Here is a 72,089-nt window from a genome sequence, read left to right on the forward strand (position 1 = left end):
CCTCCACCACACTTGGACTGAAGAGTCACTGGACTGTGGGAGTCACTTGGACAGAGTTGCTGAGTTCCAGGGACCACGCTCGTCGTGCTGAGAGGTGACCCAGAGGACCGGTGATGCAGTCTTTTGTTGCCTACGGTTGCAGGGGGAAGATTCCGTCGACCCACTGCAGACTTCTTCAGAGCTCCTGGTGCAGAGAGGAGGCAGGCTACCCCCAGAGCATGCACCACCTTGAAACAGTCGAGAAAGCCGGCAGGATGAGGCGATACAAGGTTGCTTGTAGTCGTCTTGCTACTTTGTTGCGGTTTTGCAGGCGTCCTGAGCAGTCAGAGGTCGATCCTTTGGCAGAAGGTGAAGAGGGAGATGCAGAGGAACTCTGATGAGCTCTTGCATTCGTTATCTGGTGAGATCCCCAAAGCAGAGATCCTAAATAGCCAGAAAAGGAGGTTTGGCTACCTTGGAAGGAGGATTGGCTACAAAGAGAGGTAAGAGCCTATCAGAAGGTGCCTCTGACGTCACCTGCTGGCACTGGCCACTCAGACCAGTCCAGTGTGCCACAAACACCTCTGTTTCCAAGATGGCAGAGGTCTGGGACACACTGGAGGAGCTCTAGGCACCTCCCCTGGGAGGTGCAGGTCAGGGGAGTGGTCACTCCCCTTTCCTTTGTCCAGTTTCGCGCCAGAGCAGGGCTGGGGGATCCCTGAACCGGTGTAGACTGTCTTATGCAGAGATGGGCACCATCTGTGCCCATCAAAGCATTTCCAGAGGCTGGGGGAGGCTACTCCTCCCCAGCCCTCACACCTATTTCTAAAGGGAGAGGGTGTTACACCCTCTCTCAGAGGAAGTCCTTTTTTCTGCCTTCCTGGGCCAGGGCTGCCTGGACCCCAGGAGGGCAGAAACCTGTCTGAGGGGTTAGCAGCAGCAACAGCTGCAGTGGAGACCCCGGAAAGGCAGTTTGGCAGTACCCGGGTTCTGTGCTAAAGACCCAGGGGATCATGGAATTGTCACCCCAATGCCAGAATGGCATTGGGGTGACAATTCCATGATCTTAGACATGTTACATGGCCATGTTCGGAGTTACCATTCTGACGCTGCACATGGGTAGTGACCTATGTACAGTGCACGCGTGTAATGGTGTCCCCGCACTCACAAAGTCCGGGGAATTTGCCCTGAACGATGTGGGGGTACCTTGGCTAGTGCCAGGTTGCCCACACACTAAGTAACTTTGCACCTAACCTTCACCAGGTGAAGGTTAGACATATAGGTGACTTATAAGTTACTTAAGTGCAGTGGTAAATGGCTGTGAAATAATGTGGACGTTATTTCACTCAGGCTGCTCTGGCAGGCCTGTGTAAGAATTGTCAGAGCTCCCTATGGGTGGCACAAGAAATGCTGCAGCCCACAGGGATCTCCTGGAACCCCAATAACCTGGGTACCTCAGTACCATATACTAGGAAATTATATGGGTGTACCAGTATGCCAATGTGAATTGGTAAATTTAGTCACTAGCCTGTTAGTGACAAATTTGGAAAGAAGATAGAGCATAACCACTGAGGTTCTGGTTAACAGAGCCTCAGTGAGACAGTTAGGCATCACACAGGGAACACATACAGGGCACATAGGGCCAGATGTAGCAAACTGTTTGCGACTCGCAAACGGTGAAAATCGCCATTTGCGACTCGCCAATGCGTGTTTGCTATGCAGAAATGCATTTTGCGAGTCGGAACTGACTCACAAAATGCATTTCCGAGTCGCAAATAGGAAGGGGTGATCCCTTCCTATTTGCGAGTCGCAGTGGTATGCAATTCCATTTGCGACCGCATATGCGGTCGCAAATGGAGTCGCAGTTACCATCCACTTGAAGTGGATGGCAACCCACTCGCGAACGGGAAGGGGTCCCCATGAGACCCCTTCCCCTTTGTGAATGGACCCAAAATTATTTTTTCAGAGCAGGCAGTGGTCCAAGGGACCACTACCTGCCCTGAAAAAATCAGAAACTAAAGGTTTCGGGTTTTTTTTCTAAGTGCAGCTCGTTTTCCTTTAAGGAAAACGGGCTACACTTGAAAAAAAAAAACTGCTTTATTTAAAAGCAGTCACGGACATGGAGGTCTGCTGTTCCCAGCAGGCCTCCATCCCCGTGAGTGCCCAGAGTTGCTATGGGGGCGCAAATTGCGACCCATCTCATTAATATTAATGAGGTGGGTCTTTGCGACCCCATAGCGACTCGCAGAAGGTGTCTGAGACACCTTTCTGCATAGCAAATTGCGACTTGCAATTTGCGAGTCGCACGGACTCGCAAATTGCAAGTCACAATTTGCTAGTTTCCTACATCTGGCCCATACTTATGAGCACTGGGGCCCTGCCTGGCAGGGTCCCAGTGACACATAGACTAAATCAAATCAAATCATTAACATTTATAAAGCGCGCTACTCACCCGTGCGGGTCTCAAGGCGCTAGGGGAAAGGGGGGGGTTACTGCTGCTCGAAAAGCCAGGTTTTTAGGAATCTCCGGAATGCGGAGTGGTCCTGGGTGGTCCTGAGGCTGGTGGGGAGGGAGTTCCAGGTCTTGGCTGCCAGGAAGGAGAAAGACCTCCCACCCGCCGTGGAGCGGCGGATGCGAGGGACGGCAGCGAGCGCGAGGCCAGAGGAACGGAGGAGGCGGGTGGGGACGTAGAAGCTGAGGCGGCGGTTGAGGTATTCCGGTCCCTTGTTGTGGAGGGCTTTGTGTGCGTGGGTGAGAAGTCGAAAGGTGATCCTTTTGCTGACTGGGAGCCAATGCAGGTGTCTCAGGTGTGCGGAGATGTGGCTGTTGCGGGGTACGTCGAGGATGAGGCGGGCCGAGGCGTTTTGAATGCATTGCAGGCGATTTTGGAGTTTGGCGGTGGTCCCAGCGTAGAGGGTGTTGCCGTAGTCCAGGCGGCTCGTGACGAGGGCGTGGGTCACGGTTTTTCTAGTGTCGGCGGGGATCCAGCGGAAGATCTTGCGGAGCATGCGGAGGGTGAGGAGGCAGGCGGAGGACACAGCGTTGACTTGCTTGGTCATGGTGAGAAGGGGGTCCAAGATGAAGCCGAGGTTGCGAGCGTGGTCTGTGGGGGTTGGTGCGGTGCCGTGGGCCACCAGGAGTCGTCCCAGGCGGACGGGGTGTTGCCGAGGATGAGGACTTCCGTTTTGTAGACTAAAACAACATATATACAGTGAAATATGGGGGTAACATGCCAGGCAAGATGGTACTTTCCTACACCACCCACATGAAACATAGCTTAGACCTGCCACTGCAGGATCTGTGTGTGCAGTTTTAAATTGCCACTTTGACCTGGCAAGTGTTCCCACTTGCCAGACCTAAATCTTCTCTGTTTGTACATGTAAGGCACCCCTACGATAGGCCCTAGGTAGCCCCATGGGCAGGGTGCAGTGTATGTTAAAGTTAGGACATGTACTGATGTGTCTTACATATCCTGACAGTGAAATACTTCCAAATCCAGTTTTTCACTTTTGGAAGGCCTATCTCTCTCATAGGTTAACATGGGGACTGCCTTTAAAAATCTTTTAAGTGCAGTTTCCCATTGGGAGCAGGAAGAGATGTGGAATTTGGGGTCTCTGAACTCACAATTAAAAAAATAAACCTTTTGGTAACATTGGTTTTTAGATTGTTAGGTTGAAAATGACACTTTTAGAAAATGGGCATTTTCTTGCTTTACCATTCTGTGCCTCTGACTGCATGTGTATTCCATGTCTGGGTCAGACTGACAGGTGGGCTGTTGAGAATTACCTCTAGACAGTGATACAAAGGGAGTTGGGGAGTAGCCTGCCTATCCTGATGAGTCTGCTGGGCTATAGTGGGGAGGGCTGAGCTGACACACGTGAAAGAGCTGGGCCTGTCCTCACACAATACAGTCTCCAACCCCCTGGTGTGTGTCTGGGGCCAGGCTTGGGCAAAGCATGATCTTGTGAACGACAGACTTTTCTTTTGAAGTTTGCCTTCTTCAAAGGCAGAAAGGGGTATAAGTAGTGGACCCATAACCCCAGACTTTTAGAACACTTCTGGATCAAGAGGGACCTTTGCCAAGGAGAAGAGCTGGAAAGTTGGAGTACTGCCCCTTTGCTGTGTTTGCTTTGCTGGGTTGGCCTGCAGTTGCTGCTTCTGCCTTAGAGAGGGCAAAGATTGGACTTTGCTGTGTATCCTACTTATAAAGTTTCTCCAAGGGCTTGGACTGATCTTGCCTCCTGTTAAGAAGTCTCAGGGACAGCAAAGACTTCACATACCATCCTCTGGATTCACTTGCTCTGGACTCTAACTCGCCAGGTGGTGCCTAATCCAATTTATGGGTGTTTGGGAGTGAAAGCTGGTGAAAAACCAAGAAAACCAACTTCAGACGACACCCGGGCTGACTCTGCTGCCAGATCCCGTGCCTGCAACTGAAGCCATGGTTCCCGCTGGAGTGCGATGACCCCCACCAACCCCGCATGCCAAACACCGCCATAGCCTCTCTGAAGTCCACGACTCCGTGAGTCCCAAAGTGCTGTGTCACTGATGTCTGTGACACCCAATTCTGCTGAAAGTGTAAGAACCAACGCTTTGCATCGATGGTGCCTCATCTCCACAGCTCCTCAGCAAGGACAAGATGCCTCACACCAACGCCTCCGCTCCTCTGCTCCACAGCCATGGACACAGAGCAACACCAGATCCAGCAATGACTCGGTCCCCAACTCCATGCACCAGCTTGTTTCCATATTTTCACAAGGTACTGTACCTGGGGGACTGTGCGACTCCAAGACTGGAGCCATTGGCATTGGATTGTTGGGAACAACTCTGCCACGACACCGTAATATCACCCAATTGAAGCATTTGTGTTTCTAAGCAATATGTTGAAGTTTAATCTTTTAAAATTCACAACTGTGTTCATGTATGTTGGATGTTTGTCATTTTGGTCTTGTTTTACTCAGATAAATATTGGCTGTGTTTCTAAACTGTTGTAGAGTCCTTTGTGGTGTTTTCACTGTGTTACTGTGTGTAATTGTAGAAATACTTTACACATTGCCTCTGAGATAAGCCTGACTGTTTGTGCCAAACTACCAAGCAGGGGAGAAGACATTATCCTAGGTTTGGGTCGCCCTTCCCCTGACTAGATTGAGGGATCCAGCTTCAACAGAGTGCAAACTGACTGCCAACCAGATTTCTATTGGCTTTGTACTCACTTAGTCCAGGACTTACATAGAAGTCATGCAATGGAAAACAGCAAATTAAGTTGCAGCATAGTGCTGCTTGAAAAGAAGAGAGCAGAACAGTGCCTTATCAATTAAGATGTGGGGCTGTTCTGAGCTCTCACTGCACTGGTGCACTTTTGGCTGCCATGCACCAATACAGACATCCTTCTACAGTACTGCAAGAGAGTTTTTGCTGTGGGAACAATATGTTCCCTTTCTGTAAAAAGCCTATGTTTTAGGGCATTTCCAACGCTATAAGTGTGCTGTACAATGCAGCACACATGCAAAGAGTAAAAAGTGAGGAGAAATGAAAGCACAAACATAAAAATCATGTAGCCTCTCTCTAGCTTGATTAAACTCACTTCTGCACTCCCTTCTACACCCTCTCCCTTCCTGACTTCATGCAGTGTGTGCATAATCAAGAGGTTCCTGTAATTCCTTAATGCACATTTCTCACACCCACCTCTGGGCCGATTTATAGGCGATAACCTGTCCTCAAAATGCAGCTTTAAATGACTCCCATACTGAGAATGGGGAGGCCGTGCCCTAATTGATCTAAAAAAAAGTCTTGAATACATTTAGGCACGCTGGCCACCAATTCCTGATTAATCAGGAGTGCCTTATCAACCGCCATCCTACCCTAGTAGTTTGAATGCCCTCAATCATCATACTGACCCCAACCACCGAATGGTCTGAAAATTAATTAGACAAAATATTGGTGCCCTCCCATTTGACTGATTTAGAAATAAAAAAAATAGTCTAACCGTGAGGCCGTATTATACTGGCTAGAGATGCAAGTAAATTGTGCCTACCCATTTTGATCAAATTGCCATGGGTCCACTACATTTAGACTATTTTGTATTGCAGCCATCACTTTAGCTGTTTTTGGCTTCAGTTGGCTTTTAAATTTATTTGAGGTATTGAATTTGAGATCTTGAATAACATTAAAATCGCCCCCCCCCCAAACTATCGGGCCTGCCACACCCGTTATCAAAGAAAAAATTGCCTTTTGAGGGGTGTCTTCATCCTGAACTGGATCAAAGTAGTTAAGGAGATTAAGAATGGCCCCCTGAATCCAGACATTCAACATGCCCTCCTCACCTCTAATAACTTCATTTACTTCCCAGTCTAATCATCTGGATAGGAAAATCACCACTCTATGCACTGCAGCCCCCACTGTAGGAGGCTGGCCTGTTTTGTAGTGGGTAAAAAATATACTTACACCTTATACCAGGTCCAGTTATCCCTTACTAGGGAAATGTAGTCAGTGTCTATAATCCAGGCTTTCTAGGGGTAGCTGTAGCTGAGCAGCCAAGGCTTATCTAGGAGACATGCAAAGCTCTTGCAATACCACTGTAGTCACACAGTATTCACACACATGAAAGAAATACTCAGTGTTACAAAAATAAAGGTACTTTATTTTTAGTGACACAATGCCAAAAATACCTTAGAGACTAGACTCCCTTAGGATGCAAGTAATATACACAGTATATATACCAGAATGCAGAAAAAGCTGTTAAAACTGGTATAAAACCGTGCAATAGTGAAAATCACAATAGGTTGCAATGGGCCTAGGTGGTCCACAAACCATATACTAAAATAGTGGAATGAGAAAGTCGGTTTCACACCTAGGCAAGTATAGTGTGTAGAGGGGCCCTAGGAGTGTAACACCAAAGGAAAGTAATAGAACCCACCCCAGAGCCCAGGAAAACAGGAGTAAATCACAGTAAGTTTCCTGAAACACACAAGAAGTCGAGATAGAAGATTATGCAAGAACCAGAAGAGACTGCAAAACACCAACAATGGATTCCTGGACCTGAAGACTTGTGGAAGAAGAAGACCGAGTCCCAGAAGCACTGAAAAGTCCAGGGAGAACAAAAGCCCCTGCTAACCCAGATGAAGGTGCAGAAGAAGATCCAGAAGTGAAAAAACAAAGTCAGTTATGCACCCAAGAAGATAGATGTGGGTTCCTGGTTGGTGCAGAAGATGCCCCACGCTGGATGGATGATTGCAGTCTGGTTTGCATTTCTGGGTTCTGCCAACAAGCCTTGGGACACGCAAAGCTTGGGGTTGGCAGAAAATGGCACTGCTCGGGACCAGGAGGGACCTGGTGGCCTCTACCCATGAGGGGGAGGTAGAGGGGCCTCTCAGCAACTCAGAGAGCCCTCAGAAGGCCAGGCAGCACACATAGAAGTCCCACAGCACAGGGCTAAGAAGGTGCAAATGGAGGCCCACACAGCACAACACAAAGGGATCCCACCCCACCAGAGAACCACTCAGGAAGTTGTGCATTGCAGGAAGGAGTGCTGGAGGCCGTAGCTGTGCTGTGAAAGAAGGTCTTTGTGCAAGGTCCCACACAAGCAAATCATGCAGTACACTGCGTAATGTCTTGGGTGGGGAGGCAACCTCTTACCCCCACCAAAGTTGGACAGCTGAACCTTTGGGACAACTTCAGTTTACCACCTGTGTTGCTGGACCCACGCACTTTGTCAGGATAGAGGATCCACCTGTTGTCCCCGCAGAGGGGTGGCTGCTGAAGCAGGGAAGTGACTTCGTCACTTTGAGGGAGATTCCTTTGGTCCTTCTGGTGCAGGCTGAAGACAGACAGTTCTCAGAGGATGCACAACCTGGAAACAGTTGCATTTGCTGGCAGGAGCTAAAGATACAATGTTGCAGAAGTCGTCTTTACTTCTTTGTTGCAGTTTGTAGAGTTCCTGGAGGGTCCAGCTGCACTTCCATTGGTAGAAGATGAAGTAAAGGATGCAGAGGATTCCTGCTGGAGTCTTGCAATCCGAATCTGAGGAAACACAGAGGAGAGACCCTAACTAGCCCTGAAAGGGGGATTGGTCAGCACCTATCAGTGAAGGAGTCTGACGTCACCTGCTGGCACTGGCCACTTAGATGCTCCCAGTGTGCCCCACCACCTTGGAATCCAAGATGTCAAAACCCAGGGACACTCTGGAGGAGCTCTAGGCACCACCCCTGGGGTGGTGATGGACAGGGGAGTGGCCACTCTCCGGTCTTCTGTCCAGTTTCTTGCAAGAGAAGGGACTGTGGGTCCCTGAACAGTGTAGATTGGATTATGCAAGAAGGGCACCAACTGTGCCCTTCAAAGCATTTCCAGAGGCTCTGGGAGGCTACCCCTCCCATGCCTGTAACACCTATTTCCAAAGGGAGAGGGTGTAATACCCCTCTCCCAAATGAAATGCTTTGTTCTGCCTTCCTGGGCTTCAGCTGCTCAAGCAACAGGAGGGCGGAAACCTGCCTGTGAGGTGGCAGCAGCTGGGGCTGCCTGGACAACCTCAGAAGGCTGGTATGGCAGTATTAGTGGTCCACGGTGGAGCCCCCAGAGTGCATGGAATTGTAGAACCAACACTAGCATCAGTATTGGGGTACAATTCCCAGATGTTAGACACCTTAAATGGCCATATTTGGAGTTACCATTGTGAAGCTGGATATAGGTATTGACCTATGTCCAGTGCACGTGTAAAAGGGCGTCACCGCACTCACGGAGTCTGTGAAAATGGGTCTGGATGATGTAGGGGCACCTATGCTAGTGCATGGGGTGGCCTCAAACACAGGTACTTTGCACCCATCCTTCAGGGTTGGAAGGCATGACAAATAAGTGACTTATAAGTGACCTGGTACAGTGTAAATTGCTGTGAAAGGGTGTATTCACCATTTCACACAGGCTGCAATGGGAGTCCTGTAGAAGCATTTGCATGGGCTCCCTTTTGTGTGGCAAAAGTAATGCTGCAGCCCATAGGGATCCCTTGGAACCCCAATGCCCTGGGTAACTAAGTACCATATACTAGGGACTTACAGGGGGCACCAGTATGCCAACTTGGGATGAAATAATGGGTTACCAGTATGTAGTGACAAATCTGAGAGGAGAGAGAGCATAAGCACTGAGGTCCTGGTTAGCAGGACTCCAGTGACACAGTCAACCACACTGACATCAAGCAGAAATTGGGGGTAACATGCCAAAACAATGGTACTTTCCTACAGTAGGCTTTGGGAATACACATTTTAGGTGCATTTTCTTTTAAATGAGTTTCCTGAAGAAAAACAACTTCCGGATTAAATGTAGCTAACAAATATGTTGTAAAACGATATTTCTGCATATTTAAAATACAATTTACATTCCATGATAAAGCAGTGATTTTATACCTTGCACCTAATGTAGCTTGGCTTTGTCACCACCTGACCTCAATAGCGAATTCCATTGCTATTGAACCACTCAGATTTTTCTCTCCCCTCTTGATCTTTACTGAATTCCACTGAGATTTCCCTAAAAGGTCTATTACTCTACCCAGAAGCCATAAAAGTTTGCTTATGGATATTGGTATGGCTCAAAATTATCTGCTGACACACATAGTACAGCACATCTTGCAAATATGCTCTTTTTGAATTCCCCTCAACCAAGCCCTCTTCATGCACCTCCACCACCAGAAAACCCACCCCTCTAAAAGTGCCCACCCACAGTTGGAGGGGGAATCAATCAATCAATCAATCAGTGCTTTGTATAGCACAACTACTCCCCTTTAGGGTCTCAAGGTGCGGTGGGAAGTGTAGCATATACCGGTGTGGCGGTTCTTAAAAAAGCTATGTCTTCAGTTCCTACGTGAAGCTGAGGAGGGAGGTGGTTTGTCTGATGTGGAGGAGGAGGGCATTCCAGGCAGTGGCTGCGAGGTAGGAAAAAGAGCGTCATCCTGGTATGGTTTTCCTGATGCGGGGTACTTCTGCGAGAGAGAGCTGGGCTGAGCGTAGGTTGCTGTGTGGTATGTGGAGGTTGAGTCGCTGGTTCAGGTAATCTGGTCCGGTGTTGTGGAGGGCTTTGTGTGCTTGGGTGAGGATCTTGAATGTGATCCTTTTCTCTATGGGAAGACAGTGCAGTGTACGCAGGTGTTGCGACATGTGGCAATGTTGAAGTAAGTCAAGGACCAGTCTGGCTGCAGTGTTCTGGATGTTTTGTAGTTTGCAGGTGAGTTTTTTGTTGATTCTTGCGGGGAATGACCCACACTACCCCCTACCATCCCTAGCAACTACTCTGGTGCCCTGGAATAGTACCTTGGCACACTTGAAGGGGAGAATTGGGCCCCACAGCCTCCTCCCCACCAAGTTTGTATTTGTACCCTTACTATGATTATTTAACCGCTTTTACTCATTTGCCACCCCTCCTAATAATTGCTAATAATATTCAAACTAGTGAGCCGCATGATAGTTGGCCATCCAAAAACAACTGCTACTGAAGTTGGCATATTCAACCAGATTTTGCCTTGCCCAAAAGTTTATGGGCTTCTTGTACACAGATGAAATTGACCCCTGAACAAAACTTTTAACTTTGATTGTTGAACAATAAAAGGCCTGTGCCCCAACCACCTTAAATTGAGAGATCATGCCAACCAAGGCCCTGATTCTAACCCCGGCGGTCTTCGACCGCCGGGGCGAGGGTCGGCGGGAGCACCGCCGACAGGCCGGCGGTGCCAAGCAGGGCATTCTGACCGCGGCGCTTTGGCCGCGGTCAGAAAGGGTAAACCGGCGGTCTCCCGCCGGTTTACCGCTGCCCTCTGAATCCCCCATGGCGGCGCAGCTTGCTGCGCCGCCATGGGGGATTCTGACCCCCCCTACCGCCATCCTGTTCATGGCGGGAAAGCCGCCATGAACAGGATGGCGGTAGGGGGGGTCGCGGGGCCCCTGGGGGCCCCTGCCGTGCCCATGCCAATGGCATGGGCACGGCAGGGGCCCCCGTAAGAGGGCCCCGCAAGGTATTTCAGTGTCTGCCTTGCAGACACTGAAATACGTGACGGGTGCTACTGCACCCGTCGCACCTTCCCACTCCGCCGGCTCGATTACGAGCCGGCATCCTCGTGGGAAGGGAGTTTTTCCCTGGGCTGGCGGGCGGTCTTTTGGAGACCGCCCGCCAGCCCAGGGAAAAACTCATAATACCCTCCGCGGTCTTCTGACCGCGGAGCGGTATTATGGGGGCGGAATTCTGGCGGGCGGCCTCCGCCGCCCGCCAGGATTAGAATCACCCCCCAAGTCTTGTTGTCTTTTAGCCGTAACCACTGACATGTCAGAAAACACCTGTACATGATCATTCCCTGCCAAAGAGAAGAAATTCTACTGAAATGCTTTTGTAAGAATCCGCTCTTTACTTCTATAGTGAGCAAGTTTTACAACAATAGTACAGGGGTATCTCGCATTTAGCTGCTTTTGGGAAGGAACCCGGTGTGCTCGCATTATTGGCAAATCGGCTGGAGGATTAGCCAAAATTTAGGTTTTGATCAGGTCTTCCATGAACTGCAACATATCAGCGATTTTCTGACTCTTCCAGTTCAACCTCCTTGCTTAGTTTCCCATCTCTTCTATCTTGTTTTGAGGCTCACTCAAAGTCTTCTGAATTTTGCCAAACTCTGTGTCCCAAACCAAGGAGCGTTCTTCCAGGTCTAAAACTCGCTGTTCCAAATCCTTGAGGTGTGATGGTATCTGCCCCATTGCTTCCTCAATTTTATCTAGCCCCTGATTAATCACACCTGTCTCTTTTTGTTGCACATCCTTAAATTTGCGTAATTCCTTCAAAATTGTTTCCAGCAGCTTGTGCAGTTGCACCTGCAGTTTGACCATTATGCCCTTCCTTTGTCCATTCTCCAATTGCTCAGCTGTCTTAGTTTGACTCTTGTTCTAGGCAAGAATGCTGGTTTAAGGATGACAGTACTTATGTTTGTAGGTGACCACGCCTGTCCTACAACAAATTGCAACTGTCGTCCCAACTCTTCGGGCTCACAAGCAGCACCTCACCAAATACCCAAACAGTAAAAGGTGATTTGTGGCAGCCATTACACTTGGACTAAAGAGTGTGACATCTCAGGGAGTGTTGTGGTTAAATGGAGATTACCCCTTTCTCACACGAACAACATGTCTCAATCAAACACAGGCAATGAAAGCGATGCAGTAAAGTTTCAATAGGTTTTATTTAGTAAAACTGAAATCTGCAATAAGTTGCATGGGCTGCAATGATTAGGATAATGAACAGTGCAAGAAACAGAATGGTAAAGACAAGAGTCATAAACACCAAGAGACCCACCATCTTGCAATGACATGAAGTGATATGAGATGTGAAATATGTCCTAATACCCTAATGTCCTGTACTGAATCTCTAACCTAAAAGATAGCTAGGTGTGTTAAACCTAATCTTCCAATGCCATGTCCATGAGAAGAGCCCCCCAACCCTCGTTACCTTGGAATGAGGTCTCTAGCTCAGACTCCGTAGGGACACGAAGGCTGGGTCAGCGTCAAGGCGATGTGCAGACCCGATTTCAGCGATGACATCTGGTCGGAATCCCTCTGACTATCCGTCTAAGTGAGGTGCATTTATACAGATCTGCTTGAACCCCTGACATAGGTCTGTTCTCAAACAATAGGTAACAAGACATGCTTCGGATGGTAATTTATATAAACAATTCCCTCGAAGGCGTGAAGAGGGGAAGGACCTAATGTGAACACCTACAGTTTGTTTATCTTTGTCGCTTGATATTGATGCCTTAGCGCGGCGGCACTGATAACGTGAAACTAAAACATAGGCCAAACTAAAAACAAGGCAGCCATCTTAAAAGATATAATTAAATACATTTGCAAATACAGAGCAAGCTAAGTAGGGTAAAAGTCACTAGGTGACAGGGGCACGAGTCTGCAAGTCAAAGGCTAAGCTAACTGCTGTTTCCCATTAAAACTAGGATTCACTACACAGCTGGGTTATCTGGTGGCTTAATCTGCATGGGATCTGGTCATCCTCACTCTTTCTTGTCTACTGGCTTATATGCTAGCCTGGCTTTTTACTCCCCTCTGCTGGCAGATCGCCTAATAATTGGCCTCCTGTGAATAGGTCATGGTTTGTTGCCTGATTAGATGGTTTCTGAACCGAGCTCTACACTACCAAGTCGATTGCTGACTGGGACACTTACATTTGGGCTGAGCCACTGCCCTCTTCTTCAGCCACATTATCTTCTGCAAGAGATGAGGTGGCATTTATTGAATGCCTAGTGTTAGCGGCTTTCAAAAACAGAGGATAATCTTGTCTACTATCAGGGCTACAAACATTCTCTTCTACCGGTGCGGTTGTCGACAGTATATGAATCAGGGAAGGTTTGTGGGGGGAGGGAACCACTACCTGACCATTGTCTTCTCCCCCTTGATAATTTTCCCCTACCAAACTACGGTAGTTTTCTGCCCGGGGAGCTGTTGAACCAGAGTTTGCTGAGATTTGTGCTACTAACCCCAACGGTAATGCAGTTTTAGTCATTGTCATCTTGCAGGGATTGCCAAGTAGTATGACTTTACGTGCAACAGGAAGACAAATCAAGCACTTTTTACCCTTTTTAGTATGTGAAGGGGAGTCAGTAGCCTGAGGGCTGGACTTGGAGGCCCTGCTAAGCAGCTGTTGCATCTCTTAATAGTCGAGAATTATTATTATTTAACGAAAATGCCATGCTCTCCAACACTATTTGCTGTGTCCCTTTTTCCTTTTATGACCAAACAGAGCTGAGCATTTGATTTGATTTTATGCGTGCATGACACTAGACCCAGTGACCCTCAAACACCGGTGTCACACCAAAAGAGTAAAAACAAAGTGAATAAGCTCTTACCGGATGGTAAGAAACTTGGTAGCCTCACACGATAATGTCCATCGTGCCTGCGCCAAACTTGCTTCTCTTAGGCTACATTGGTCACGGCCACCTAAATAGTTTTCTCTGATGCATGCAGTTAATCACAGCAGCAGCCATACTTCAGAAAAGAGAACCCACATCGGCTCCACTTCTTCTCTGCTCCACAAGTCATAGGATTGCTACATCCTCCTCATGGCGTCCTCCTCACTGCCAGCCACCTTGTGTGCTTTGTTGCTCACTACTCGCCGACAGCTACAACGTCAGTACGTACAGGGGAGGACCCAAGCGTGCCTAGTCGCGGACCATGTGGGATACGTTCTGGGCTCAGTGAAGCCTGTGACTATGTTTGTGAAGAAATTGCTAGTTCAAAACATTTTCTTCAGCAGCAGTGTGAAGACAGCCTGCTTTTGGTCAAATTATTAGCTTGGTCTTGGTCTTGCCTGCAAAACAAGAAGCGCTATATATGAGGGAGATTATGGATCTCGGTTCTGACCTAAATCAAAAAAATTATGCCGAATCGCTCACATTTTTCTACATCATTACAAGAACATGTATGGCAATAATAAGCTTATACCCCGTTCCAGCCTGGAAGAGTTTTATAGCCCACTGAGGCTTCCGCGTTTAGTGGAAGCACAGGTAGAGTTTATATTATCAGATATTACATTGCAGGAGATGTCTAGTACGCTTCAACAGATGCCTAGTGCTAAGGCGAGTGGCACAGATGGCATTCCAAATGAAGTATATAAGATATTTCAGAAGGAGTTATTGCTGCAGCTTCTATGTTTAATCAAATCAGTTATGGTCTGTGTTAGAGATGGGGTTTTTGGTTGGCAGTCAGGTTACCCTCTGTTGAAGCAAGAACCCTCACTCTAGTCAGGGTAAGTCACACATAATCCGAAATTAGCCTGTGCCCACCCTCTGGTAGCTTGGCACAAGCAGTCGGCTTAACTTAGAAGGCAATGTGTAAAGTATTTGTGCAATAAATCATACAATACCACAATATAGCACTACAAAAATGCACCACACAGTGTTTAGAAAAATATATAATATTTATCAGGATAATTGTAGGTAGGTCAAAACGAATAAAGATGCAATGTGAAATTGTAGAGATATCACTGTGAAGTGATATAAAGTGTCTTAAGTCTTTAAAAAGCAAACAAAGTCTCTTTCAAGCACAAAGTACCTGGTTTGGAGTGGAAAATCTCCGCAAAGGGCTGCAGAAGGAGAGATACGTGGAAAAAAGGTGTGTGCGTCAATTTCTCCCCAGCACACACGGACTTGAGTCGTTATTTTTCACGCGGGGAAGTCGTGCGTCATTTTCCGGAGCGCGGCCTGTCTCTTTCTATGGGTCGCGGGGATTACCAGATGTCCCGGGTCTGTGCGTGGATTCTCGAGCTTGTTTTCCGGCTGCGCGTCGTTCTGCGGGCTGTGCGTTGAAGTTTTGCTCTCACGGCAGGCGTTGCATCGATTTCTCCTCTGGAGGTCGGGCGGCGTTGTCCTTGCGAGGCCGTGTATCTAAGTTCCTGTCGTCCCGAAGGCTTCGTGTCGATCAGCGTCGGTGTGCAGCGTTTTTCTCGCCGTGGAACAAACTGTGCATCGAAAACTTCGCCGCACGAAGCGTCCAGTGAAAAAGAGAAGTCTTTTTGGTCCTGAGACTTCAGGGAACAGGAGGCAAGCTCTATCCAAGCCCTTGGAGAGCACTTTTATAGCCAGACAAGAGTTCTGCAAGGCAGCAGGCCAACAGCAAGGCAGCAGTCCTTTGTAGAAAGCAGACAGGTGAGTGCTTTGAGCAGCCAGGCAGTTCTTCTTGGCAGGATGTAGTTTCTGGTTCAGGTTTCTTCTCCAGCAAGTGTCTGATGAGGTAGGGTAGAGGCCCTGTTTTATACCCAAATGTGCCTTTGAAGTGGGGGAGACTTCAAAGAGTGGCTAAGAAGTGCACCAGGTCCCCTTTCAGTTCAATCCTGTCTGCCAGGGTCCCAGTAGGGGGTGTGGCAGTCCTTTGTGTGAGAGCAGGCCCTCCACCCTCCCAGCCCAGGAAGACCCATTCAAAATGCAGATGTATCCAAGTGAGGCTGAGTACCCTGTGTTTGGGGTGTGTCTGAGTGAATGCACAAGGAGCTATCAACCAAGCCCAGCCAGACGTGGATTGTAAGGCACAGAAAGATTTAAGTGCAAAGAAATGCTCACTTTCTAAAAGTGGCATTTCTAGAATAGTAATATCAAATCCAACTTCACCAGTCAGTAGGGTTTGGTATTACCATTCTGGCCATACTAAATTTGACCTTCCTACTCCTTTCAGATCAGCAGCTACCACTTCAGTACTGTAGGAGGGCAGCCCCAATGTTAGCCTATGAAGGGAGCAGGTCTCACAGTAGTGCAAAAATGAATTTAGGAGTTTTACACTTCCAGGGCATGTAAACTACACAGGTACATGCCCTGCCTTTCACCCACACAGCACCCTGCTCTAGGGGTTACCTAGGGCACACATTAGAGGTGACTTACATGTAGAGAAAGGGGAGGTTTAGGCTTGGCAAGTACTTTTAAATGTCAAGTCGGCTTGACAGTGAAACAGCACACACAGTCTAAAAGCCAGCAAAACAGAGTCCAGAAAGTGGAGGGAGGTAGGCAAAATGTTAGGGGTGACCTGTTTGGAACTCACTTCCGGGTTCAGACAGACCACAGGCCCCTCAGATGGCTCATGCAGATGAGGGGTGAGAATCCAAAACTCTTGAGGTGGTCCATTTCCCTACAGGGGCTCCCACTATCTCCTATACTTTTTACACTATTTGTTGAGACATTAACAGAATGAATATGCAGTATTAGTAGCATTGTTCCACCCATGCAAGGCGTGTCCAAACTTAAGCTATTTGTGGACGACATGGTGCTATATTTGAAGGCTGACCAATGACATATAGAGAAAGCACTGGATATAATTCAAGAGTACACTAATTTGGGGGACATAAAATAAACCAATAAGACAGAGATGCTGCTTTTTAATTCCTGCCAAACAGTGTTACCCCCAGCATTATTTCAGAATTATGAAAATCACCCCATGCGATATCTTGGGAATATGGTAACAAAGAAATATATGGATTTTTTAGACTTACTTATGAGAAAACAATGCTCAAAGTTAAAGCTTTGCTTGAAAAATGGTCTCTGCTCCCACTTACAATACCGGGGAGAGTGTACCTTAATAAGATGTCAGTTTTGCCATTGTTTCTGTTTCTATTTGCAAGCCTCCCCATTAGGATCAATCAGGGCTTTTTTAAACAAATTGATTCTTTGATATCCCAGAGTGAAATACACTATTCTGCAGTTAGATAAAGAACAGGGAGGATTGGCTCGATTGGCTCTACCAGATCTCTTTCTGTATCACCAGTCTGCATGGCTGGATATGATGATTAAAATGGGAATGGCGGAGGGGGGCTCAGGAGGGGCGGGCGTGATTTTTTTTTCTAAAGAAAATGGTACAGGAGAGTGGAGGTAGTTTGCCCGTTTTTCTTCAGATGGCAAAACTACCCAAAAAATTAAGCTATAAGATGTTAAGTGATATCTCGTGGTTTCTACAGACATTTTTTAGGTCAAGACAGATTCTGTTCTGTCATAAATTGGTTAGGTCGCAGGATGTTTGACCTGGTAATCCCAGAAACTATTTGCAAGATCTGGAACTCTTTAGGGTACAAGACATTGGGTGATTTCTTTTTAGGCACAAGGCTTGCTATGTTGGTAGAGGTAAAACTGTGAGTTAGGGCTGTGGCACCTAAGCTTTGTCCAACTATTTTGCATTTTTGGGATGGGGTATTCTCCAAACTGAGTCAAGGTATTCGGATGACATTGCAGGCGGAATTAAAACTGGTCCTGTTTCGATATTGAGTCAAACATCTGGTCTGGGAAAACCAATCCAGAACTTTGGTGCAGCTTCAGCTGCGGCCGCAAGATCACTGATTTTACAACATTGGTGTACTATTTTAATACCAAAAATTCTGGAGTGGTTTGTGAAACTTCCACGGTCCATGAAGCTACAATGGACATTGCAATTTGAGGAAGCCTACGCTAGGCGTACAGTTAGCTTGAAGAGATACAAAATCATGTGAGCCCGTTAGGATGTGATGATTTAGTAAGCATGAGAAGCATTATGTATTACTCCTATAAGCCTAAAAGTCAAGATGTTCACCAAAGGTTCCTGGTTTAATGTATTGATTAATGGTCCAGTTATGTTGATATTGTTTGGCACTTTAAGCACTCATTCATATTGTATTTAAAACATGTAAAAAATGAGTTTTTAGACTATGCATACTATAGGGCACAAAATACTGCAGGAACTTATGCACTTTAGCCATTAAGTGACAAGCACTGTTGCAGGTAGCACTTTTGAGTTCCGATATTGTTTGGCACTTTAAGCACTCATTCATATCGGACTTAAAAAATTAAAAAATAAAATAATAAAGATAAAATTAAAAATTAAAAGATGATTTTTTGGTAGAGAATGAGTATTAAGTGGCAAGCACTATAGCACATAGTACTTTGGAGTTCTGTATTTAAAAGAGTACGCATATGGTAAGACATAAAGACCCTCATTATGACATTGGCGGTAAATGTCGCTTACCGCCATGTGACGGCTGCCAACATACCACTGCAGTGGTGAATATCCATTCACCATATTAAGGCACACACACAGCAATCCAACAGAATACACAAACATACACAAATCTGCCAGCCCAAAGGTCAGTGGAAAAGTGGCAGTCCCAACACCCATACTGTTACGCCAACGAAACAATGCCCATCACATAATGACCCACGAATCACCACTGTGGACATTCAACGGCTTTAAACCATTGGGGGTACATACCCCCTCACTCAGGAAGGACACCCACATACAAAACAACACTACATTGGCCAATACAAAAAAAACACACACCTGACACTCATACACACACCACACCCACACAACTATAAAACACACACCCACATTACCCACAACCCTTTATGAATACAAAATATTGCCACAAGACTGACACCAAGACCGATGAGACAAATAGACACACACCACTTACACCCACACATCCCTCACGCACCACACATCACACACTCCACCACATTACGCAACACACTCTCACCAACACACACCGCTCAACACCCATGTCCCCAGAAAGGCACACCCGTTTCACTAATGAAGATTTAAGGGTCATGGTGGAGGAAATTGTCAGGGTAGAGCCACAGCTGTTTGGAGCACAGGTACAGCAGATATCCATTGCAAGGATGTTGGAGCTATGGCAGAGAATCGTGGACATGGTCAATACCGTGGGGCAGCACCCAAGAACAAGGGACAACATTGGGAAGAGGTGGAACGAGCTACAGGGGAAGGTACGTTCCATAGCAGCAAGGCACCAGCTCGCTATACAGAGGACTGGCAGAGGACCCCCACCTCCTCCTTCACAGCTCACAGCATGGGAGGAGCAAGTCTTGGCAATACTGCAGCCTGAGGGACTCACTGGAGTATCCAGAGGACTGGATACTGGTAAGTCAACAATTACCACTTATCACCTCCCATACCTGATTGCCATCTCACACCCTCACCCTCACTCCCATCACTCCACTCCTTCCCACATACTGCACCAACACAGATGACTAATCCCAATGCCAAGCCCTGCATGCTATACCAATGCATAGACAGCCCTCCCAGCCCTGCATTGATACCCATCACAAAAGCATGAAACTAACAATCCCACAATACATCACCATGCACAAGCAAAAGGTGGCAGGGCAACACCAACCATAGAGGAGAAGACAGGGATGTACAATACGTCACACACATGAAGCATAATACATCACTTACATCTCCACAGGTGCCCCAGCCAATGTCAGTGGAGAGGAGATGCCACGACTATCCAGTCCCCCAACAGAAGATGCCCCCAGTGATGACAGTAACTCTGGACTTATGGATCTGGATGATCTACCTAGCCCATCAGGGGCCACTGGAGAGCCGGTCACCCAAGTCTACTCACAGTCCACCACAGAGCCTCCCCCTTCAGTATTCCACACCACAGTACCCACCCAGTGTACCCACACCTCTGTCCCCAGGACACGCCAATAATCAGTGTGCCCACCTGTACAGGAACCCCAGGCCACACTTCATACCCAAGACAAACAGGTACCTGGGGTCAGTGGCAGTGGGCACACCGTTCAGAGGACAGATGTACAGGCCATAAGGGACACTGGGAGGACTGGTGTGTGCCAGGGGAGGACAGGACTAGGGAACAGACTCTCCAGGAGGCACTCTCTGAGATCCTGGGAGCCTACCAACATTCCCAAGACACGATGGGCCAGATCCTTGACAACGTGCAGGAGAACAGGTGGCTGCAAGAGGGATAGTATCAGGGGATCAGGGATGACTGGCAGGCCATTAACACTACCCTGATCTTCATGGCAGGGGTGCTGGCAGGCATGGCCTACATCATAAGGGAGGCAACAGCACTACAGCGGGCCCCTACCACTAGCCAGTCCATTGACCAGCCCTCCATTTCCACTGCAGCTTGTGGACAGGAGGCCCTGCCACAGAACCCACAGGCCACCAGCACCCCTCCCCCTGAAGAAGGTGAACCACCCCACAAATGATCCCTGCGACCCAGACAGAAGCCAGAGACACTTGCCAAGACCCCCGCCAGGAAATGTGATTCACCTGATTGTCCCCCTTGTGTCCTACTCAGTCACCTTGTCCACTTTGAACTGCTGTTGCTCCCCTTCCTATGGCCCCTAGAACACTGCACCTGTGCTACAAACAGACTGTAACAATAACCTGGACTTTCCTCCATCATCACCTCATTCCATTGCACTTTCCCCTCAATTTATTAGCACTACAATAAACGCCTTTGAACACAACTTGACTACTAGTATTTTATGTATTGAAAATGTGTATTTATGGAAACAGTCACATCTAGTGCAAATTAACTGTACACTGTGAGAGCATAGAAATAATGACCTGTAGCTGGCTGTAGTCAGCACATCAGTACACAGTTGTTATATCACCAACATCTGTAAAATGACAAACCATAGGTGTTGGACCTGGCCCTTTTACAGGATCATTCCCCAGACTTTTTGCCTTTTGCCTCCTTATTTTTCTGCCCTTTGTTGGCTGATGTTACGACTCTGAACACTTTTTCACTGCTAACCAGTGCTAAAGTGCATGTGCGCTCCCTTGTAAAATTGGTATGATTGGCTTATACCTAATTAGCATATTTAATTTACCTATAAGTCCCTTGTAAAGTGATATCCCTATACCCAGGGCCTGTAAATTAAATGCTACTAGTGGGCCTGCAGCGCTGCTTGTGTCACCAACTGAAGTAGCCTGTCAAACCTATCTCAGGCCTGCTATGGCAGGGCCTGTGTGCACAGTTTTCTGCCACAGAGACCTGGCATCTAAATTTACTTGCCAGACCCAGAACTCCCCTTTTACTACATGTAAGTCACCCCTAAGGTATGCCCTAGCTAGCCCTATGGGGAGGGTGCCATGTATGTAGAAGGCAGGACATGTGCCAGGTTGCGTGGCCTGTCCTGGTAGGGAGAAACAGCCTAACTTGGTGTCTCACTGCTGTGAGTGCTGTATTTTCATAGGATTGCATTAGAAATGCCCTGCCTTATGTGTAAGGAGTATTGTCTGTTTTATGAGGGGTAGCGTAGGCATGCTTGGTATGGTTGTGATACTGATGAGGAATGCTGCTCACTGGTGTGGGTGTATTTTTTAATTAATATTACAGAAATGTCACTTCTAGAAAGTGCACATTTATATTTGCTTCTGACTCTGGTGTTTTTGCAACTTGCCTCCAATCCATGTCTGGGCAGACTGACAGTTGGGGCTTTGTGCATACTTTTCAGACAGCCTGTACACAGGGAGGGTGGAGGTGTCACAGAGGTGCATCTACATATTGTATAGCCTTCCTGGGCTGAGAGAAGGAGAGGATGGGCATACCTGTATTTGTAAAGCCTATGCCCTGGCCTCGCACAATAGAGTCCTTTACCCCCCACTGATGGTTGGAGCCTGTGCTGGAGGAGAGAAAGGGCACTCCCAGAACCAGTTGGAACTGGTTGGGACCCCCCTCTCCTCCTCATTGTAAAACACACTGTAAACTTAGTATAAGTAACAGGGGAATTTTCCCCACAATTTAGATAGTCTTGGGACTTGAAACTGGACACAGGACGCTGCTGAATGGACTCACTAGGATACCACCTTGGACTGCTGCTGCTGTGCTGACCTGTGACCTGACTGGTCATTAGGAGGAACTGCCATCATCTGCATCCCTGCTGGCCTGTGTTGGGGCCTGGTAGCCCTGTGCTTCCCTCCCCTCTGTCTCCAGAAGCAGGGTGTTGTGGCCCCTGACTCCTGTAATTATCCAGAGCACAAGGAGTGCTCCAGCTTCGTTGTTTTCTGAGGGCAGCACGTTGGAAAGTGCTTTACTTTATATTTTGCCCCCTAGCACTTTGAAAAGCGCTCCTTGCTTGCTGGATAATCACCGCCACAACCCGGGCTACAAGTATGGCCCTAGCACTTTGAAAAGCGCTCCTTGCTTGCCGGATAATCAGCGCTGTAACCCGGGCATCCTACTTTGCAGAAGCACAAGTGTCCTGCACCCTCCATTGCCTCCTATAGATACCCCCGGGGCACAGCTCGCTCCTTGGAGCACCCCCGGGGCACCAGCCGCCCTCTTTTTCTGACGGAATCACGGCGGCGGCCCAGGAACCTAAGAAAAACACTTGCGCACCACATCGGGTGTGGGCGAGTGTGCACCCGCGGCTCCAGGAGGGAGTGAGACCTCATCAGAGGTCTCCTCCGGATCCCTGTGCCACCCCGAGGAGCAGGACTCGGGGGAGGGTAGGGGAACATCCCTCCTTCCCCCGGTCACTGCCATAGGAGCGGGCGCTCCTATTTTGCAACCAGGCATTGTTTTGGATAACGGGGAAGGAAGGCATCGACGGAGGCCCCTTCCTCTCGCTCCCATTGCTTTTGTTGGGCTGCCGGTCCCCCCTCTAGTGATAGGGCCCGTGGAGGCCCAGGGGGGCCCACAGAGATCGCAGGCCCCAGGAGGGTCCCGTTTTCCAAAACAGAGAGGGTGCATTTATGCTATTTTTATCACAAGTGCATACCTTTATTCACTGTGATTCCTGACTACTGAATATGTTGCAGAATCCTAAGAACTTATGTTTTCTAATGTGACAATTTCTTATTCCTGCAGGGTATTAGTAACTTGTGTAACGTTCTGACAACTGCTAAGGTAACAGGGTATTACTGACGTGTAATGTTGGTCTAATTATGTTTTGTGCAATGCAGTTTGTTTTTACATAGCTCAGTGTTGTGTTTACTTTGTGGTGTACATTTTGCATCACGTGTGTTGTGTGTTTTTTGCAAACCCTTTACACATTGCCTCCGGGTTAGGCCTGACTGCTCGTTCCAAGCTACCAAGGGGGTGAGCAGGGGTTATCTTAGACGTGAAACTCCCTTGCCCTGACTAGAGTGAGTGGGTTCTGCCTAACTTAGGTGCATACCCTAGCCAACCAAAAACCCCATTTCTAACAATAGGTGGCAGTAAATTGAGACAAAAAGGGAGTTAATGCCATCATGCTATAGCCACACAGAATACACCAATAGTCATTGAAATGTGCAGTTGCACTGTCTCACCTGAGTGTCATTGGAAGTACTGACAGATAACTGATGTTCCGTTGTCCTCATCCTCATCCTCAGCCTCTCCATCGTCACTGTCATCAGGGTTTAATGCTGCCACAGGGGCATCTCCATCTCCTCCTCCTGCAGAAACGGTACATGGCGTATGAGGGCCAGGTTGTGAAACATGCAGCATGCCACTACTATCTGACAGACCTTCTCGGGTGAGTAGCACCTGAACCTGGCCTTCAGGAGGCCGAAGGTCCTCTCGATGATCAATCTAGTTCACCCATGTGCCTCATTATAACGTTCCGCAGCCCCTGTCCTGGCATTCCTCACAGGGGTTAGCAGCCACAATAGGTTTGGGTTGCCAGAGTCACCTGCAAGTAATGAGGGAGCACATTTAGCCTCACACAATCCTATGGGGCTAACACCAGAAGGCATACAGTGGGTGGGGGCCAAGTCTCAACTATTAGCCACCCCCTGTGCCTCTGTAGTTGGACCATCACATTTGGGATGCTGCTATTCCTCAGGACAAAGGCATCATGCACCGACCTAGGATACTTAGCATTGATGTGGGTGATGTACTGGTCCGCCAGGCCCTCGATCTGCACATTCAGTAAGTGGAAACTCTTACGATTCCTGAACACCTGTCCATTCTGGTGGGGGGGGACAAACGCAATATGTGTACTGTCAATCGCCCCAGTAATATTAGGGATGTATCAGATTGCATAGAATCCGGCCTTCACAGTGTCTAATTCTTCCACCTGGGGGAAGGAAATGTAGGTGCACATGTGTTTTACCAGGGCAGACAACACTCTTGCCAGCACGATTGAGAACATTTGCTGTGACATTCCTACTGCCAAGCACACTGCCACTTGGAAGCTACCAGTTGCCAAGAAACGGAGTACTGATAGCACTTGCACAAAAGGGGGGATCCCAGTTGTATGATAGATAGATGAAATCAGGTCTGGTTCCAATTGGGCACACAGCTCTGTGATAGTGGCCCAGCACAGTCTATAGGTGAGGATAATGTGCCTGTCCTCCGGTGTAGCTAAGTCCACCAGGGGTCTGTACATGGGGCTATGTCTCCACCTCCTATTCATCTGCAGCGGTAGGTGTATAAGGGATACAAGAGTAAGTAGGCTGTCACAATGGGAACAATGGAACCTGTCAGGATACTTCAATTCGATTTCCTCAGAAGCAGAAGATAACTCCTCAGTCCCGACCCGAGCTACTCACAACGAATATTAATCCTTCGTGCTGAGTACCCCGGAGGGGGAAAGGGAAATGGGATGGTAGAGAGACTGCCACAGAGATGATGAACGCCAGTACTCAGTCTGCCTCTTCACATCTAAGATTGGATACAGCACCTGCAAGAGTCACAGTCGCAATTACTAGGGACATACAACATCAGTTTTTTCACTTTCTACTCTCAACACTTAATTCTCTTTAATTCTATTAATTCTTCACTCACCCTGAGTTCTCTCTGTAAATGATAGCTCTTCTTAAAAAAATGCTTATTACTGATTCTGGAAGAACTTCTCAACCTTTGTTAGAGATTGGTTTTATGTTGCTATATATATATATATATATATATATATATATATTTGGTGATAATGCGTTCGTCAAATCAGCTGATGTTATTTAATTTCTCCTGTCTTATTGTGACTTCTGTCAATACTTGTATTTGTAAATGCTTGTTTATTACAGTTAGTTTCTCCTTCCTTACTTCGACATCTGTCGATAACTTGTAGTTGTAAATGCTTGTTTATTTAAGTTTGTTTCTCTTTTGAACTCTATTTTGGTTTATTACCATTGAATTTGTAAATGCTTATTTGTTAACAGTTCGTTTCTCCTTTAAACTTGGCCTTTGTTTATAACCTTGACATTTGTAGATACTTGCTCTTTTAAAGTTTGTTTTTTCTTTGACTTTAATATCTTAAACAAGAACCTTGTAAACATAAGGTTAATTCATACATTAACTCTGTAGCCTTGCCCACTTCCACGGGAACGGTCTACTATCAAACTCTTCGAATAAACCTTGACAATATTTATCCGTTTTCTGTAATATAATCTTCAAATGTAATTTTACCTCACAGGAGTTTCTGTTCTGAAGCGCGCTATCTCTCTCCACACAGCTGATTCCTGTCAGACCTCAGTTGAAGTGCAAGGCTTCCAGCTGGAGAGCTCGTAACCTAGCAACCAACCGATTGCAAGACTAGAACTGTAACTAACCTTCAGGACTCACAGCGGCCATCTTGGATCTTCTCTTCTTGATTCTTCCTTTGAAATAAGCGCAAGATTACTCTGCAAACCTTCTTCCAGTTTGGGCTTTGCTGTCTCCACTGAGGATATCTCTTTGCTTTTCTCATGCACTTCTTTGATTTGACTTGGCAAGTTTGTGTGGTCATGACAGTACCACAACTACAGTCCACTTGGTGCACTTATGTAATGGGACAGTGTTAATGGCTAGGTATGTGCCAATGTAATCTGTGACACAATTAAGGTTGATATGCCTGTTCCCCCACCCCTGAAATGGTGACTGCCTGCCCTGTATGTAGGGACAGGTGGAAGTGAGGTAATTCTGCCTACGTTGGGTGTCATGGCGGAAGGCAGTCTTGCACCACCGTGTATTTCCTCATTGGATAATATGGGGCTCTATGGAGTACAGTGGCCAATGGGGATCTGCGCTGGCGGTGACAGTGTAACCTCCGCGGACGTGACCCCCATTTTCTATCTGATTCCTCACTTGTTTCCTGACCTTCAACAGGAGAACACCTATACTGCATGTGCTGCTGTGTCCTGTGTCTGGAACCTACCATGGCTCTTGTGACCGGGGAAAGGGCCCCTGTCTTCACTTCGGAGGAGTTCGAGCGACTAGTGGATGTGGTCCTACCCCAGTACGGAATGCTGCATGGGAATCCAGATCAACAGGTGAGTACACTTTGGGCACGATGCATGTGGGAAGGATGCATGGAGATGTGTGTGAAGCATTATGTCATCAGGGGATAGGGGGGAATGTATTGTGGTGGTGTACATGGTGTGCGCCAGGCGATGTGTGTGCCAATGGGGATGGAAATGAGTATGGTGGGCTATTTTTGTGACAGGCTGGGCTGTTGTTTAATTTGGTTCTCCTGTCTGTATTGCTTCTGCAGGTCAGTGCCAATCAAAAGTAGGGATTATGGCGTGCCATTGCCAAGGATGTGCAGAACCTGGGGGTCTATGGCATCTGTGGTGTTGGTGCAGTCATTGACCCAGTGTTTCCTTTCTCTCTCTCTGCCCCCCTTTTTTGTTCTGAAATCCTGTCCTTGTGTGCATTAGCCTCATCTAGACAAGGAGCAGGGGCACTGGCGACAGAGGGAGCTGCAAGCCACAGGACCCACGAGGCAGAGTCCACCGATACCGAGGGAACCAGTGAGATGGAGGGCGAGGGGAGCACCAAGCTGGAGACAGGAGGTGACAACACATACTCAGATAACTCCTCTTATGGAAGCTCCCTGGTGGTGGTGGACACCTCTGTGACCACCCCAGCGGCAGGTACAGCCACCACCCCCGCACCAGCACCGCCCTCCCAGTAGCCCATCAGCGAGTTGCCCGTGCCCGCTCACCCAGGGAGGTGTGCATCTCCTTCGCTCCAGGCACATCAGGTCCTGCCCCAGTGAGCCCTGCTGCCCTGAGTGAGGAGGTTATTGACCATCTCTGTAGGGCAATCAACCATTGTGAATGCCACACAGGGGCTGGCATCTCAGATGCAGCAATGCAATGCATTCCTAGAGGGCATTCACAGTGGATTGTCAGCCCAACAGTGATCGATTTAGGCTCTGGCCTCCTCCCTGATGACAGCCAGTGCCCCTGTTTCTACCGTCCCCCCTCCAACTACCACTTCCCAGTCCAATTTTCCTCAACCCCAACCCATCCCAGGCAGGCATACAGATGAGCATGCACATAAGACAACACCCAAGAGTGGCACAGGCAAACACAAGCACCACACTTCATCCCATAAGCACTCACGCAAACACCATACAGTTGCAGACACAACAACATCCACTGCCTCCACTGTTTCCTCCTCCTCCTCCACCTCCCTTCCAGTCACGTTCACACTTACATCTGCATTCACTACATCAACATCCATCACAAGCAGCACATACACCTCACTAGCAGACACCTCCACAACATCCATGCACGCATCCCCTCTTAACCTCCCACCCTGTCTGTCCCCCCTCCTAAAGGACACAAAAGCAAGCACTCACACACCCAACAGCCATCCACCTCACATCAGCACACTGCCCATGCACCTGCACCCAAATCCAGCATACATATACCTCCTACAACCACTCCCTCAACCTCCACTCCCATCTCTCCTCCCACGCCACTGTCCCTAAGAAGCTTTTCCTTGCCTAACTTGACCTCTTCCCTCCGCCTCCCCATGTTCTGCCCGTAAGAGCAAGGTCCCAAAGACCCAGCCCAGCACCTCAGCTAAACAGTCCACGGGGACAGCGGTGGCACCACCTACTTGTGGTGGGAAGGATACCACACCTCCAGGCAAGAAAGGAAAGGAGCCTACACCTCCAAGCAAGAAGGGGAAGGAGCCTGCAACCCCATCCAAGAAGGGGAAAGAGCATGCACTCCCATCCAAGAAGGGGAAGGAGCCTGCACCTCCAGGCAAGAAGGGGAAGGAACCTGCACCTCCACCCAAGAAGGGGAAGAAGCCATCAATTCCTGACAGGAAGGGTAAGGAATCCATACCCCATGTCATGGAGGGGGCGAAACCCTCTACTCCAGCAGGGGATGTCAGGGTGACACCTCCACCACCATCAGCAGTCACAGGGTCCCCACCGCCAGTTGAAGAAGTACAGCCATCAACACCTGCAGAGGCTCCCTAGGAGGCACCTCCATCTGCCAACACACTGCAGCCATCACCACCTCCAGAGGCTGCCCAGGAGGCACTTCCATCTGCCACCACATTGCAGCCATCACCACCTCCAGAGGCTGCCCAGGAGGCACCTCTATCTGCCACCAATGTGTAGCCATCACCACCAGCGGACATTATGTAGGCCACCCTTCCAGGGGCTGCTGTATGTGGGGCCCCCTCCAGAACCAGTGGGCAAGTCACCCACCTGAGAGACTGTGGTCTTGTACTCCCCAGGCAAAGCAATGGGCAAGTTGCCCCATCCAGAACCAGTGGGCAAGTCACCCGTCTGAGAGACTGTGGGCTTGTACTCCCCAGGACACGGCAATGGGCATGGAGTGCCCTCCAGAACCAGTAGGTAAGTCACCCACCATGGAGACTGTGGTCTTGCACTCCCCAGGAAAGAGCAATGGGCTTGGAGCCCCCTCCAGAACCAGTGGGCTTGTTCCCAAATCTGGCTGAGGTGCCCCCCCGAGGTGCCTGCCCACTTGCAAACTGATGCCCCTGCAGAGTTCTTTTTGGATGAAGTCAGGATTCGAGTTGGGCCTTAGACTGTGCCCTGTGGCCATGTGGGCCCTTTAAACATTGGACTCAGCAGTGTCCCTTTGTGTACATATCTGTTTAATGGACAATTTGCTAATTTATTAGCTGTTGATCAATCAATCAATCAATTAATCAGGGAATTTAGAGAGTGCACTACTCTCCCATGAGTGTCTCAAGGCATTGAGGGGGGAAGCGCTGCTACTGCTCAAACAGCCAAGTCTTGAGAAATCTCTTGAAGGTAAGGAGGTCCTTTGTCTGATGCGGGTGGGTGGGAAGAGTGTTCCACGTCTTGGCAGTGAGGTGCAAGAATGATCTGCCACCGGTTATAGTTCTGCAGATGCGTGGGACTGTTGCGAGGGTAAGGTCGGCATAGCGCAGCTGTGAGGTCGGGGTGTAGAAGGAGAGCCATCTATTGAGGTTTTCTGGTCCGGTGTTGTGCAGTGCCTTCTGAGCGTGGGTGAGGAGTTTTGAAGGTGATTCTCTTGTTGACGGGGAGCCAGTACAGGTCTCTCAGGTGGCCTGTGATGTGGCAGTGGTGGGCGATGTCCAGGATGAGCTGTGCGGAGGCGTTGCTGCCTTTTCTGGAATTTGGCCATGGTTCCTGCGTAGAGGGCATTGCCGTAGTCCAGTTTGCTGCTTACGAGGGCTTGGGTGACTGTTCTTCTGGTTTCCGTGGGGATCCATTTGTAGATCTTTCGGAGCATGCAGAGGGTGTTGAAGCAGGAGGAGGAGATGCCATTGACTTTCTGGGTCATGGATAGTGAGGAGTCCAGGATGATCTCTAGGTTGCGTGCGTGGTCGGTGGGAGTCGGAGCAGATCCCAGTGCGGCAGGCACCAGGAGTCATTCCATGCGGAGGAGGTGGAGCCGAAGATGAGGACCTCAGTCTTGTCGGAATTCAGTTTGAGGCACGGTTCTTCATCCATTCGGCGATGGCCTTCATTCCTTCATGGAGGTTGGTCTTGGCAGTGTCCTTGGTGAGGGAGAGGATCAGCTGGGTGTCGTCGGCGTATGAGATGATGTTGAGGTAGTGAGATCGGGTGATGTTAGCGAGCGGAGCCATGTAGATTTTGAAGAGGGTCGGGCCAAACCGTGGGGTACGCCGCAGATGATTTTGGTAGGTTCAGAGCGGAATGGAGGGAGGCGGACTCTCTGAGTTCTGCCGGTGATAAAGGAGGTGATCCAGTCCAGGGCTCTGTCATGGAGTCCTGCATTGCTGAGGCATGTGTGTAGGGTGTGGTGGCAGACAATGTTGAACGCGCCTGAAAGGTCCAGAAGGATGAGGGCTGCGGTTTTGCCGTTGTCCAGTATGGTCCGGATGTTGTCAGTGGCGGCGATGAGGGAAGTTTCGGTGCTGTGGTTGCTGCAGAATCCAGATTGGGAAGGGTCCAGAGTGCTGTTCTCCTCGAGGAAGCAGCTCAGTTGTCTGTTGACAGCCTTCTCGATTACTTTTGCCGGTAAGGGGAGCAGGGAGTTGGGCTGGAAGTTCTTGAGGTCCTTTGGGTGCGCCTTGTTTTTTTTTAGATGAGCGGTGATCTCAGCGTGTTTCCAGCTATCCAGGATTGTGTCTGTCGTGCGCGTGTGTGTCACTCTCGTTTTCCTCCCTCCCTCCCCTGTGTGCTAGGTGGCTGTAATCACCGTCGTCGTCTTCGTCTGTGTTGGTGTTCCAGGTTGAGCATAACGTAGAAGATCATCAGGAAAACTTGCAGTTCGGGTTCCATGGTGGCGTTCTTCTTCCCTGTGTCTCCGATGGCGAGTCACTTCTCTTCAGTGATGTGTTTCCGCCAGGCCTTTGATGGAGTTAGTACCTCCCTGGAAAAGGTGGCGGTTTACTGTGTCATATTATGGTGGGCGGTACTTTGTCTTTTGCCTGTCTGTTGGCGGCTACCGCCACATTGAGTGTTGTTTCCGCTCTGTCGGTTGGTGTGGTACATTGGCTGTCTATGGGAGTTATTGTGCCGTTACTTAGCAATACAAATCCGGAAGACACGACTTAAGGCAGATTTGCCGTGATGTGCCGTTACACGGTCTAACGCCGTTCGCGATAGAGGGTTTGATTCCTGGTGTTGTGCTTACGATAAAATAAACCGATTAACAAGGATTGCACAATAAGCACTAGAGGATGGTAGGCAGCAACTCTCCCCTTCACCTAAAGTCCAGAGATGATATTGCCCTTCTCCAGTCCTGATGAGGCCCTAAATCAGAAGGCCGAAACGCGTTGACTTTTTTTCTTGCAAGTGTGTGGGCTTGCTAAACAATGAACTACAATTCAAAGACTTGAGATGCACCATATAACGCCTGTGGGAAAGAAATACACAGCGTGATGATAGCTAAGTGCACTTAAAGCCCACAGCCATAGCAAGTAGGAGTGGATCACAAGGTATTCACATGACAGTGACCACTGATTAAATGTGTGGGGCACAACCCTCCTCGGGTTTCTTATATTGTTAACCTCTAATTATTTGTTAGTAATGTGAGTAATGTTCCGTCTATTGTTTATGCATTAACCATGTGTGTTTATATTTGGTGTGGTGTTTATTTATTTATTGAACAACCATAGCTCCTTTTTTCTGAGTGTTTGAAATAAATATGGGAAAGAAATTAACCCAAAAGTAACAGAATTAGGTGCTGTTCTTTGAATTTAGGATTGGATTTGTCCCTACCTGCTGCCTAGTTTTTGACGTTATATTGACCCTGGGCAGGTTAGGGTTACAGGGTCCCCCCTTTTTTTCAATAATTTCTGCCTGTCTTTTGGCGGCTACCACCACATTGAGTGTTGTTTCCGCCCTGTCGGTTGGTGTGGTACATTGGCTGTCTATGGGAGTTATCACTGCCATGGTCATAATTTAGCGGTAGTTACCGCCAGCCTGTTGGCGGATTACCGCCACTTTTTCACTCACCGCCAGGGTCATAATGAGGGTCAAAATATCTTAAGAATCTACGCACTTTAGTATATTTAATTTCTAGAGATAAATAATGTTTTCGATTGGGCAAGTACTGTAGCATCTTGCAATTTGAATCTTTTATTAGAGCAGTGTTTTTTTAGTCCTGGACTATGTCTTATCTGAGCCCTATTAATTCTTCTTGCTGTTGTGTTAATGACTGTGATGAATATGTTAAAAAAAAGAGAAATTAAAGCACAAATCCTTGTTTACTATTCTTTGAAAATAGGGATTTGTGTCAAAACCAATGGGTGTTTGGCAATAACCATGCACCACCCATGGAATACCACCTTGAAGCAAAGCAACTCAAGTCAGTGCATTGACAGCTTTGCGCTACTTTGGGTTAAAATGCAAGGCAAGATTTACCTTACATTGTACATCCCACCAAAGCACTTTACACCTGGTTTGTGTTAAAAAGTAACGGGCCCAACACAATGTGTTTATATATCTGGTACATAATTCGAACATGTTTAATTAACCCTTTTGCTGCTAGGCCTCCCCCTCCACCCGTGCTAAGCCTTTAGTTTGCGCTTAGGCCCACATAACATTTTGTGCACATAAGCTATCCACACCAAATCTGTATCTATCTTTTCAAACATCCTTAGGGTTCTAAAGGTGCACAGGGTTTATGTATTCTCCTAGAGGGGACTGGAAGAATTTGCAAAATATAGCAACATTTTGAGTTTTTTTAGAAAAATAGGGAAAAAGTGCTCTAGATAAAAGTGTCTGTTTTTCCCCTAAAATTGGCATCCATGAACAGTTTGTTGTATTAAAGTCACCATCTTCCCAGTTTTCAGGAACATGCATGGCTGAATCAAAAAAATACATTTTATACCATAGTTTTAGCATTTTTCTAAAAGGTCGCCTATTGGCCCTATTTTTATGCTTACAACCTACTTCCAGTATGTGGTGGAAACCAGTGGGAAACCCATGGGTGATCCAGAAAAGCTATCCATTTCTGAGAAGTAGACCAAACTTTAAATTCAGAAAGGGGTCATATTTGTAGATCCGTTAAGGTGTTCCCAAAGAAAATAACTGTTAAAGATATATTGAAAATGAATAGGATTTTTTTTTGAATTTGTGACATTTCCATCTGCAAGTTTTTGTCACAATGGCTGATTGACAAAAACAATATACCATTGTATCCGCTAGACCCCTCTGGGTGTGGGGATATATAGGGTTTGTAGGTTCTGTAAGAACCCAAGGTACACACAGCCAACAACTGAGCTGCACCATAGAATGGTATTTCATTGAGTACCAAGTATGGACCAATTTCTGTAGCAAAATAGGCTGATTGAATAATGGGTATTAGGGAAATGTATGTGTTTCTGAAATGGGCACAAGATATAGAGATTAGGACCAGTGGTTGTTTCTACATCTCTGAATTCGTGGGTACCCGTACTAGCGTATGATTTGGAGGTAATTTTTCAATATAATATTTGTTATATACTGGCTTACAATTGAAAGGTACAAATGTAGCAAAATCCAATTGGTAATAACAAATGTTCTACTATTTTATAATTGCACATGTCTCCCCATAAAAATGGTACCTCACTTGTGTGGGTAGACATAATGCCCCCGACAGGAACAGCCCAAAACGCTACATGAATACAGCTAATTTTTCTTCCGAAAATTGACCCTCATCTTTCTGATGTGGGTAGCTCTAAATTGTGAACCCTAGCTCAGGTTGGCTTAGGGAAACCTAGCCAACCTGTACATTTTTGAAAACTAGACACCTAGTGGTATCGAGGATGGACTGACATGTGGCTCTGACCATGTTTTTTCCCCAGGATCCCTTGCAAACTTAAAACTGTGACAAAAAACACATTTTCCTCACATTTAACTTATGGAATGTTCTGGAAACTGTGGGAAGCCCAAACTTCCTTCCACACAGCATTACCTCAAGTCTCCCAATAAAAATGGTACCTCACTTGTGGGGGTAGACCTAGTGCCCACAACAGGAAACGGTCCAAAACACGACATGTAAGCAGCACATTTTTCAACAGAAAATTGACCGTCTTTTTCCAATGTGGCTAGCTCTAGGTTTTGGACCCTAGCTTAGCTTGCACCTAGCGAAACCTAGCCAACCTGTACAGTTTGGAAAACTAGACACCTAGGGGAATCAAAGATGGTGTGACTTACATGGATACCATTAGATTTACTTACTCACAATGCCCTGCAAACCTCAAACCTTTCCTGAAATCACACATTTTCCTTAGATTTGTGTGATGGAAACTTCTGGAATCAGCAGGAATCCACATCATTCCTACTACCCAGTATTGCCCCACCTGTGCCAATAAGAACACTACCCACTTGTGTGGTGGGCCCTAGTGCCGCAACAGGAACAGATCAAACCAAGGACAATGGGAGTGCTTGCATGGAGACTCCTATTGACCTTGGCTGGATCTGTTCCTGTTGCTGCCTTGGGGGCCATTGCCTTTATCTACCCACCAAGGGGTGACAGAAATACTGTGACCATTTTTAGGGGGTAAGGGCATGCATTGACAGGTCCATCCTGGGGCTGCATGTGCAGCACCCATCCCAACACTAAGTAAATAAAATATTCCCTAGTGCTGTAGGCTTTCTGGCTTCCCAAAGGGCAGAAAGACTGAATTATGCAATAAAAATATTGGTGGAGCAAAAAGCCTTGCCGAAGGTGCCCATCCCCCTCCCTGGTGACTAGTGGAGTGGATCTCTGCTTGGTGATTGCCCTCCTTGGCTGATCCCCTAACAGGGATCCACTTGCGAAAGATACCATTTGAAAGGGGAGATTCTCCCCTTTCTAACAATACATTTCCTGTCTGGATCGGTGCTCGGGGCTGTGATAGCCCCATGAGCTCCAATTCAGAAAAGTGAAGTGAGCTGATCAGCTTTCAGTTACAGTGAAATGACATCAGGGTGCCTCGTCCTGATCGCAATTTCTCTGAAACAAAATAAACTGTCTCTGGAGATGGAGAAGCTTTTCCCAGCCTTATGAGGCTGTCTCTTTCAGAAGGGAATCCCTCTGGTGCCCGTAACGGAGGGATTTCCAATGCCATGGGCACTAATGGATGGGAGCTGCCTGATGCATGTAAGCACTGTAGCACTGGACAGCTCCCAGACGCCTGACGCAGGGAACAAGTTAACTATCAATGAGCGTGAGCAGCAATATATTTTCTCTCATTCCTACATTCTCCTGATTTACCTAATTATCTGTGTTAGAATACTTGATACATTATCAGTACAGTGAGCACAAGAAACTACATTTAGGCTCACTTTTGCTCCCAGTCTAATTTGCCTAGATTCTTTCTCTCACCTCAATATTCACTAAACCATTTGGTGAATTTTATGTGCTTCAGGTTGAGCACAATCTAAGCTCCGCTGTGATTCGACATGCCCCATACTGCCTGCTTTGACAGAAGACTGAGTAGAGAAGATGCTCGTTTATCAAGGAAATCACCTCAGTGGAACTTCTAATCATCATGGGCTGTTTCATCTCCGTAAAACATCTAGTTGTCTCTGAGAACAACATTTGACAACATATACATTCTCTCTCATCAATCAGAAACATTTTGACTTTTCCTGTGACCTGTTCTTAATTCAGAAGCAATCCTTGATTCTTACTGTTTTGCCCAGTACCATTGTTCATTTCTTCCTGATTGTATGATGTGTGAATGTTGCACTCCACAAGGATATGGTGACTAAAGCACATAATGAAGGTTCTCTGCATATGGCGAAAGTATTTTAGCTACTCTGATCCTTGGAACAGACCTAGACGCTTGCAACCCCTACTTCAAGATTAAGGGGGTCACTATGACCCCGGTGGTAGGTGATAATGTGGCAGTAGTACCGCCAATAGGCTGGCGGTACATACCGCCACATTATGACATTGGCATGTTGGGTGTAGTCAACCCGTCAATTTACCGTTCCTACTCCCAGGCCGGAGATAACAATCTCCAGCTCGGCTGCCACTATTGTACTGCCGGTGGCATTTTGAGCCTGCCTACCGCCATGGTTTTCACTACATTCCCAACACCACAAAACCCAAAACCATGGTGGTAGGCCCTACCAATGACAGGGAATTCCTTACTTGTCACTGGTAGGAGTCTCACCCCCTCAAACACTCCCCAGATGCCCCCCCACTCTATCCATACTCCCCCACTTCCGATCCACCACCCCCCCATAGACGCACACACTCACAGACATGCACCACGCATGCACACACTCCCTCACACTGGCATACACGCATTCATCCATTCATTCTCGCACACATCCGTATACACCTTCACACTGACATGCAGACACACATTCACATTTCCATTTGGACACGCATTCTCACACATGCATACACCCACACAAACAACAAGACACACACAGTTGCATTCACGCAAACACTCACACATTCATGTACATATCCCCACACACACACACAACACCCCTCACCCCCTCCCCTGTCGGAAACCCAACTTACCTGCATCTAGGGGTCTTCCAGCAGGACACGGGATGGGGTGCTGCTACCGTCAGCAGCGCCCGCCAGAAGAACACCACCAGGCCGTATCATGTGTCATGATACGGCTGGCAGTGGTATACTGGTGTGGCACTGCTGGTGGTAGCAGCGCCACCTACCACCATCCGCCTTATGGTCACAGCCGGATTACCGCCCTTCTTGTGGCGGAAGTCCCGGCTGTGGACATAATCTGGCGAACGGATGGCAGCCGTGGTAACGGTCTTTTGGCGGCCGTCACCGTGGCGGTAGGCGGCTTATACTGCCATACTCATAATGTGGGCCTAAGACGGTTATATGTTGGAACCACAAGTGCTTCAAGCACCCATGACTCAACAACGAGGTCAGAACAACGACCTCGTTAGAATCACTAATGCCTTTACCGCGAATGCGTTTACAATGATTTACCATTGTAAACGCATTCCTGGTAAAGGCATTTGTGATCTGCATGACCGGTTCCAGCATGCTTCCCCCCTAGCCACCCACCCCCAAAAATTACTGCGACCCCCATCCCCACAACTAACCCAACCCCCACCCCCAAAATTACCACAACCCCATTCCCCTCCCCTAAAACCTAAACACCTCAACCCCCAACCCACCCCTTAAACCCAAACCCTGACCCCCCTCCCCCTCAAACCCTAATCACCCCCAGCCCCCACCCCAAAAAATTAAAATACCCCGAGTCCCCACACCTACCCCTAAAACCTAAACACCCCAACCCACCCCTTAAATCTAAACCCTGACCACCCTGCCCCTAAACCCTAATAACCACGAGCCCCCACCCCACCCCCCCAAAAAAACAGCACCAGTCCCAGTCCAACATGCCTCCTCCTTCACTGCGTCGACTCCGATTCCCTTCTTCTGTACCTTAACCACACATGTACGTGGTTCAGACATGCGTTGTTAAGGAGCCAAAACCAGAGAGTCGTGGATAATGAAAGCGTTGTTTCGCTTTCGTTTTTCACGACTTTGTGGTTTCAGAGTCGTTGTTCCGGGTGTTTCCCGCATAAGACTCCTCCACGTTAGTAAATTACCTCGTCCCCATAATTCGTGCTATATTAGGGAACAGACATGAAGCAAACATATGGCCACAACTACCTAGTTGTAGACTGAGATGTAACATGGAAACTGTAAGGAATATAGGCCATCATGACATTGGCGGTAAATCCCACTTACCGCCACGCTGACTGCCGCCAACATGCTGCAGCGGATATCCGTTCACCATATTATAACACACACACACCAATCCGTTACTATTCAGCCACATACACAATTCCGCCACACCAAAGGTCAGTGATAAACTGGAGGTATCAAAACCCACACCGTTACGCCAACAGAACAATGCCTACCACATTATGACCTACGAATCACCACGGCGGACATTCAATGGAGGTAAACCATTGGCGGTACATACCGCTGCGCTCAAAATGGACACACACAAACAAAACAACACCATATTGGACAATTCAAACAACACACACCTGACACCCATACACACACCACACCCACCCACTCACACCACTATAAAACACCTACCCACATTACCCACAAACCTTTACCATTACAAACAATTGCCACCAGAGAGCGACAGCAAGACCACAGACACAACCAGAGCCACACAGTACACCCACCTATACATCACTCACGTCTCCCACATCACACACCCCAACACATTACCCAACACACCCTCACCCTCACATCTTACACAACAACCATGGCACCAAAAAGACACCCCCGATTCACAGAGGAAGAGCTAAGGGTCATGGTGGAGGAAATCATCAGGGTAGAGCCACAGTTATTTGGAGCACAGGTGCAGCTGATATCGATAGCTAGGAAGATGGAACTATGGCGGAGAATTGTGGACAGGGTCAATGCTGTGGGACAGCACCCCAGAACTAGGGATGACATCAGGAAGAGGTGGAATGACCTACGGGGGAAGGTACGTTCCATTGGAGCAAGACTCCAACTCGCTGTACAGAGGACTGGCGGTGGACCTCCTCCCCCACAACTAACAGCATGGGAGGAGCAAGTCTTGGCAATCCTGCATCCTGAGGGCCTGGATCGAGTAGGAGGAGTACTGGACTCTGGTAAGTCAACTCTTTACTACTATCACCCACCTACCTGCATGCCATCACATACCCTCACCCTCACTCCCATCACTCTACCACGTCCCACACACCCCACCATCACATCTCACTTATCCCAATGCCAAGCCCTGCATGCTCTAACAATGCATGGACACAACTCACATCCCTGCATGGACACTCATCACTAAAGCATGCACACTAGACAGAATCAGCTATCCCACCATACACCAACTTATACAAGTGAAAGCTGCCAGGGCAAATACAACCAAAGAGGGGAAGCCACGGATGCACAATATGTCAGACAGAAACAATAACACATCATTTACATCCCCACAGGTACCCCAGCCAATGTCAGCAGAGAGGAGGTGCCAGCACTATCCAGTCCCCCAAATGAAGAGGCCCACAGTGATTACAGCAACTCTGGTCTTCAGGATCTGGATGACCAACCTGGCCTATCAGGGACCTCTGGGCAGTCAGTTACCCAGGCCCAGTCACACACCACCACAGAGCCTCCCCCATCAGGAAACACCACCACACCACAGCACCCACCCAGTGTACCCACATCTCTGTCCCCAGGACACGTCAATCAGCAGTGTGTCCACCTCTACAGGGACCCCAGGGCACACCTCATACCCAACACAATCAGGGACCTGGGGTCAGTGGGCACCCTGTTCAGGGGACAGTGGTACAGGCCAACAGGGAACTGGGAGAAGTGCTGTGCGCCAGGGGGAAGACAGGTCCAGGGAACCGACTCTCCAGGAGGCACTTTCTGAGATCCTGGGAACATTGTAACATTCCCAGGACAGGATGGGCCAGATCCTGGACAATGTTCAGGAGAACAGGCGGCTGCAGGAGGGACAGTACCAGGGGATCAGGGAGGACCTGCAGGCCATCAACAACATCCTGGTCTCCATAGCAGGGGTGCTAGCAGACATGGCCAATATTATGAGGGAGGCAGTCACACAACAGCGGGCCCGTGCCAGTAGTGAGACATCTGAACTGCCTTCCACTTCCGCTGCAGCTGGTGGACAGGAGGCCTCGCCACAGGACCAACAGGCTACCAGAACTCCTCCCGCTGCAGAAGGAGAAACACCCCACAAACATTCCCTACGATCCAGACAGATGCCAGAGAAACTTGCCAAGACCCCTGCCAGGAAATACGACTCTCTGGATTGTCACCCTTGTGTCCCACACAGTCACCCTGTCCACCTTGAATTGCCATTGATCCCCTTTCTATGTCCACTTGGACAATGCACCTTTGCTACAGACTGGAACAATACCCTGGAATTTCCTCCATCATCACCCAATCCCATTGCACTAGCCTCTCAATATCTTAGCACATCAATAAACATCCTTGCAAAAAATAGAAGTAAGGGGTATGTCAATTTTTTTAAGTATGTATTAGTTTAACCAGGTTCAAACATTGCAATTCAACTGTACAGTAAATGAGCATATGTTAATGACCTGTAGCTGGCTGTAGTGATCACACCAGGAGCTATTGTGAGACACCAACATCTGTAAAATGAATTGCCAAAGGGTACAGTAATTGGGCATAGAAGAGGGAAATAACAGCATGCCAGTGCCACAGAAATTCAAAATAATGACAATGAAATGTGAAGTAACACTGTCTTACCTGTGTGTCATTGAAAGTATTGTCTAATCACTGCTGTTCTGTTGTCCTCATCCTCATCCTCTGCCTCCTCATCCTCACTGCCCACAGGGTCTACTGCTGCCACACAGGCATCTCAAGCCTCCTCCTCCTGCAGAAAAGGCACATGGCGTCTCAGAGCAATGTTGTGCAACATACCACTATTATCTGGCAGATCTTCTTGGGTGAGTAGCACAGGGATCCACCTGTAAGATGGAGGCACATGAACCTGGCCTTCAGGAGGCCAAAGGTCCTTTCTATAATCCTTCTGGTTCACCCATGTTCCTCATTGTAACATTCTATTGCCCTTGTCCTGGCATTCCTCACAGGGGTCAGCAGCCAAGATAGGTTGGGGTAACCAGAGTCACCTGCAATATTGAGGGACAACATTTAGCCACACATTATTCCATATGGCCCACACCATACCGATACACCAACATATACTGGGTGGGGACCAGGGCTTACCGATTAGCCACACCCTGTACCTCTGTAGTTGGCCCATCACATTTGGGCTGCTGCTATTCCTCAGGACAATGGCATCATGCACTGCCCCAGGATACTTAACATTGATGTAGGAGATGTACTGGTCCACCAAGCACACCATCTGTACACTCATACAGTGGAATTCTTGCAATTTCTGAACACCTGTTAATTTTGACAGGAGGGTCAAATGCAATATGTGTTCCATCAATCACCCCAATTATGTTGGGGATATGTCCCATTGCATAGAAGCTAACCTTCACTGTGGCCAAATCTTCAACCTGTGGAAATACAATGTAGCTGCACATTTGTTTAATCAGGGCAGACAACACTCTTATCAGCACTATTGAGAACATTGGCTGTGACATTCCAGCTGCCAAGCCCACTGCCACTTGGAAAGAACCAGTTGCCAGTAGAAATAGAACTTGCACAAGAGGGGGGATCCCAGTGGTGTGACGGATAGCAGATATCAGGTCAGGCTCAAATTGGGCACACAGCTCTGTGATTGTGGCCCTGTCCAGTCTACAGGTGAGGATGATGTGCCTGTCCTCCATTGTTGCCAAGTCCACCATGGCTCTGTACACAGGGATATGTCTCCATCTCCTATTCAACCACAGTGGTAGCAATCTATGGGGCAAAAGAATGAGGAGGCGGTCGCAACTGAACAATGGGGCAACAACAGTACATTGCATGCTGTGAACTTGTAATGGGTCAGTGTGAATTGTCCTGTATGTCCAAATTTAAATGGTGATGCAGAAATTATCCTGGAACCACCCCCCCTGAAATGAGGTCTGCCTGTCCTGTGTGGAGGGATAGGTGGAAGTGAGGTAATTCCGCTGACGTTATGCACCGTTGCTGGAGGCGGTCGGGAACCGCCGGGCAACTCATTGGTTATAATTGGGCTCTATGGTTTGTAGTGGCCAATGGTGATCTACGCCGGCGGTGACAGTATGCACCGCCGTGTACGTGACTGCCATTTTCTATCTCATACCTCACTTGCTCCCTGACCTCCAACAGGTGAGGACCTACACTGCATGTGCTGCTGTGACCTGTGACTGGAACCTACTATGGCCCGTGGGACTAGGGAAAGAGCCCCTGCCTTCAATTCGGCAGAGTTGGAGAGAGTGGTGGATGGGGTCCTACCAAAGTACTGACTGCTGTGTGGGCCTCCAGACCAACAGGTGAGCACATTGTGGCAACGATGCATGTGGCATGAATGCATGGAGTGGTGTGTGAAGGCCTCGTGTAAAGGTGGTGGGTGGATGTCCCCTGGGCAGTGTATTGGTTGTGTGCTAGGCCATGTGTGTGGAAATGGTGATGTGAAGGGGTATGGTGGGCCATAAGTGTAGCAGGCAGGACTGTCTGACTAATAATATTTTCCTGTGTGTATTTCCTCTGCAGGTCAGCACCCATCGAAAGAAGGGTATATGGCGTGTCATCGCCAAGGACGTGCAGACCCTGGGGTTCTACGGCAGGTGGAGCACCCACTGTCGGAAACGGTGGGAGGACCTGAGACGCTGAGCATGGAAGATGGTGGAGGCGCAGCTGGGGATGGCCTTCCAACGAGAAAGGGGTGCCTGTCGAACTCAGACCCCCCTGATGGCCCGCATACTGGCTGTGGCCTATCCAGAGCTGGATGGCCACTTGAGGGCATCACAGCAGCCACAGGGAGTGAGTACAGTGCCCATCATTACTACTAACGCCTGGTGGGGAGGTATCTGGGTGGTGGATGTGTGTCAGTCGGTGCCCCTAGGCCAGGCCTGACATTGCAGCGTAGGTCCCCTGGTGGCAAGGGTTCTGAAGGGAGAATCCTGCTACCTAGCTCGTAGACATCCACTACTGGTCAGGGTTGCGTGGGTCCCAGGTGTGCTGGATTTGCCGGTGTGTGCCCCTCCCCATCCGTTGGTAGCTAGCAATATCACTGGCAGTGCAATGCATAGTGCGTAGGCCTGTTCCTTGTGTGTGAGGGTGCTGTGTACGCCAAGGGTGGTGTTGGTGCAAACATTGACCAAGTGTATCGTTTGTCTCTTCCACCCCCCTTTTTCTTTTGTCACCCTGTCCTTATGTGCATTAGCATCATCTGGCGGAGGAGCAGAGGCACCGGCGACAGAGGTAGCTTCATCGACAGGACCCAGGAGGCGGAGTCCACTGACGGTGAGGGCACCAGTGGGACAGAGGGTGAGGGTAGCACCATGGCGGAGACTGGAGGGGACAGTTCAGACACAGATACCTCCTTCGATGGAATCTCCCTGGTTGTGGCGGACACTTCTGTGACCACCCAAGCTACAGGTACATCCTACACCCGCCTACCAGCACTGCCCTCCCAGGAGCCCCTCAGCGAGTTGCCAGTGCCTGCTCACCCAGGATGGTGGGCATCTCCTTCACCCCAGGCACCTCAGGCCCTGCCCGAGTGAGCCATGATGCCCTGAGTGAGGAGGTTATTGACCTCCTGAGATCCATCTCTGTAGGGCAGTCAACCATTGTGAATGTCATCCAGGGGCTGGTAGCCCAGATGCAACAGACTAATGCATTCCTGGAGGGCATTCACACTGGCTTGGTGGCCCAACCGAGATCGATCCAGGCTCTGGCCTCCTCTCTGATGGCAGCCATTGTCCTTGTTTCCACCATCTTCCCTCCAACTTCCTCTTCCCAATCCCATTCCCCTTAACCCCAACCTATCCCAAGCACACAGGCAGATGAGCATGCACACAAGACAACCCCCAAGAGTGGCACAGGCAAACACAAGCACCACACTTCATCCCACAGGAGCTCACACAAACACCTTCCAGATGCAGACATACCAACATCCACAATTTCTACTCTCTCCCCCTCCTCCACCTCCCTCCCAGTTCCGTCTACACTCACACCTGTATGCACTGCACCATCATCCACCACCAGCATCTCCACCACACCTAGCAGAACACACACTTCACTGGCAGACACCTCCACAACAGCCTTGCACATGTCCCCTGCGTCCTCTCCCCTGTGTCTGTCCCCCTCCCAAGGTACACAAATGCAAGCACTCAGACACCCAACAGCCATCCACCACTCAACAGCATCCAGCCATGCACCTGCACCGAAAATCAGCAGACAGACACCTCCTACAACCATTCCCTCTTCCTCCACTCCCAAACTTTCTCCCGCTTCCTGCCCCAATGTCCCTAAAAAACATTTTCTATCCACCATTGACATCTTCCCTACCCCTCCCCCCCATCCTGCACATCTGGCCAGGGTGGCAAAAACCCAGCCAAGCACCTCAGCCACCCAGTCCATGGGCCCAGTCGTCACCACACCCACTCGTGGTGGGACAGGATAAAGGGCACATGGCCTGAGGGTGAAGGAGCCTGCAACAGGCAGCCTCAAGGGAAAGGAGCCTGCCCCAGCTGCTTCCAGGAAGACAAAAGAGCCTGCCCCAGCTGCTGGTAAGAAGTTAAAGGAGCCTGCCCCAGCTGCTGCCAGGAAGACTAAGGAGCCTGCCACAGCTACTGCCAGGAAGACTGAGGAGCCTGCCCCAGCTGCCAGGAAGAGCAAGGAGCTAGCACCAGCAGGCAGGAAGGGCAAGGGGCCTGGGGCAGGAACCGTGACAGAGCCTCGACCACCAACCATGGTTGAGCAGCCGTCTGAGGCTGCAGGGGATGGGCAGGAGCCTCCACCCAGCAGCAGCACCACCACCTCCAGTGCGCAACTGTCCAAGGCTGCAGGGTATAGGCAGGACTCTCCCCCCACCAGCAGCAGCATCACCACCACCACCAATGAGCAGCCGTCACCACCAGCAGACGGTATGTAATCCTGCATCCATGGGTTACAGTACGGCCTGCCCCCTGCACATCCAGTGGGTATGACACCCACCTAAGAGACTGTGACCTTGCACTCCCCAGGATCAATAGCACAGGGCACAATGCCACCTCCAGAACCAGTTGGTAAGACACCCACCTACCCGAGACTGCCCTGGATGAAGAGCACAGGGCATGATGCCCCCTCCAGAACCAGTGGGAAAGACACCCACCTACTCCAGACTCCCCAGGATGAAGAGACCATGGCACGATGCCCCCTCCAAAACCAGTGTGCAAGACACCCACCTACCCCAGACTCCCCAGGATCAAGTGCACAGGGCACAATGCCCCCTCCAGAACCAGTGGGCAAGACACCCACCTTCCCCAGACTCCCGAGGATCAAGAGCACAGGGCACGATGCCCCCTCCAGAACCAGAGGGTAAGACAACCACTCAAGAGACTGTGGCCTTGCACTCCCCAGGATCAAGCACAGGGCATGTTGCCCCCTCCAGAGCATGTGGGCAAATCACCCAGTTGAGAGACCGTGGCCTTGCACTCCCCAGGACCCAGCACAGGTCATGTTGCCCCCTCCAGGGCATGTGACAAATCAATCACTCAAGAGACTGTGGCCTTGCACTCCCCAGGACCAAGCACAGGGCATGTTGTCCCCTCCAGAGCTTGTGGACAAATCACCTACTTGAGAGACTGTGGCCTTGCACTCCCCAGTACCAAGCACAGGGCATGTTGCCTCCTCCAGAACCAGTGGTATTGTTCCATCTGCCGGCTGAGGTGCCCCCGTTTCCCATCTCCCTGAGGTGCCTGCCTATTTCCCAACTGATGCCCCTGCCGTGTTCTTTCCGAGTTGAGGCTGGTGCCATGTGTGGCCTTAGAATTTGGTCTGTGGCCATTTAGACAAAGTACATTGTGGACTGGCTTGTGTCCCTTTTTATGTACATATGTATATATCTATAATCTTGCCTTACTTATTTACCCTGATGTGTTGCTCTCATTACATTCACTTTTTCTAAAATGTTTTGTCCTTGCATTATTCATCCGAGGTACGGGGTAAATATGTTTTAGTACTGCAGCTGATTGTGTGTATGGTGTTGGGGGGTGTTGCATGTGTGTGTCACTGTTGTTTTCCTCCCCCTCCCTTGTGTGCTAGGCGTCTGTACTTACCATCGTCGCCTTTGCCAGAGTTGGTGCTCGTGGTGGAGCAGCACGTAGAAGACCATGGGGAAGACATGCAGCTCGGGCAGTTTGGCATGTCATAATATGGTGGGCAAAATACTGAATTCCACCTGCTGTAGGCCGCTACCTCAGTGGTGCCTGTTGTCTTCTTGCTCTCTAGGAACAGTGTATCACATTATTAGTGCCTGTTGTTTCCACCCTGGCGGTCGGTGTGGTAAAGTGGCTGTTAATTGGAGATCTATTATCCGCCATAGTCATAATTTGGCGGTAATTACAGCCAGCCTGTTGGCATTATTTCATCCACTTTTACACCAACCACCAGGGTTGTAATGAGGGCCATAATTTGGATTCCAACCATGAGGGCATCAATAGACTTGGGTGAAATTTAGATTACACTAGCATAATTTTCGAAATTTTGTGTCACTTTTCGTAATCATGCACCATTTGAACTAAAAATTTCCAGTCACTGAAAAAAGTCTGCAAACAAACAGGAACAGAAGACGAGTGGTTATTATTCAATGTGCTTTGGTTTCTTGCACTACACATTAGCACAAAGGGACATATTTATGAAAAATTATGCATGAGCGTGACCAATGTGTGATGCAAAATGCTACACATAAGTACATCCACAACCTTGGGTCAGTGACATGTCACTGAGCCTCCAGTGGCAAATTCATGATGTCCCATGTCAACAGCCAATTCAATCGAATATTGATTTTACACTATGTTATGGCTTACCTCCTGCTGACCTGCCTGCCCTGGATCTTTCTGATGATGTGGATGACCAGCTGCCAACCATCAATGAACAGATTCTCCAGGATGTCTAGGATCACTCCATAACCACCTCCAGTTGAAGGGAGGACACACAGTGTTGCTGGTCTCCACATGAACCACCCAGCCACGCTACCAGCCAGTACTTACATAGCCCTGGGCTCCGAGGACCCAGAGATTAGCCTTCAGAGGAAAGCAGTAGGAGTCTAGCGGGAGCTGGCCAAGCAGGTGCGTGTGGGGATGGAGACAGGGATGGAGACCATGGCAGGCAGCCTAGAGGGAGTGCGAACGTGCTTCGGTCCAAAATAAGGACAACTCAGCTGCCATCAGAGGCACCCACTCCCCACTACGTGGACTCCAGCAGTCTCTGGCCGACATAGCTGCTGTCATGAAGCAGAGGCTGCAACAAATGCCCTGTCAGCAGCATGCAGAATACCCTGGAGTCCATACAGCGGGAAGTGGCCCTCCCCAGGGAAAACATGGCTGCCTACCACTGTGATGTTGCTGCGGTGTTGAAAAATCAGCAGTTCCTCCTTGCAGCAGTGATTCCTTATGCGTTGCCACAATTGGCAGCTTCCGGGACCTTTGACTCCACATCTCTATCCCCTGAAGTGTGTGTGTGGCCCCCTCTGCCTCTACAGGAGCATCAGTCATGGTGCAGGTGGCACCACACACATCAGAGGATGAAGATGTGGAAGGAATATCACAAGGAAAAGCACCCAGTAGCACCAGTCTGTGCCACATGGACAGTTTCTCCTTAGTTCTGGGCTTAAGATCATGCCAGTGTTGTGACAGTAGGAATTGTTCCCTCTTCACCTAACCACTGTTGAATTGTCTGCTATGTGCTGCCATTGTCACTTTCATACCAATTGGCAATTTTTAAACTCCTCACTAATGCACACTACTCCTAACCATGTCTCATGACATGTCCCTCAAACCTGGACTCCGATTGTGGTACAAATAGCTAACACTCACTCATGGGGTCTGTGAAATGGATATTTTACTGAAATCACAATTGCAATTGCACTTATAAATAAAGCACCTCGTACAGGTGTAGAATTTCTACGTTTCCTGTGATCCATCTACTTAGCTAAAATATTGTGTCGATCCATGTCAATGTGTACAGAATATCAGTACATGGGTGCATGTTTGTCAGACACTAAGCCGCATACTAGGATCCTAATATGAGAAAGCTGAATGATGGTGTTGTCGGCTAAAATCAACTTACTGAGTATACTGTATGATTTTGAACTGATATCCTTTGAAGAAGACATCCGGCATGTATGGCTCTGAACAAATTCAATGGTAATTTAGCAAGATGGGAGTACCAGTACAACTTGTTTGCGTGGTACAGGAAAAGATAACCTTATCAGTGATGGCCACCTGTCAGTGTTGCAGGATACAGTTCCAGATTTGCCTGTTGTCCGATGCACCACACTTTCCAACAATGGAATTGCAGGACCCCACCAATGGCAGGTGAAGTACCATATATACCTGTCCAAGATAAAGTATACATACACATTGTGTAGGGCTAGAACACTGTATGGCAAATGTATGCTCTAGTAGACAGTATGTAGCAGCCATTCTAACAGCTCCTTGGCCATAGGGGATGTACATGGGAAACCTGGGAATCAAGAACGTAAGCATACCCTAGGTCATTCCCCCAACCTGGCCAGTGCACTCATGAGAACCACCAGACACTCAATGAAATTACACAATTATTAGGCTAAGATTACCAGGATTTACTGTAAAACCATACACCAAAAGATTACCTAATACCTACCCTATGCTAAACTAACTGATACTAACTAAACATAACTAACAACTACACCTATCTAACCTATTCTAAACTTATCTTATACATGAAACACCACACTATAAATATTGTCCCCCCAAACCTCTTAAGAACAGGATACAAGTAGGACAACATAACATATGACCACACATGTACTAACCTAACATATGGCATAAACAAATATATATTTTTTTGGTATTTTTTTTATACCCCAACCTGACTCCCTACCCAACCTCCCAACAATAAAAAAATGTAGAACTCCCTCACTATACTTAACCTAACCTATGCCTACCCAACACTAACCCCAAAACCTGTTATATAAAACCTATCAAAAACCCAATCTAAAACTATGTAAAACTATGTAAAACAGGGAGGGGAAGGATCTAGGAGGCTGTGGCCCCCTGCTCCCCTGATGATTTTGCTCCCTTGTCCTTGTGTGGATGCTGTAGAGGTCCACCATGAGCAAATGCACACCATTCCCCTGATGCCTTCGCACTGTGGAACCTCCTTCCCATTTGGCTATATCGTCTCTCAACCTCTATTAGGTGGCGGTAGCGTTCTGCCTTCTTGTGGAAAACTCACCTCTGATTCTGTGTCATATTGGCAGCTGAAACATGAGGAGAATAAAGCATCAGTATCAGCATTGGGTGGAGGTTGCACAAACATATTACGTACACTGCAACTGCGGATAACACATACAGTCCACCACATACCTCAACAATGACTTACTCCTCATGTATGACTATTTCCTACCAGCCATCAACAATATCATCTACATGTCACTAGGGTGAGGACAATCCATTGTTAACCAACAGGATCCAGAGCTGATTGGACATCAAAGTTGGCAGCACATTGCAGAACCGAAGTCCCCTACCCTGTGTTAAGTTGTGCTACATGTGTTAATCAGCACACACATGGTGGCTGTATGGGTCCCCCTAGGCCCTCAGTGAGTTTAGCACTGCACTGGGTGCTGGAACAGTATTCTGATACATTGTACATCATTTGCACATGCATGTCAGACATCATCAAAGTATCAGGTACTCACACAGCATTCACATCATATACATATGTGATGTGACCTAGATCACTCACACATATTATGGTGGCAGGACCATGTTGTGAAAACTGCTGAGATCTGGCATGGGAAGAATCATAGACTTTTCTCACAACCATCTGGAGCTGAGCTGTGTACTAATTGTGTACACTACTGACTGTTGTGCAGCACAATATAGCTCCCTGCAGTACTACAGACTCATTATATCTGAAGGGTACTGAGGCACCTGTGGTGCATGTGTCTCCTACCTAAGCCCCCTAGAGACCTCTGTAGATATAACTTACATCTGTACTGTTTTGTCAGTAAGTGTAAGCTATGTAAGACACACAGGGGGTCATTACGACATTGGTGGGTGGCTTCAGCCGCCCGCCAAGGTCTGACCGCCGGGCGGCGCCAATGTGGCCGCACTACCGCCACGTCCATCAGGAGATCCCCGCTGGGCCGGCGTGCAGAAACCTGGTTTCCACCCGCCGGCACAGCGGGAACCTCGGCTGCAACACAGGAGCCGGCTCCAAATGGAGCCAGCGGTGTTGCGGCGGTGTGACGGGTGCAGTTGCACCCGTCGCACTTTTCACTGTCTGCATTGCAGACAGTGAAAAGCTGCACGGGGCCGTGGCAGGGGGCCCCTGCACTGCCCATGCCAAGGGGCCCCACAACTCCCCTTTCCGCCTGCCTTTTCATGGCGATGCAAACCGCCATGAAAATGCTGGCGGGAGGGTAACTCGTAATCCCCTAGGCAGCGCTGCAAGCAGCGCTGCCCTGGAGGATTACTCCCGCCGGGACTAAAGTGGCGGGAAACCACCGATCCCGGCGGTGCAACCGAGGCGCTTCCACCGCGGTCGATTTCACCACCAGCCAATTCGCAGTTACCACCAGTGTCACACTGGTGGTAACCCATTCGCAAAAGGGAAGCGGTCCCCATGGGAACCCTTCCCCTTTGTGAATGTTGCCAAAAAGGTTTTTTCAGAGCAGGCAGTGGTCCAATGGACCACCGCCTACTCTGAAAAAACGAAACCAAATGGTTTTGTTATTTTGCAACTCGTTTTCCTTTAAGGAAAACAGGCTGCAAAATAAAAATTAAAAAAAACTGCTTTATTTAAAAAGCAGTCACAGACATGGAGGTCTGCTGTCTTCAGCAGGCCACCATCCCTGTGAGTGCAGGGACTCGCTATGGGGTCGCAAAATGCACATACTGTGCCATCCTTTCTGTAGCTAACATATGCATATTGTCCACATGTAAAATACACTCCAGGCACCAGAGGATCCTTTCAATCTAAGAATTTGTGCTTTCCTCTGTCATCAAAAACATGCTCACAATCACTCTTTCCTATGAACAACGGATCTACATAACTCTGACCAATATGTATGTACAACTTCCCCTTATGCTGCCAGTCTAAAGTTAAAACTGGTAAATTCCCTTGCACTTGAGGTTCTATTTCCTCCTTCTTCCATTGAAGTTGTGACTTAAGATCTTTTTCTATTTTGGACTTAGGCCCAGATTTATACATTTTTTGCACCGCATTTTCATCATTTTTTTATGCAAAATCAGCACAGACTTACAAAATACAATTATATTCTGTAAGCTTGGGCTGCTTTTGCGTACAGAAATGACAGAAATGTGGCATAAAGAAAGTATAAATATGGGGCGTAGTTTCTAATTCCCTCCTTCGATCCTCATGTGTCTATGTGCACATGCAGTATCTAATGGTTTAAGTGGGAAAAAAAATTTCCCTGCAAGTTCTGCTCCTTTAAAGTATGGAATCTTATTCAGATTCTTAAACAAGGGGACTTCTGGCAACATAAGCCCATATTTTAAAAACTAATATTGAAAACTTCCCTCATTGTAAAATATGCTTAACAACAGACCAGAAGAAATACCACAGGCAAATGAGATGTGATGATACGTGATACTTTTTGACACTGAAGCTGGTTACTGTGTATAAACATAACAGTCCCTTGCATTCATCATGTTAACATATTCATTTAAACATTGTAAAAAATTCATTTTCGGAATAATCTCCTCTAGACTCATCTAAGTGTAATGCTTTCTCATCTAATATATAGCTATTATTGTCTTGAGGTTTATTAGTTTGTGGAGTAACACCAGGGAATAACTTTTCTTCAAGACGCGTAGGGGAAAACACTTCTATTAGCAACACTAATAATACTATTGCAAAAATAAGTGATAAAGCATCGAACATGTATTTACATCTATTTTTCTTATTTGGCTCCATTGCGTCTTTTTAATCAGACCTTTTCTTTTCAAATATGCACAGCAGCAACAGCAAGGATTGCTTTGTTGGTCATGGCGCTGCTCTTGATTCAGAGGAGTTGTGGCTTCTCCAACCTGACAAGACACAAAACACACTTCAACAGCTAAACCTTTACTATAATCTAGGACTATGGCATCAGTAATGTTCACAAGTGCATTTGCAGGAATCGCCCGCAGTCTCACTGCAATCCCCATTATGATCTCATGGGGGGAGAGGCCAGTCTTTCAATCAGGTACACTCTGATGAATCATCAACACCAGAGGTAAAGCATCAGGTCATTTTCAAAGCACATACTTTCATCAATCTGGACTTCAGTGTACCATTCACTTGCTTCACAAGACCCAAAACCTCCAGTCTGTAGCTGCAATATAATCACTGAATTCTGTTAAAAGGCTCTCCTGACTTCCCTACCTGACTCCGTGTGAGTGCAGTTTCTTTCCAATGTTGTTCCATTGACAAACAACACACCTGTGACACAACGCTTCAGCCATCAATCTAAATCTCAGTTTGAAACAAGTCTGCCTAAATAGTTTCAGCAGTGTATCTAACAATATGGGCTAGAAGAGGGAAATATCTAGCCATTCGAGGTAAAAGGCAATTTAGCGACATTGGTTGTACATCCATCGAAACCCAAATGTCATCATCTCGTTTAACACAACCTTATCTGACACATCTCTGCTGTTCTTCCTCAAACACTTCCTCTTGAGGCCTTTTCACTTAGTCCTAAGTGTCAACTGTTGTTAGCAAGAGGTTACAGTTAATCTCATCCATTCCTTCATTTGTAAATTCGCCATTAAATGTACAGACATTGTAAGCAGAGTATTTAGCAACCTTATCAGCGTATCTATTGCCCAAAGTCACAGGATCATCTCCAGAACAATGTGCGGGGCACTTAACCACTGCAACTTGCTCAGGCAAATATAATGCGTCAAGGAGGTTTCTCACTTGTTTGCTGTTCTGAATCGTGGATCCAGAATACATCATAACTCTCGTCTGAGACCACGGTTGCCCAAAGTCATGGACAACACCAAAGTGTACTGACTATCAGTAAAGATTGTCACTTTCAATTGGTCAGAGACAGAACATGCCCTAGTAAGAGCAATCAATTTAGCCACTTGAGCTGAAAATATTCCTTGAAGCCAGGAACATTCAACCAATCCAGAAAGTATATGTACAGCATATGTTGCTCTCAAACTTCCTTTGTTATGTCTCAAACATGAGCCATCAACATAAAGGACATAGGCCCTCATTACAATTGTGGTGGTAAATGCCGCCTATCGCCGTGCTGATGGCCGCCAACATACTGTGACCGCGGCGGTATTCTGCTACAGGTATTAGGACCCACATAGAGAAATCCGCCACAATACAGACACCCACACAAGTCTGCCAGACCAAAGGTCACTGAGAAACTGGCGATAGCCAAACCCACACCGTTACTCCAACAGGAATACACCCACAGTATCACAACCCACAAATCGCCGCAGCGGTCTTTCAATCACGGTAAACCATTGGCGGTACATACTGCCATGCTCAAAATACACACACATTTACAAAACACCACCACATTGACCGATTCAAACTACACACACCTGGCACACATACACACACCACACACTGACGCCGCTATAAAACACACACCCACAACCTTTTCAATGAAAAAAAAGATTGCCTACACAGCGAGACACAAGCCAGGAGCACCCACTCAATCAGAGCCACAGAACAACATCACCCATACACCATCCACGCACCTCATAACATACACCCCAACACATCACCCCACATATCACCACACACATCCTCACACATATCACACACACCACATCCATGGCACTCCAAAGACACCCCAGATTTTCTGGGGAGGAGCTAAGGGGCATGGTGGAGGAAATCATCCGGGTAGAGCCACAGATATTCGGATCATAGGTGCAGCAGACGTTCATTGCAAGGAAGATGGAGCAATGGCGGAGAATCGTGGACAGGGTCAATGCCGTGGGACAGCACCCCAGAACAAGGGATGACATCAGGACGAGGTGGAACAACCTACGGGGGAAGGTGCGTTCCGTGGTTGCAAGACACCAGGTAGCTGTACAGAGGACTGGTGGTAGACCCCAACCTCCTCCCTAAAAACTAACAACATGGGAGGAGCAAGTCTTAGCAATAATGTATCCTGAGGGCCTCGCAGGAGTAGCAGGAGGACTGGACTCTGATAAGTCAACTCTGTACTACTACTACCGCCCTACCTACATGCCATCACATACCCCACACCCTCACTCCCATTACTCGACGACTTCCCACACACACCACCATCACATCTCACTCATCCCAATGCCAAGCACTGCATGCAACACCAAAGCATGGACCCCCAACAAAGACCTGCATGGACACCCATCACCACAGCATGCCCAGTAGAGAGACTCACCCAGTCCACACAATCACCACTCACACAAGGCAAAGCTGACAGGGAAATCACAACCATACAGGGAAACACACCCATGCACAAGATGGCACACGCAGACACAATAACACTACATTTTCATCCCCACAGGACCCCTACTCAACATCACTAGAGAGGAGGTGCCAGCAACATCCAGTCCCCCCTGAAAAGGCCCACAGAGATGACAGCAGCTCTGCACGCCTGGATCAGGATGACCAACCTGGCCCATCAGAGACCTCTGGACAGTCGGGTACCCAGCCACAGTCCCATACCACCACAAAGCCTCCCCCCTCAGGAAACACCAGCACGGCACCCACCCAGCGGGCCCATGCCACTATCCCCAGGATACGTCAATCAGCAGTGTGTCCACCACTACAGGGACCCCAGGCAACCCCACAAACCCAGGACAATCAGGGACCTGGGGTCAGTGGCAGAGACTACACGGTTCAGGAGACAGAGGCACAGGACAACAGGGAAGCTGGGAGGACTGCTGTGCGACAGGGGGAGGACAGCCCCAGGGAACCGACTCTCCAAGAGGCACTCTCCAACATCCTGGGAAAATACCACCATTCCCAGGAGACAATGGGCCAGATACTGGCCAAGTTGCAGGAGACCCAGCAGCTGCAGGAGGGACAGTACGTTGGGATCAGGGATGAACTAATTAACTTCTACACCATCCTGGTCACCATTGCAGGGGTGCTGGCTGACATGGCCAAGACCATGAGGGAGGCAGTGGCATAACAACGGGTGCCTGACACTAGCCAAACCGATGAACAGCCTTCCACCTCCGTTGGCACTAGTGGACAGGAGGCCCGCCACAGGACCAACAGGCCACTAGCACCCCACCCCCTGCAGAAGGAGAACCACATCACAAACGGTCCCTGCGATCCAGGCAGAAGCCAGAGAACATTGCCAAGACCCCCACCAGGAAATAAGACTCTCCTGATTGTCACCCTTCTGTCCCACTCTGTCACCCTGTCCACTTAGAACTGTCATTACTCCCCTTCCTATGCCCCATTGGATAACGCACCTGTGAGAATAAGAGACTGGACTCTACCATGGACTTTCCTCCACCATCACCCCAGCCCATTGCACATCCCCTTCTACTTATGAGCACTTAAATAAACACCCTTGGAACAAATACTAATCTGGAGTCTGTCAATTGATTCACAAATGTATTAGTACAACATTAGCAAAGCATTGCAACTCAAATGTACAGTGAAATATACTTTGGAATGACTTTTGGTGGGCAGCAGTACACATAGCAGGAGCCAGAGTGGGGCACAGAGATCTGAAAATAGAGATGCCAAAGGTTACAGTAAGTGGCCATACACATAGTGAAATCAGGCTGCCATGTGCAATGTCCAGCAGAAAAATGGAATGGAAAGTGAACCTACAGTGTCTTACCTGTGGGTCACTGGAAGTACTGCTGAATAATATTGATTCTGTTGTCAACATCTTCTTCCTCTGCCTCCTCTTCCGCACTTTCCACAGGCTCCACTGCTGCCACAAGACCATCTCCAGGCACATCCTCCTGCAGAAAAGGCACCTGGGATTTCAAGGCCAGATCGTGCAACATGCAACGATGATCTGGCACACCGTCTTGGGTAAGTAGTACAGGGAGCCACCTTCAGGTGGAGGCACCGGAACCTGGCCTTCAGGAGGTCGAAGGTCCTTTCTATAATCCTCCTTGTATGCCCATGTGCATCATTGTAATGTTCCTCTGCCCTTGTCCTGGCATTCCTCACTGGGGTCAGTAGCTATGAGAGTTTGGGGAAACCAGAGTCAGCTGCAAATATCGAGGGACAACTGTTAGACACACACTAACCCTTAGGGACAACCCTATACCCATACACCTACTCATAGTGTGTGGGGACCTTTGGCTCACCTATTAGCCACACCCTGTGCCTCTGGAGTTGGCCCATCACGTATGGAATGCTGCTATTCCTCAAGATAAAGGCGTCCTGCACAGAGCCAGGATATTTGGCATTCACATGGGAGATGTACTGGTCCGGCAAACAAACCATCTGCACATTCATGGAGTGATAGCTTTTTCTATTCCTGAAAGCTTGTTCATTTCTCCGGCGGGGGACAAATGCCACATGTGTACCATCAATGGCACCAATGATGTTGGGGATATGACCCAGGGCATAAAAGTCTGTTTTCACTGTGGCCAAATCCTCCACCTGGGGGAACACGATATAGCTGCGCATGTGTTTCAGCAGGGCAGACAACACTCTGGTCAACACGTTTGAGAACATTGGCTGAGACATCCCTGATGCCATGGCCACTGTTGTTTGGAAGGAACCACTTGCCAGGAAATGGAGCACTGAGAGGGCCTGCACTAGAGGGGGGATACATGTGGGCTTGCGGATAGCTGACATCATGTCTGGCTCCAATTGGGCACACAGTTCTTAGATTGTGGCCCAATCAAGTCTGTATGTAATGATAATGTGTCTGTCCTTCATTGTCCCAAGGTCCACCAGGGGTCTGTACACCGGGGGATACCGCCATCTCATATTCAGCCTCAGCGGTTGAAGCCTATGGAAGAGAACGGTGAGCATAGGGTCCTATTCCTATATCTATTGCACTAATGATGATTTGTTTACTTTACAGAACCAAAATTTGAACCTGACTGTCAGTTGCCGTCCCAATGTCTGCTGTGACACAGTTCGGTGCCATGCCCTGTGCCCCCCTGAAATGGCAGATGCCTGACCTGTGAGGAGGGAAGAGTGGAAATTAGGTAATTGCGCTGGCAATGTGTGCCGTCGGGATAGATGGTCGAAGACCGCGGCGCAACTTCACATTGGTTATCATTGGGCCCTATGGGTTCCAGGAGCCAATGGTGATGTACGCCGGTGGTGACGGTACACACCGCCACGGACATGACTGCCATTTTCTATCTATCCACTCTCTTGCTACCTGACCTTCAACAGGAGAGGACCTACACTGCAAGTGCTGCTGTGACCTGTGTCTGGGGGAAAGGGCCCCTGCCTTCACTGTGGAGGAGTTGGAGAAACTGGTGGATGGGGTCCTACCCCAGTACACGTTACTCTATGGTCCTCCAGACAAACAGGTGAGTACACTGTGAGCAAGATGCGTGGGCCATGAATGGATCGAGTGCTGTGTATGTAAGCCACATGTAGGGGGGGCAGAGGCGTCCTGGCCAGAGTGCATGTAAGGTGGACAATGTATGTGCGTCAGGGAATAGGAGGGATCTGGTGGGCCATGAGTCTGACGGTCCAAACGGTTGACTAATTCCCTTATCTGCTGTCTTTTCCCTGCAGGTCAGCGCCCACCAGAAGAAGGTTATTTGGCATTCCATTGCCAAGGAGGTGCGGACCCTGGGGGTCTTTGACAGGAGGAGCATCCACTGCCCCAAGAGATGGGAGGACCTGCGCCGCTGGGCAAAGAAGACGGTGGAGGCCCAGCTGGGGCTGGCCTCCCAACGAGGAAGGGGTGCCCGTCGCACCATGACCCCCCTGATGTTCCGCATCCTGGTGGTGGCCTATCCGGAGTTGGATGGGTGCTTGAAGGCATCACAGCAGCCACACGGGGTGAGTACATCTACTGACTCCTGACTTTGCGCGCGTTAAGAGGTGTACTCCTACCCCAATAGTGTTAGTGGGCATCTACTACTGGGCAGGGTACTGTGGGTTTCTGGTGTGCAACTGATGGCGTTGAGCATTGTACCCCATGGGCTGGTAACTATCTTAGTAACTGGTTGGGCATGGCCTAGTGCATAGGGCTGCTCCCTGTGTGTTGTATCTGCCAATGGTAGTGGTGTTGCTGGCATTGACGAAGTGTATTCTCTGTCTTTCCCCCCCCTTTATTGTTTTGTCACCCTAACTCTATGTGCATTAGCATCATCTGGCGGAGGAGCAGAGGCACCGGCGACGGAGGGAGCTGCATCCCACATGGGCCTGGAGGCCGAATCCACTGAGGGTGAGGGCACCAGTGGGACGGAGGGGGAGGGGAGCACCACGATGGGGACAGGAGGGGAGAACACAGACAGCGACTGCTCCTCCGATGGAAGCTCCCTGGTGGTGGCAGACACCTTTGTGCCCATCCTAGCAACAGGTACAGCCGCCCCCCAGCAGCCCCTCAGCGTGTTTCCCATGCACGCTCGCCCAGGAGGGTGGGCACCTCCTTCGCCCCAGGCCTGCTCTGCCCTGCTGCCCTCAGTGAGGAGGCTATTGACCTCCTGAGATCCCTCTCTGTTGGGCAGTCAACCATACTGAATGTCATCCAGGGTGTAGCAGGGCATTTGCAACAAACAAATGCATACCTGGAGGGCATTCACTCTGGTGATACTGCACCTACGACATAGGGGATGGGGAGGCAAAAGTCAGGGACACACACACGCAACACCCCCACCCCCACCCTCACCCACTACAACACACACACCAATGCATATCCAAACATTACAGTAACAACCTCCAAACCCCCTGGAAGAATGAAAAGACAAAAGGAAATGAGTGCAACCATTGTAATATATCAAAATACAGTAACCAAATATATACATATAAATATACACATTCCACAAAATATACATCACGATTAGTAGTGCAGGTAATGCACCATTCAATGTCCGTGGACCACTGGGCCCAAAATGCATGGGTGAGGCCCACATCAGATACCTGATCAAAACGGAGAGAACACTGCTGGGTCATCAGAAAGAAATACAACAGGCACCTCAGAGGGAAGGGAAGGTGGGGCACCTCAGCCGGATGACTGCACCACGCCAAATCCACTAGGGGGTCCATGCTCATTGATGTATCCTGGGGAGTGCAAAGCCACAGTCTCTGAAATCTCTACAGTGGATGGGTTGCCCACTGTACCATCCTGGGGAGTGCAAAGCCACAGTCTCTCAAGTCTCTACAGTGGGTGGTTTGCCCACTGTACCATCCTGGGGAGTGCAAAGCCACAGTCTCTCAAGTCTCCCAAGTGGGTGGTTTGCCCACTGTACCATCCTGGGGAGTGCAAAGCCACAGTCTCTCAAGTCTCTACAGTGGATGGTTTGGCCACTGTAACATCTTGGGGAGTGCAAAGCCACAGTCTCTCAAGTCTCTACAGTGGGTGGTTTGCCCACTGTACCATCCTGGGGAGTGCAAAGCCACAGTCTGTCAAGTCTCCCAAGTGGGTGGTTTGCCCACTGTACCATCCTGGGGAGTGCAAAGCCACAGTCTCTCAAGTCTCTACAGTGGGTGGTTTGCTCACTGTACCATCCTGGGGAGTGCAAAGCCACAGTCTCTCAAGTCTCTACAGTTGGTGGTTGGCCCACTGCACCATCCTGGGGAGTGCAAAGCCACAGTCTCTCAAGTCTCACAAGTGGGTGGTTTGCCCACTGTACCATCCTGGGGAGTGCAAAGCCACAGTCTCTCAAGTGGATAACAGTCTCCACTGGTTCTGGAGGGGGACTGGTGCCCAGAGTGCTTCATTCCTGTTAAGGACAGACGTAGTGGATGCTATTCTCCACTGATTCTGGAGGGGGACTGGTGCCCAGGGTGCCTCCTCCTGGTAAGGACAGACGTAGTGGATGCTGTTCTCCACTGGTTCTGGAGGGGGACTGATGCCCAGAGTGCATCACTCTCCCCGTGACGGTCCCAATTCCGTCACTGCCCATGCCGCACATGGGCTAGCAGTGCTTGACTTTGCAGTTTCTGACCTGTTCAGCGGTGCTTGCCATGGCGGTGCTTCCCCTGTTCAGCAGTGCTTGCCCTGTTCAGCGGTGCTTGCCATGGCGGTCTGTGCCTTGTTCAGCAGTGCTTGCCCTGTTCAGCGGTGCTTGCCATGGCGGTCTGTGCCCTGTTCAGCGGTGCTTGCCCTGTTCAGCGGTGCTTGACTTAGCAGTTTCTGACCTGTTCAGCGGTGCTTGCCATGGTGGTGCTTGCCCTGTTCAGCAGTGTTTGCCCTGTTCAGCAGCGCTTGCCATGGCGGTCTGTGCCCTGTTCAGCGGCGCTTGCCCTGTTCAGCGGTGCTTGCCATGGCGGTCTGTGCCCTGTTCAGCGGTGCTTGCCCTTTTCAGTGGTGCTTCTCTTTGCAGTTTCTGACCTGTTCAGCGGTGCTTGCCATGGCGGTGCTTGCCCTGTTCAGCGGTGCTTGCCCTGTTCAGCGGTGCTTGCCATGGCGGTCTATGCCCTGTTCAGCGGTGCTTGCCCTGTTCAGCGGTGCTTGACTTAGCAGTTTCTGACCTGTTCAGCGGTGCTTGCCATGGCAGTGCTTGCCCTGTTCAGCGGTGCTTGCCATGGCGGTCTGTGCCCTGTTCAGCGGTGCTTGCCCTGTTCAGCGGTGCCTGCCATGGCAGTCTGTGCCCTGTTCAGCGGTGCTTGCCCTGTTCAGCGGTGCATGCCCTGTTCAGCGGGCTTGCCATGGCGGTCCTTCATTGCCCAGCGGGGCTGGGGCTGCCGGGGCCCTCCTGGGCACTGACTCTGGCAGTGGCCTCCTGGCCAGTGACGATGGGGCTGCCCTCCTGGGCAATGACTCTGGCGGTGGCCTCCTGGCCAGTGACGATGGGGCTGCCCTCCTGGGCACTGACTCTGGCGGTGGCCTCCTGGGCAGCGGGGATGATGGCGGTCTTCTCTGCCGTGCTGCTCTTCCCAGACTTTGGCGATTTCTAATGCCCCTTCCCCACCTTGGGAGGAGTCACAGCTGAGTGGACACTCCCCCCGGGACCCTTGTGATCGGCTTTGCCGGCTGGAGTCTTCCCCCTGTCCCGCCGGGCACTGTCAAACTTCTGGTGCTTCACAGGGGGGGACTGGCTGTGCTGTGGCTCCGTGTCACACTGGCTGCCCGGTGCACTCCACATACCTCTAACAGGCACCACTGGTCCCGGCAATTTTTTGGCTGAGGTGCTAGTACGGGACTTATGAATTGGAGGGGGGGGTGGTGGGAAAGAGGTCATGATTGCTCAGGAAAGGTTTCTTAGGAACACTGGGACGGGTAGCTGGAGGGGGTCTGGGAGTGGAGGAAGAGGAGGTGGTGGTAGGAGGTGTAACTTTTGTGGCTTTGGGTGCAGGTGCATGCGCTGGAGTCTGTTGTGAGGTGCATGGCTGTTGGGTGGGTGTGTGCCTGCGTTTGTGTACTTTGGGAGGGGGTGTCACAGACACACTGGGAGAGGACACAGGGGACGTGGAAATGGTAGTGGGGGTGGTGAGTGCAGGTGAGCGGGGTGTGGTGGTGGGTGTACTGGTGCGGGACGTAGTGGCTGTAGTGGTAGTGCATGCAGGTGAGAGTGTAGACGACACTGGGAGGGAGGAGGGAGACGACGAGGAGGGGGACACAGTGGAGGCAGTGGATGTTGCTGTGTCTGTATGTGGGTGATGCTTGCATGAGTGCCTGTGGGATGTGTGGTGCTTATGTTTGCCTGAGCTTCCCTTGTGTGTTGAGGTGTGTGCAGGCTGGTCTGATGGTGTGCTTGGGATAGGCTGGGGTACAGGGGATTGGATCTGGGTGGAGGAAGTTGGAGGGGGGAGGCTAGAGACAGGGACAATGGCTGCCATCAGTGCTGAAGCCAGAGATTGCAGGGTTCGATGAAGGGCAGCCTGACCAGAATGAATGCCCTCCAGGAATGCATTTGTGTGTTGCAATTCCCTTTCTACACCCTGGATGGCATTCAAAATGGTAGATTGCCCAACAGTGAGTGACCTGAGGAGGTCAATGGCCTCCTCACTGAGGGCAGCAGAGGTGACAGGGGCAGGGGATGAGGTGCCTGGGGCGAAGGTGATGCCCACCGTCCTGGGTGAGCGGGCACGGGGAGAAGGCTGAGGGGTTGCTGGGAGGGCGGTGCTGGTAGGGGGGGGTGGCGGCTGTACCTGTAGAAGTGGGGGGCACAGATTTTGCCGCCACCACAAGGGAGCTCCCATCGGAGGACGAGTCTGTGTCACTGGTTGCTGATCCTGTGACCGCCGTGGAGCTCCCCTCGCCCTCCGTCCCACTGGTGTATTCAGAGTCCATGGTGTGGCCCTCCATGGCCATGTGGGATGCAGCTCCCTCGTGCTCCGGTGCCACTGTACCTCCGCCTGATTATGCTGATGCACACAAGAACAGGGAGAGCACAAAAAGGGGGGGGGGACGACAGAAGAAAGACAGGTTGAGTGCATGGCTTACTGCTACCGTTGGCGGACAATACAGACACAGCAGCCCCCTGCACTATGCCGCGCTGTTGGGCTCTACAGATGCAGTTCCTGGGATATGGCCTACATGGCTATGGTGGACATCAGCACACATAGATGACACAGAGGCATGTATACCTGTACTTGGCACTCTACAGAGGTGGGGTGGAGTGCCACATGGCCTGCATTACGGAGGGGCCTAGCCTACGGAACTCACCCTGGCCTAGGGAAACCTACAGCCCTCCTCCCCCACCCAGACACCTTCACTGCGCGCAAAGCCGCAGAATGATGTTGTACTCACCCCTTGTGTCTGCTGTGATGCCCTCAAGCGCCCATCCAACTCAGGGTAGGCCACCACCAGGATCTGGAACATCAGGGGGGTCATGGTTCGACGGGCACCCCTCCCACGTTGGGAGGCCATCCCCAGCTGAGCCTCAGCCGTCTTCCTGCTCCAGCGGCGAATGTCCTCCCATCTTTTCCGGCATTGGGTGCTCTGTCTCTGGTGGACCCCAAGGGCCAGGACGTCCTTGGCGATGGCACGCCAAATATCCTTCTTCTGGTGGGCGCTGACCTAGATGAAATGTACAGGGGAAGAAGAGAAGTCATTACCAACTGCACCGTCAAAGTGAGTGGCCCAGATCCCTACCCTTGCCATGTGGCACATGCATTCATAGTCCTTCATGCACGCAGAACTCTGCCCCCTTCCTTCTTACAACCAGCCCTCTCCACACAGGCATAGCCCATACAACTTGCTCCCTGTGTACTCACCTGTTGGTCTGGAGGACCGTAGAGTAGCGTGTACTGGGGGAGGACCCCATCCACAAGCTTCTCCAACTCCTCTGCAGTGAAGGCAGGGGCCCTTTCTCCAGACGCACGAGCCATTGACTCTTCCAGACCGAGGTCACAGCAGCACTTGCAGTGTAGGTCCTCTCCTGTCGAAGATCAGGTATCGAGTGATTGAACAGATAGAAAATGGCGGACACGTCCACGGCGGTGACGTCCGCGGCGGTGCGTATCATCACCACCGGCGTACTTCATCATTGGCTACTGGGACCCATAGGGTCCAATGTTAACCAATGCAGCATTGCGCCGCGGTCTTCTGCCGCCTACCGCGACGGTGTACAACGCCAGCGCTGTTACCTCACATCCCATTGTCCCATTTAAAGGTCAGGCAGCCGCCATTTCAGGGGCCCACATGGCCAAATTACCAACTGCGTCACACATACCTAGACCCGGACTCAACACACATACAGACAACTTTTTGGCTTATGTTTCGTGTTCTGTGTAGACTGTGGGTACATACCTCTGAGTTGTTTGACTCTGTGGTCGCTGTTGTCCTTCCTAGGCACCATCAGCTTGGACATGTGAGGAGATGGCGGAATCCTCCGGTGTACCGACCGCTGGTGGACCTGTTGACAATTTAATTATCACCTACAGGTTTGACCGTGGCACAATCCAGGAACTGTGTACCCAGTTGAAGCCAGACCTGATGTCAGCTATACGCCATCCCACAGGGATCCCCCCTCCAGTGCAGGTGCTATCAGTGCTCCATTTCCGTGCAAGTGGGTCATTTCAAACAACAGTGGCCAGGGCATCAGGGATGTCCCAGCCTATGTTTTCCAACGTGTTGGCCAGAGTGTTGTCTGCCCTGCTGAAACACATGCAGAGCTACATCGTTTTCCCTCAGGTGGAGGATTTGGCTACAGTTAAAGGTGACGTCTATGCCCTTGGACATATCCCCAACATCATAGGTGCCATTGATGGGACCCATGCAGCTCTGGTCCCCCCCCCCACAGGAGTGAACAGGTGTACAGGAACCGGAAGAGTTATCATTCCATGAATGTACAGATGGTATGTTTGGCAGACCAGTACATCTCCCAGGTAAATGCAATGTTCCCTGGCTCTGTGCATGACGCCTACATCCTGCGGAATAGCAGCATCCCTTTTGTGATGGGTCAACTCCAGAGGCACCGGGTGTGGCTATTAGGGGACTCTGGTTACCCCAACCTGTCATGGCTACTGACCCCAGTGAGGAATACCAGGGCAGAGGAACGCTACAATGAGGCCCATGGGCTGAGTAGGAGGGTGATCGAACGCACCTTCGGCCTCCTGAAGGCCAGGTTCAGGTGCCTCCATATGACAGGTGGTTCACTTTTCTACTCACCAAGGAAGGTGTGCCAGATCATCATCGCCTGCTGTATGCTTCACAATCTGGCTTTGCAACGCCAGGTGCCTTTTCTGCAGGAGGATGGTCCAGATGACGGTGTTGTGGCGGCTGTGGAGCCTGTGGACAGTGATGAGGAGGAAGCAGAGGAAGAAGACATTGACAACAGGGACTCAGTTATCCAGCAATATTTCCAGTGACACACAGGTGAGAACACATTCCTGCCTACTACAAGTACTTTCACACTTCTAACTCTATCCTGTCTGTCAATTTCAACCAGTATATGGTAACTGAGTTGTACATTTCCATTACGGTTTCACAGGTGTGGTTACCAACATGTGTCATCTGCTTACTTTCCTCATGGACTTGTGATGTGTGACATAGGTATGTTGACATTACATTTGAGAATGGATTTTGTCACTGTCATTGCTAATACACATTTTCAAAATCACAGACTGACTCCAGATTGTTTTGTTTATTGAAGTGCTAAATATTGGAGGGGGGTGGTAAAATGGTGAGGGGTGATGGTGGAGGAATGTCCATGGCAGAGTCCAGTCTATTAGTCTCACAGGTGCACTGCCCATATGGGCATAGGAAGTGGAGCTGGGGCAGTTCCAATATGGACAGTGTTAGACCTGACAGCCTTAGGGTAGTCACCCCTAACTTTTTGCCTGCCTCCCTCCACTTTGTGGACACTGTTTTTGCTGGTTTTTAGACTCTGCGCACTTTACCACTGCTAACCAGTGCTAAAAGTGCATATGCTCTCTCCCTTAAAACATGGTAACCTTGAATCATACCTGATTGGACTATTAATTTACTTATAAGTCCCTAGTAAGGTGCACTTTATGTGCATAGGGCTGATAAATTAAATACTACTAGTGGGCCAGCAGCACTGGTTGTGCCACCCACTTAAGTAGCCCCTTTTCCTTGTCTCAGGCCTGCCATTGCAAGGCCTGTGGGTGCAGTTTCACTGCCACCTCGACTTGGCATTTAAAAGTACTTGCCAAGCCTAGAACTCCCCTTTTTCTACATACATGTCACCCTTAAGGTGTGCCCTAGGTAACCCCTAGAGCAGGGTGCTATGTGGGTAAAAGGCAGGACATGTACCTGTGTAGTTATATGTCCTGGTAGTGTAAAACTCCTAAATTCGTTGTTACACTACTGTGAGGCCTGTTCCCTTCATAGGCTAACATTGGGGCTGCCCTCATACACTGTTGAAGTGGCAGCTGCTGATCTGAAAGGAGCAGGAAGGTCATATTTAGTATGGCCAGAATGGTAATACAAAATCCTGCTGACTGGTGAAGTCGGATTTAATATTACTATTCTAGAAATGCCACTTTTAGAAAGTAAGCATTTCTTTGCACTTAAATCCTTCTGTGCCTTACAATCCACGTCTGGCTGGGCTTGGTTGACAGCTCCTTGTGCATTCACTCAGACACACCCCAAACACATGGTACTCAGCCTCACTTGCATACATCTGCATTTTGAATGGGTCTTCCTGGGCTGGGAGGGTGGAGGGCCTGCTCTCACACAAAGGACTGCCACACCCCCTACTGGGACCCTGGCAGACAGGATTGAACTGAAAGGGGACCTGGTGCACTTCTTAGCCACTCTTTGAAGTCTCCCCCACTTCAAAGGCACATTTGGGTATAAAACAGGGCCTCTGCCCTACCTCATCAGACACTTGCTGGAGAAGAAACCTGAACCAGAAACTACATCCTGCCAAGAAGAACTGCCTGGCTGCTCAAAGGACTCACCTGTCTGCTTTCTACAAAGGACTGCTGCCTTGCTGTTGGCCTGCTGCCTTGCTGAACTCTTGTCTGGCTGTGAAAGTGCTCTCCAAGGGCTTGGATAGAGCTTGCCTCCTGTTCCCTGAAGTCTCAGGACCAAAAAGACTTCCCTTTTTCACTTGGACGCTCCGTGCGGCGAAAATTTTGACGCACAGCTTGTGCCGCGGCGAGAAAAACGCCGCACACCGACGCTGATCAACGCGACGCTCTGGGGACGACCGGAAATCCGACGCACGGCTTCGCAAGGATAACGCCGCCCGATCTCTAGAGGAGAAATCAACGCAACGCCTGCCGTGAGATCGTAATTTCAACACGCAGCCCCGCAGAACGATGCACAGCTGGAAAACAAGCAGGAAAATCCACGCACAGACCCGGGACATCTGGTAATCCCCGCAATCCACAGAAAGAGACTGTCCGCGCGCCAGAAAACGACGCACGACTTCCCCGCGTGGAAAATAACGACGCAAGTCTGTGTGTGCTGAGGAGAAATCGACGCACACACCCCTTTTTCCACGCACCTCTTCTTTTGTGGCCCTCCGAGGAGATTTTTCCACGCTAAACCAGGTACTTGTGCTTGAAAGAGACTTTGTTTATATTCTAAAGACTTAAGACACTTTAAATCACTTTTCAGTGATATCTCTACAATTTTCCATTGCAACTTTATTCTTTTTGACCTACAATTATCCTGATAAATATTATATATTTTTCTAAACTCTGTGTGGTGTATTTTTGTGGTGCTATATGGTGGTATTGTATGATTTATTGCACAAATACTTTACACATTGCCTTCTAAGTTAAGCCTGACTGCTCGTGCCAAGCTACCAGAGGGTGGGCACAGGATAATCTTGGATTGTGTGTGACTTACCCTGACTAGAGTGAGGGCTTTTGCTTGGACAGGGGGTAACCTGACTGCCAACCAAAAACCCCATTTCTAACATCGGTGGCAGCGGTGGGATAGGACTTGTATTTGTGCAGTGACATACAGTAGCTAAGTATTTCACTACCTACTCACAGTTGAAGGTCAACTTGGTTTTTATCTCTTTTTGCAAATCCGTTTTTTTTCCTGACAATTTTCAAAAACTAAATCCTCACTCAACATGTCTCTGACTGGGTCTCAGACAGGGGACTTTGACCTAGTCCAGTTGGATACATATACGGTCAAACAACTAAGAGGATTCTGCAGGGCATTGAGGGTACCCACCCAAGGGGCCTCCAGAAAGGAGGACTTTCAAGTGGCGCTGAGGGCCTGGGCAGAAGCCCATTTAGAGGATGATGAGGAAGAGGAGCCAGAAAATGGCCCCTCAGAGGAATTTTCACTATCTGTGGATGGTGTTACCACTGCAATTGTGCACCCTTCCAGACCAGGGAGCAGTGTCTCTGTGCAAAGCCTGACCGCAGAGGAAAGGAGAGAAGAAAGGGAGTTCCAATTGCAAATGGCAAAACTGAAAATTGAGGCTCAACAGGAGGAGAGAAGGGCAGAAAGAGAAGCCAAACAAACTGAAGCTGAAAGAACAGCCAAACAGATTCAAGCAGAAGCTGAAAGGGCAGCCAAACAAGCGGAAGCTGAAAGAGCAGCCAAACAGGTGGAAGCTGATAGAGCTTTGGCTGAAAAGAAACTATTGTTGGCTCATGAACTGAGTCTCAAGGAGCTGGAGATCAAGGCAAGACAGTCTGAATCCAGCAATAATGGTGGCAGCATACTGACAGGACCTGCTGGAGAAAAGAAGGTTCGTATACCCAAAAATGTGGTGCCCAGTTTTGTGGTGGGAGATGACATAGATAAATGGTTAGCTGCTTATGAAGTTGCACTAAGGGCTCATGAGGTTCCTGAAGGGCAATGGGGGGTAGCTATGTGGGGTTATGTACCGCCATTGGGGAGGGATACACTCCTCACATTGGATCAACCTGATCAAAACACATACCCACTTCAGAAAGCCATTTTACTTGCCAAGTTTGGGCTGACCCCAGAGGGATACCGTCAGAGGTTCAGGGACAGCACCAAACAAACCACACAAACATGGGTAGATTTCTTTGACTTCTCCAGTAAGGCACTGAATGGATGGGTGCGGGGCAACAAAGTAGCTGATTATAAAGGTTTATATGACTTGATTCTAAGAGAGCATATGCTTAATACTACTTATACAGAGTTGCGCCAGCACTTAGTGGATAGCAAGCTGACTGATCCCAGGAAGCTTGCTGAGGAGGCGGACCTCTGGGTTAGCACCAGAGTGTCCAAGAAGGTACCTGGGGGGGACTCCCACAAAGGTGGTCAGGGTTCCCAACAGAAGAAAGAGGGGGGAGATAAACTTGCAGATAAGGAACTCTCCAAAGGCCCCCAAAAGAATCCCCAGGGAGGGGGTGGCAACCCTTCCTTTTCCAAATTTGGGAAAAAGCCAGGGACATATGACAGGTCAGGGAAACCTAACCCCAAATGCATGGAGTGTTACCAGTATGGTCACTATAAAGGCGATCCCCAGTGCCCCAAGAGGGCACCTTCCACTACCGGACAGGCACCTGGGTTGACTAGTGTAGCGCTCGGGGGGAGATGGACCCAGATAGCTTTGGGGAACAGGTAGAGATTTCCCTAGTGTCCCTGGGAGAAGGAGAAATGGTGCCCAAGGTCCACATGCCCAAAAATACTTCCAAGTACCGGCCGTGGGTCACCATTGATGGGCAGAAGGTGGAGGCTCTGCGTGCCACAGGAGCCAGTATGACTACTATCAAGAGTCAGCTGGTGTCAACAGAGCAGATAGTACCTAATACATTCCACCAGGTCATAGTCGCTGACAATCGCGAGAGCCACCTACAGGTGGCCCTGGTTCCCTTTGAGTGGGGGGGGGTCTCTGGTACTCTGAAAGTAGCTGTGAGTCCTGCCATGCCTGTAGATTGTCTGTTAGGCAATGATCTTGAGCATACTGCTTGGAAAGAAGTGGAGCTCAAGTCTCACCTGGAGATGTTAGGGTTACCTGAGTGGGTCTGCATGACCACACGGTCCATGGCTGACCGAGAGGGAAGTCAAGGGCGTCTGGAGCCTGGAACGATGGCCCAGAGAGCTGCCAAGAGGAGGGACCAGGGGCACGGGAAACCGGCCCCAGAAGTTCCCGCAGGGCGGGCGGGGCTCCTGAGGAGGAGGCTCCCGAGCCAACTGGGAAAGACATTGCCACCCTAGGTGACTTACCTGAGCTTGCTGGCTGGCAAGTTGAGGGTGGACCCACCAGGGAGGAATTCTGCAAGGTGCAGAAATAATGTCCCACTCTAGAAGGTCTGAGGAAACAAGCCTCAAACCAGGCGGCAGGTGACACCTCTGGCGATCACCACCTATATTGGGAGAATGATCTCCTCTACAGTGAGCGTAAGGTTCCAGCCTTTGGGGCAGCACGTACGCTGGTGGTCCCCCAATGTTACCGAACCTTCCTACTGGGTCTGGCTCACGACATTCCCCTGGCAGGACATTTGGGGCAAGGCAAGACCTTTAACAGGCTTGTCACCCACTTTTATTGGCCCAAAATGAGGACACACTCCGATAAATTCTGCAGATCCTGTCCTACCTGCCAGGCCAGTGGTAAAGCAGGAAAAAGGGGTAAAAGCCCCCTGATTCCACTTCCTGTCATTGGCACCCCCTTTGAAAGGGTGGGCATCGACATTGTTGGTCCCTTGGGCCCCAAAACTGCCTTAGGCAACAGGTTCATCCTGGTTTTGGTGGACCATGCCACCCGTTACCCAGAGGCAATCCCTCTGAGGACCGTAACTGCACCGGTGGTGACCAGGACTCTGATGGGGATATTTACCCGTGTGGGATTCCCCAAGGAGATAGTGTCTGACAGAGGCACTAACTTCATGTCTGCATACATGAGGTCTCTGTGGGATGCGTGTGGTGTAACCTACAAGTTCACCACACCCTATCACCCCCAGTCTAATGGTCTTGTGGAGAGATTCAACAAGACCCTGAAAGGCATGATTGGTGGCCTCCCTGAGGCCATGAGGCGTAAGTGGGACGTCCTCTTACCATGCCTTCTCTTTGCTTACAGAGAGGTCCCCCAGGGGGGGTAGGGTTCAGTCCCTTTGAGCTTCTCTATGGGTACCCTGTCAGGGTACCCTTAAGCATTGCAAGGAGGGATTGGAGAAAGCTCCAAAGGCACCCCCTCAGGACGTGGTCAGCTACATGTTGGCCCTCCGCAACCAGATGACCCGCTTCTGGAAAGAGGCCCAAAGTAACCTTGAGGCCAGTCAAGAGGTAATGAAACACTGGTATGACCAGAAGGCCACCCTGGTAGAGTTTCAACCTGGAGACAAAGTGTGGGTAATGGAGACAGTAGAGCCTAGAGCTCTCCAGGACCGCTGGTCTGGCCCATTTGAAATCAAGGAGCGGAAAGGGGAGGCCACTTAGCTAGTGGACCTCCAAACCCCTAGGACTCCCCTAAGGGTGCTCCATGTGAACCGACTAAAGGCTCACTGTGAGAGGTCGGAGATCAACATGATTCTGGTCACAGATGAAGGAACGGAAGAGGAGAGTGAACCTCTCCCCGACCTCCTCTCTGCCCAAGAAGGTGATGGGTCAGTAAGCGGGGTCATTCTTTCTGACTCCCTGACTCTAAACCAGAGAGGAGACTGCTATGAGCTGTTGGAGCAGTTCTCCCCCCTGTTCTCCCTTACTCCTGGACTGACCCACCTCTGTGTTCATGATATTGACACCGGTGACAGTCTCCCTGTGAAGAACAAAATTTACAGGTTGTCGGATAAGGTGAAGGCCAGCATCAAGGAGGAGGTCTCCAAGATGTTGACTCTAGGGGTTATCGAGAAATCCAGTAGTCCCTGGGCCAGCCCAGTGGTGTTGGTCCCTAAGGCTACTGCCCCAGGTGCGAAGACAGAACTCCGGTTCTGTGTGGACTACCGGGGTCTCAACTCAGTCACACGGACTGATGCTCACCCCATCCCCCGAGCTGATGAGCTCGTTGATAGGCTGGGCGCTGCCAAGTTCCTGAGTAGGTTTGATCTTACTTCGGGGTACTGGCAGATCGCCCTGACTGAGGGGGCTAAGGAAAGATCCGCATTTTCAACCCCTGATGGCCATTACCTGTTCTGGGTGATGCCGTTTTGGATTGAAAAATGCCCCCGCTACCTTCCAACGGTTGGTTAACGGGGTCCTAGCTGGCAAGGATGCCTTCTGTGCAGCCTACCTGGATGACATAGCTGTCTACAGTTCCAGCTGGGAGGAACACCTGCTTCACCTCAAGGAGGTGCTTCAGGCCCTGCAACAGGCAGGCCTGACCATCAAGGCTAGTAAGTGCCAGATTGGGCAGGGTTCCATGGTGTACTTGGGACACCTAGTGGGTGGTGGCAAGGTGCAGCCACTCCAGGCCAAGATTGAAACTATCAAGGCCAGGCAACCACCGCGAACGCAGACTGAGGTGAGAGCCTTTTTAGGCCTCACAGGATACTACCGCAGATTTGTCAAGGGCTATGGTACCATTGTATCACCCTTGACAGAGCTCACTTCCAAGAAACAACCTAGGTTGGTGAATTGGACAGAGGCTTGTCAGAAAGCCTTTGACGCCCTGCAGGAAGCCATGTGCACGGCCCCCGTGCTCAAGGCCCCTGACTACTCCCAGGAATTTATCATGCAGACAGACGCTTCAGAGCATGGCATAGGGGCAGTCCTAGCACAGCTAAATGAGGAGGGCCGAGATCAACCGGTAGTCTTTATTAGCAGAAGGCTATTACCACGGGAACAGAGGTGGAGTGCTATTGAGAGAGAAGCTTTTGCTGTGGTCTGGGCACTAAAGAAGCTAAGACCCTACCTGTTTGGGACTCACTTCCGGGTCCAGACAGACCACAGGCCCCTCAGATGGCTCATGCAGATGAGGGGTGAGAATCCAAAACTCTTGAGGTGGTCCATTTCCCTACAGGGGATGGACTTTACGGTGGAACATCGCCCAGGGGTTGACCACGCCAATGCTGATGGTCTCTCCAGGTACTTCCGCCTTAGCGATGAGAGCTCCCAGGAGGTCGGGTAGCTCTCCCCACTTTCAGCTGGGGGGGACACATGTTAGACCTGACAGCCTTAGGGTAGTCACCCCTAACTTTTTGCCTGCCTCCCTCCACTTTGTGGACACTGTTTTT

This window comes from Pleurodeles waltl, chromosome 8, assembly GCF_031143425.1.
Source record: "Pleurodeles waltl isolate 20211129_DDA chromosome 8, aPleWal1.hap1.20221129, whole genome shotgun sequence".
Lineage (NCBI taxonomy): Eukaryota > Metazoa > Chordata > Amphibia > Caudata > Salamandridae > Pleurodeles > Pleurodeles waltl.